The following is a 72,089-nucleotide window of genomic DNA, read 5'->3' on the forward strand; positions in this document are numbered from 1 at the left end:
AGTCTAGAAAATTATAAACAACTGGAAATAGCCTAAGATTTCTGAACTGTAATGTGATCATAATTATATGGTGTAAAAATAATACCCTTTAAGTGAACTGGATCATGATATGGCCTTATTTTTTAAAGATTTTTAAAAATTTATTTCTCTCCCCTTTCCCCCCAGCTGTCTGCTGTGTCCATTCACTGTGTGTTCTTCTGTATCTGCTTGTATTCTTGTTAGTGGCACCTGGAATTTGTGTCTCTTTTTGTTGCATCATCTTACTGCGAAAGCTATCCATGTGTGCAGCGCCATTCCTGGGCAAGCTGCAGTTGTTTCACATGGGGTGGCTCTCCTTATGGGGCATGCTCCTTGCATGTGGGACTCCCCTATGCAGGGGACACCCCTGCCTGGCACGGCACTCCTTGCACACATCAGCACTGTGCATGTGCCAGCTCCACACAGGTCAAGGAGGCCCTGGTTTGAACCTTGGACCTCCCATGTGGTAGGTGGATGCCCTATTCATTGGGCCAAATCCACTTCCTGATATGGCCAGTTTAATTGTCTATTTTATTTTATTCTGGTTCTCTCTTCTTGTGTGAGTATTCATAATTTCCCTTGATATCATTTTAACATCTGTAAGATCAGTAATATGTTCCTTCTCATTCCTGATATTAGCACTTTGTGTCTTCTTTTTCCTGATCAATTTAAAGAAAGGTTTATCAATATCATTGTAAATATTAATATATTCTATTCACTACAGTCCATAGTTTGCTTCAGGTATATTTTTGTTCCCATGTCACCCTATTACTAATACCTTTGTTTTATTTTTCCAAAGACTGCTGATGCAAAGTACCAGAAATGTGTTGGATTATTAGGTGATTTGTTAGGGGTAAATGCTTACAGTTTCAAGTTTGCAAAATATCCAAATCAAGGCACCATCAGAGTTGCTTTCCACCAAAGTTGGCTACTGTTGATCCTGTTGTCCAGCCACGTGGAGAAGTAAGATGGCCATTGATCTCTGCAGAGGTCTCTGCCTTCCCCTCTGGAATCTACTGTCTTCTGGAGCCCCACTGTGGGCAACCAGGCATATGGCTTGTATCTTTCCAGTTCTCCTCTATCAGAATAGGCTTCTCTGCTTTCTTCCTGAGTTAGTTAGAAGCTGACAGGCATATATCTCATCTCTCCCTGGGATTCAGCTCTTTGAGCCTCTCAGGGGCTTCTCTCTTGCATCTCAGTTGTGGGTAAAACTTAGTCCATTTTCTCACATTGCAGGATCAAATATGGCAACTTCCTTTTGCTGAGAGTCTCTAGACCCAGCCAGAGGACAGAGCCTCAATCTGACTCATGCCTCATTGATGTAGTCTGGTGACAGGTTCTCACATCCCCATGAATGGATTAGTTCAGAAACAATCTTCATGTTCTGGGGTTTCATGAAAGAATTTCAAAACAGCCACAACCTTGTAATTATAACATACATGTGTTTTAATTCATTGAAGAACATTCTTATATTTGTACCACTGGCCATAGTTATCATTCACAACAGGGTTCACTATCTCACACAGTCCCATGTTTCATCCTCTAGCTTTCCTTTTAGTGACATACATGACCCTAAACTTGCCCTTTCAACCACAATCATACCCTAATATCAGCGCTGTTAATTACACCCACTCTAATGTGCTATCATCACCTCTCTCTCCATTTCCAAACACTTACAATCAATGTTATTACAAATTCTACACAAATTGATTGTCAGCTCCCCATTTTCTACCCTCATTCTATCTTCTGGTGAACCATATTCTAGATATTAACTCCATGAGATTGGTCATTATATTTAGTTCATACTAGTGAAATCATCCAATATTTGTCCTTCTGTGTCTGAGTTATTTCACTCAACATAATGTCCTCAGGGTTCATCCATGTTGTCACACACATCAAGACTCCATTTTTTTCTTACAGTGGAATAATATCCATCATATGTACAAAGCACATTTTGTTTATCCATTCATTGTTTGATACACACTTCCATACTTTTACTGATGTAATCTTCCTTTCTATAATTTCTTCCATGCCTCTCTCTCCTGTCTTCTCTTTTCAGGCTGTAGCACTTCCTTTAGTGTTTCCTACAAAGCCTGTCTCTTGGTTACACACTCCTTCAGTTTCTATTTATCTGTGAATATTCTAAACTTCCTCATTTTTGAAAGACAGTCTTTCTTTTTTTTAATTTATTTCTTTCCTCTCCTACCCCCCAGTTATCTGCTCTCTGTGTCCATTTGCTGTGTGTTCTTCTATGACTGCTTCTATTCTTATCAGTGGCACCGGGAATCTGTGTTTCTTTTCATTTTGTCATCTAGCTGCATTAACTCTCTGTGTGTGTGGTGCCAGTCCTGGGCAGGCTGCACTTTCTTTTATGGTGGGTGGCTCTCCTTACAGGGCGCACTCCTTGCGCATGGGGCTCCCCTACATGGGGGACACTCCTGCATGGCATGGCACTCCTTGTGTGCATCAGCACTGCATGTGGGCCAGCTCCACATGGGTCAAGGAGGCCTGGGCTCTGAACTATGGACCTCCCATGTGGTAGACAGATGTCCTATCCACTGGGCGAAGCCCACTTCCTTTAAAAGACAGTCTTGTTGGATATAAGATTCTTGGCTGGAAGTTTTTTCTTTCAGTATCTTAAATGTATCATGGGTTCTGATGAGAAATCAGCATTTCATCTTATGTGGTATCCCTTGTATGTGATGAATTTCTTTTTTCTTGCTGCTCTGAGGATTTTCTCTATATTTTTGTCATTTGACATTCTGGTTAGTATGTGTCCTGGAGTATGTCTATTCAGATGGGAGTGTGTTGTGCTTCTTGGCCTGGGAAGGGATAGCTGTTCCTTTCAATTGAGTTTGGAAATTCACTACCATTATTTCCTCAGTATTTCTTCTGCCTCTTTTCCCTTTTCTTCTCCTTCTGGGCCATCCATGACAAGCATGTTTGTATGTCTCTTGCTGTAATTTAGTTTTCTTGGACTCTTGAATTTTTTTCCATTCTTTTCTTTATCTGTTCTTTTATACATTTGCTTTCGGAGGCCCTGTTTTCAAGCTCAGTGATCCTTTCTCTTGCCCCTTCAAATCTTGTTATATGCCTTCAGTGTATTTGCAATTTCATTCATTGTGTCTTTCATTCCTATAAGATCTGCTGCTTTTCTATGCATGCTTTTGAAGTCTTCTTTGTGCTTATCCAGTGTCATCTTAGTATCCTTAATCTCTTTAGCCATCTCATTGGATTTATTAAGGAGATTTACTTGAACATCTATGATTAGTTTTCTCAACTCCTTTATGTCATCTGGAGGCTTAGTTTCTTACTTTGGTCCCTATCTTATTTCTTGGTTTGGGTGGTAAGTATTTGTTGGTATTTTAGCATCTGATTTACTTGATATATTTATTCTGGACTCATTTTCTGTCTTTACTCTAGGGCTTTCTTTTTGATTGGCTTTGTGCTACAGCCCTTGTTTCATACTTGGTTCAACTTAATTTGGAACTTCATAGTGGCTTGTGTTTAGCCAATCTAAACTTTTTTTCAGTTCTTCATCTGTTTCTTGCACCTCCTCCCTTGCGAGCTGTGGAGTATAGTCATGGAGGCACTTGGTACTGTAAGCCGTGGAGGCTAAAACTGCCCACGTTGCCCCAGGAACTGATGAAGCTTCTTTCAGCTTTCTCCCCTGCAAGGAGAAGGAACTGAGCAACAGCTGTGTGCAGTAATTCAGTCTATGTAATCCAAGACCTGATATAAATATAGTTGCCTGGAGAGACTGATGAAGTGCCATACCTCTTCCTCTACTTGCTGGGATGGGGGGGGATGAAGCTGAGGAGTAGGAATTAAACTAAACCATGATGATCAAAACTGCTTGCAGTTGCTCAGATAAACTGATGAAGCACCTGACACTCCTCCCCTGCCAGGGTCGAGAATAGAGCCACATCTTGCACAACAATCTTGTCTGTGTAGGCTAAAGGTAACTGCAGTGCCCATAGAAGCTGAGGAAGCACTGCCCCTCTTCTTCCTTGTCATGGGTGGGGATGGAGCCACAAGGGTACCCAACAGCATAGTCTGTGGGAGCCATAAGCAACTAAAGTTGGCCAGTGAGCCTGCGGGAGTCTAGCCCTCTTTCTCCCTGTGAGAGGCAGGGATGGAGCCACAGAAGTGTCCAACAGTCTAGTTCATGGGGGCCAAATGCAGCTGCGGTTGCCCAGAGGCTCTGGGAAAACACTGCCCCACATACCATTCTATCAGGCGGGTCGGGATGCAGCTACCAGTGTCCAACCATCTAGTCCATATAGGCCAAAAGTGCCTGCAGAACCCCAGAGATGCTGAGGAAACACTGCCTACACTCCTTTCCTATTAGAGGCAGGCATGTAGTCACATGGGTGCTCAGCAATCTAGTTTGTGTAAACTGAAAGTGTCTATAGTTGCCTAGAGAGGCTGGTGCAAGTCCCCTTAGCTTCTTCCCCATCGGAGATGGGGCTGGATCCTAGGCTAGGGCAGTAAATTGATCTGGGTGGAAAGAAGCCAGTACCTACCACCACTATGATTTTCAGTCAGCCCTGCTTCGCACCAATTGCTGGAAGGTGGTGATCTCTTTCCATCTTAGGTTCAAACTTTAGCAATTCTTAGTGTTGAACTTCAACAGGTCTATTTTAATAATCATTGGCTAAACTCAGTGTGTGACCATCTCTTCCTCCCCCATTTTTGGGAAATGGAGCTTCCCACTCCAGCTGGGCAATAGCTCTTGAGCTGCCAGTGGTGGATGGGTTTACTCAAGAATCTTCACTGCAGATGGACAGTATCCTCCTTCTGTTCATCCAACGATATGGCAGGATGCTCTTTTTGTCTTCTGGTCCCCCAACATGTGATTAAGGTAAATCTGGGAGCTCTGGACACCCAGGCACTATGGTCAGGGCAGCTGGCTTATGAGTTGGTGCTTTGCCAGTTGGCCATACTTTGGGATTTGTGCTCCCCAGTGTGCTAGAACTGGACTCGGTTATGGTTTCTGTACACATGACTCTTGGGTCCCTGCTGTTTCAACCTATAGTTGGTTCTGGCATTGGAGATATACGCCCAAGAGATTTGAATCTTTGGGCTGCCCATGTGCCAGCTGGGCCCTGAGCCTCAATGGAGTTGCAACACCAACTCTCCAGTTCATTAGACTCACCAGGACAACTAACAAGGAGGGATGGACAACCACCATACCAAGGAACCAGGAGGGTCTACAACTGCCAGCAAAAGAGTCCCATTCATCAGCTGTATGGGGCTGAAGCCCCCTCTCAATTAGAGTTGGAGTGGGCATCACCATCCCATAATCCTCAAGCTTGGAGAATGAGCTATGGCCGAGAGTAGACTTCCTGGTATTCTACTATAGACTTATTGTGATTCTAGTAATGGAAGAACTTATAGCACTGTTGTGGAGGCAGTGGCCACTGGAGGTTATGAGATCAGAGAGACGGATAGCAGGTGTAATAAGGGGGCTTTTTCAGAACTTGGGAATTGTCCTGAGTGACATTGCAATGACAGATACAGGTCATTGTACATCTTGCCATAACCTACAGAATTGCATGGGAGTGTAAACTACAATGTGAACTAAAATCCATGCTTAGTGACAGTACTTCAAAATGTGTTCATCAATTGCAATGAATGTACCACACTAATGAAGGATATTGTTTAAGGGGGTAAAAGTAGGTGATGTGGGGAGCAGGGCACAAGGGAGTCCCTTATATTTGTTATGTAACATCTATATACTCTAGTGTCTTTTAAAAAAATAAAAAATTACCAAAAATAAAGATAGCTCTGACTGATTACTAACTGCACTGTAGGGCGAGCTGACTCTTAGAGTGCCTTACTTGCTGCCATCTTGCCCCTCCCTTGTGAGATGCTTTTTCTGGGTCAATCAAAATGATCATATGGTTTTTCTCCTTTGATTTGTTATTGTGGTATATCACATTAATTGATTTGCTTATGTTGAACCACCAATGAATACCTGGGATAAATCCATGTGAATATGGTGTATAATTCCTTTGATGTGCTGTTGGAATCTATTTTAACGTATTTTATTGAGGATTTTTGCATGTATATTCATTAGAGAGATTGGTCTATTGGTTTTGTTTTATTCTAGTATCTTTATCTGCTATAGCATTAGGGTGATGTTGGCTTCATAGAATGAGTTAGGTAGTGTTCTCTTCAATTATTCGGAATCGTGTGAGCAGGACTGGTTTTAATTCCTCTTGGAATGACTGGTAGAATTCATTTGTGAAGCCTTCTAGTCGTGGGCTTTTCTTTGTTGGGAGGTTTTTTTTCCTTAAAAATTCTTATTAAAACATATTCATAAACCATACAGTTCATCTAAAGTATATAATCAGTGCCATTTGGTATAATCACAGAGTTGTGCATTCATCACTTCAGTCAATATTAGAGCATTTTCATTTACTCCCTAAAAAAGGAAACAACATAAAGCAAAAACAGATGGACAAAAAACCTACCTGTTTGTAGCCACCTCTCAGTCTCTCTATCCTTCCCCTGCCATATAAAAAGTTTTAATCTATTTTTGTCTTTGTAATTTATTTTCATTTATATTTTGCATAGATGGAATTAAGCAATGTATATTACTTTCCCCCAATATAAGCATCAATTTTATTCCTAATAATCCCACAATTTAAAAAAATATTTCTTAAACTTTTTATAAAAAGTACTCCAGGTGTCATTTCTGGAAATTGCTTTGTACCTAAATACTATCTTAGTTGAACTGAAACAGTCCAAAAATGCCATAGAATCTACAGATGTCATTTAAACAGTTTAAAAATAAAAAATTTTCTATTTATATTTCATGATAAATGATACTACTGATACCTTCCCTTGGTGAATTTTACTTACATAACTTTTAGTTTTACAAATATGGAGCACATATATAATATATATAACTAACAAGCTGGTCTAATGGCTTGCATTGGAGACCCAGGAGTTGCATTTTGCTAAACTCAAATTGAACAGAGTTGAATTTAGGCTAATACAGAGAAAAACATACTCTGGAGATGTTGTTCTTGGTATTTCTTGAAGCGTCAGATGAATTGTAAAGTGTTGAAAGTGCTACTTATTACTCTTGATTTTGTAAAGTTCCTATAGAACAACACTAGGGCTTTTCTAGTGTTTGGTTTTTCTGGTTTGAAGAAACACAGACCAAGAACAAAAAAATAAAGTATATATACAGGATTCCAGAAAAGGCTGCAAGAATGAGTCCACTGTCATCCAAAGCAAACTGTCAATGACATTGGACAAGAGTCCTTTACTGGATAGTCTTAGATGACTTAATATTACTGGTTCAGCTTGATTTTTCCAAAGCAAGGTTTTTCCTTCATCTATCTTCAAATCCAACAAAGAGAATCAGATATCTGAGCTAGATAATCATCATATTAAAATTACTCTCTCCCAGCCTCCTATGTTACACTGCTTCTTTACTATGCTATTTCAGCTTTGAGTGGCTGCTTTGAGAACAGTTAAAGTTGATAAAAATCTCAGTGGTAAATAAAATATATGAACACTTCATGAATTTGCATGTCATCCTTATGTAGGTGCCATGCAAATCTTCTCTGCATCACTCCAGTTTTAGTGTATGTGCTGCCAAAGTGAGCACTGTATTACTTATTGCATAGTTTCATTTATTTGGCTTTCTTCTTTTCCCCTTTCTAACATTTATTTATTTCTCTCCACCCCCTTGTTGTTTTTCACTTGCTGTGCTTGTTTCCCTTCCTTGTTTCTTTAGGAGGTACCGGGAGCTGAACCTGGGATCTCTGATGTGGGAGGGAGGTACCTATTCATTTGAGCCACCTCCACTTCCTGCTTTTGTTGTGTCTCTCATGATTTTCCTCCCCGTGTGTCTTGTCATCTTGTTGCATCAGCTCACCACACCTGTCCATCACATCAGCTCAGTGTCATCTTTTATGAGGTACCAGAAAGCCCTGCTCCCTACTTTGTTGGGTCTCTTTATGTTTTCCTTGATCTCTTGCTGTGTCAGCTTCCCATGCCTACCTGTTGAGCCAGCTTGCTGTCTTCTTTAGAAGGCACTGGGGTCGAAACCAGTGACCTCCCACATGGTAGGTGGGAGCAAGTTGCCTGAGCCACATCCACTTCTCATGTTGGCTTTTATAAAGGGTGTTTATTTGGGGTAAAATCTTACAGTCATGGGCCATAAAGAGTAAGTTACTTCCCTCACCAAAGTCTGTTGCCACGTGTTGGAGTAAGATGGCTCTGGTCTCTACTAGGGTTCAGCCTTCCTCTTCCTTCTCCAGCTTCATGGTCCCAGCTTCTTCTGATCTCAGCTACAGGCCAGCATAAGGCTCATCTCACTTCCCAGGCCTTGTTTCTTTCCGGGCTTTCATAGCTGTTCAGAACTCTGGTCTCTTCAGGTGCAAACTACCAGGTGAACTATTCGGCTCTCTCCCCAGGGCTCCAGAGTCCTAAATGAAACTCTCTGTGTTCTCCTTCTCTGTGTATTTACTTCCCTGTCTTTGATTGAACATCCATTTGTATAGCACACAAAGCAGCTGTGGGTGGGAAATCACACCGAGTCACCCTAATGACGTCAAAAAAAAAGCCCTAATCTTGATTTAATAAAGTAAAAAGGGAAACCTTTGAATCTAATACAATCTAATATGCCCAGAGGAACAGACCAGTTTACAAACACAATCCATATCTATTTCTGTAGTAGTACATAAATAATATCAAACTGCTACACCATCCTCTACAGTTTTTGATTCAAAGAAAAACCATCGCAATCTTATGAAGAAAATGGCAAATCTTTCTCTCTTGGTTAGCATCATAATCCTTGGCCTACCAGCACGGATTTGTGTGAACTGTCACATGACTCCTCATGGAGCCCTTCCTGTGGTTTCCAGCTCTGGAGCCCTGGATTCCTGAATCCTGTCAGCATTGCATTGGAATTTCTAGACCCTGGGCAGGTAGGTTTGTCATCTGAGAAGTGACTGATAATTTCGTCATGGTGACACACTTTGTTTTTTTTCCCCTGTAAATTGTAGACTTTTCTTTTTTATGATTTATGCCCCCTTGCCATTTGTGCTTGCTGTCTGCTCTGTGTCCATTTGCTGTGCATTCTCCTGTGTCTACTTGTTGCCCTTTATTTCATCATCTTGCTGCACCAACTGCCTGTGGTGTGGGCCATCAGCTTTCTGTGGCATGGGCCAGTTTGCCTTCACCAGGAGGCCTCTGGAATCAAACCTGTGGCCTCCCATAAGGTAGACAGAGGCTCAATCACTTGAGCCACATCCTCTTCCCTAGCCTATTTTTTTATGAAGTTAAGTAGAGAGATAAACACAAAAGGCTGTTCCATTTAACTTCCCCAAACTCATATGCCACTTCCTTTAACCCACAGTGTCAGAAATCTTACAAGAAATAAGGAAGATTTCCAGAAGGCCTTTTCTTCCTCCTTCTCCTTAGCAGTAATATCTCCTGCATTACTTACAAAGAATTAAGTTGCTACTAACTTAAATTTTCATTGTCCAAAGGATCTCATCTTTTAAGAAGCTCACATGTGCAGGTAGAATCTGCCACTACTCTTGATATGAGAGCAGAGTACAAATGACTCTAATTCTATAAAAGACTACAAGGGAAGCCTCAGTTATATTTTCTGTTGTTAAGTCCCCATGCCTGTTAGGGGAGAAGCTGGAGACACCAGCAAGGCAGAGCCTGCCATTTCAGATGGTTCCAAATGGTTGTCATCTTATCATTTTGTTTTTAAATTACTCTATTTCTTTTTTTTAATTATTTTTTTAAATTACATTATGAAAAATATGAGGTCCCATTCAACCCCACCGCCCCTGCCCCCCACTCCCCCCACAGCAACACTCTCTCCCATCATCAGAAGTGATCAAAACAAAATGGTTTGCAATTCACTCACCCTGTCTTTTTATTTTATTTTTATTCTCCGTCATGTGTGGTAATTTATTATTTTTTTTAAAGATTTATTTTTTATTTCTCTCTCCTTCCTCTCCCCTCCGCCAGTTGTCTGCTCTCAGTGTCCATTCACTGTGTGTTCTTCTTTGTCTGCTTGTATTCTTTTCTGTGGCACTGGGAATCGGTGTCTCTTTTTGTTGCATCATCTTGCAGCTTCACCTCTCCGTGTGTGCAGTGCCACTCCTGGGCAGGCTGCGTCTCTTTCTTGCTAGGCTGCTCTCCTTGAGGGAGAGCAGATTTTATTTTGTTTTATTTTGTTTTATTTTTGTTTGCTTGGAGGGACTGGGTATTAGACCCCAGATCTTGTACATAGGAACCTGGGACCTTGTGCATAGGATCTTGTACATAGGACCTTGTCCATGCTCACCTACTGAGCTATATGTGCTCCCATATGAATTTATTTTTTATATCAGAGTTACATGTTAGTTAACAAGATACTAATTACAGTAGCAATAAATCTGCTTTAGTCAGCAGTTACAGTCTTCCCTTATTTTTGTTCTTTCCTCAGTCTTTTGCTGTCCATTCTGACTACTTCAGTCTGAGAAGAGATGTAGATGTTATGGGGCAGAGGAACTGTTTTGTGGTTGAAGATACTCCTTCCTCTTGGGCTGGGACTGGTCCATCATCATTGTGTTCATTGTCCATTGCAGGCCTGAAGAACTGGAGAGTAAGAGCTGGCCATGTATCTGCTGGCTTTCAGACTCTGCCAGCACAGGAACAGTACAAATGGCTTTATGTCTCTGAGAAATATTCTAAACAATTAAAACAAAAATTATAGGTTCATAAAAGGAAAGAAATCATAGGGGATTTATAAATGAGGATAACTATGTTCTTTTGGGGAAATACCTTTTTATATATCCCCAGGTAGAGTCTGCTGAGGGTGTGCTGGTTTCATGAGGACCTGTGGTCTGCCTATGCTGTCCAGATGTTCCTAGGGCCCTCAGGAGCAGGATTTATTTTAATATATTTTTATTTATTTTTAAAAGACACATAGATAAAAGAAATTGTTACATTAAAAAATAGAGGAGGTTCCCATATGCCTCACTCCTCGATTCCCCACTTTTCCCACATCAAGAACTTCTTTCATTAGTGTGGTACATTCATTGCATTCAATGAATACAATTTGAAGCACTGCTACATAGTATGGATTATAGTTTACATTGTAGTTTACACTCTCTCTCAGTCTATTCAGTGGGTTATGGCAGGACATATACTGTCCTGCATCTGTCCCTGCAATATCATTCAGGACAACTCCAAGTCCCCAAAATGTCCCCATATCACACCTCTTTTTCCCTCTCCCTGCCTTCCGAAACTCCACTGGCCACCGTCTGCATAGGAATGGTATAATTTGTTACACTGGTAGAGTTACAATAATTCTATAGTTGAATACCAGTAAGTACACTGTAGTCCATATTTTATTCCCCCATCTTGAGGACCCTGGGATGGCAATGCCTACTCCACCTCTCAATTGAGAGGGGGCTTTGAACCCACATGACTGGTGGATGGGATTTTCCTGCAAGACAAGGTCTTTTTCCAGTTGCATCACCAGCGGGTGCTTGGTGGTTGTATTAGTCAGCCAAAGGGGTGCTGATGCCAAATACCAGAAATTGGTTGGTTTTAATAAAGGGTATTTATTTGAGGTAGGAGCCTACAGATACCAGACCATAAACATAAGTAACTTCCCTCACCAAAATCTATTTCCACATGTTGGAGCAAGATGGCTGCCGATGGCATGAGAGTTCAGGCTTTCTGGATTCCTCCCTTAGGAGGTCTTGCTTCTATCTGGGTTCATGATCCTTTCTTCCAGGGGCTAGCTTCTCTTTCCTCTGTGAGTTTCCTTCCTGGGGTCCCAGCTTAAGTTTTCAGCATCAGACTTCAACATCAAAAATTCAACATCAGAATTCCTCAACTCTGTTCTTTGCCATGCCTTTTATCTGTGAGTCCCCACCCACCAAGGGGTGGTCTCAATGCTCTAAACATAACTCAATCATGCCCAGGTACAGATCAGATTACAAAGATAATCCAATATCTATTTTTGGAATTCATAACCATATCAAACTGCTACAGTAGTAATCCCTCAGTGCCAGGGAGGCTCATCCTTGGGAATCATGTCCCATGCTGAGGGAGAAGGTAATGCATATATATGCTGAGTGTGCTTCAGAGAGTGGCCACATTTGAGCAACACATAGGCTCTCAGGAGGTAACTCTTAGGCACCCTGCAACACTAGGTGAAGTTAAAATTTCAAGTGCAACAGGCTCATAATCATAGTCATCAGTATCAAAGGTCCATTATTGGGACATCCTTATTCACTGGTCACTGACCTTGCACTTTGGGGATTTTCACTGTTACATTGGGGAATGTGGCAGAGCTCCCCAGGATGGGAACCCAGTACTCCCTCCCTGCAGGCCATCTCTAGAGAGCCTTTCAGTTCCAGGTCTACACACATGTGCTACCGGCATGGGCAGCCTACAGTCCACAAGGCCATAGGGCCCTGTTCTTCCTCACTGCCAAAAGGACTTGACTCACACATAGGGGATCTCATTTCTGCCTCTCCATCACACGACCTCAGCTGAGACTACCCTTTACTGGGCCCTTTGGTGTACACTTGGCCTTCTCTAAGAGCTCTCTCTTCTTGGGCACCTGTGATCCCCTTTGCAGAGCCCCTTCCTGACAGGTGCTAGGTGCTGGTTGTCTCTCTGCATACTCTATCCCCCATGTCTGAACACCTTCCTCTGCCTCCCTTTTGACTTGTCCCCACAAGGTGGTGGTAGAAGAAGACACTCTATGCAGGGCTCTGTACCTCTACAGAGGCTTTATTAACAAGCAAGAACTGGAAGAAACATCATTTTCAAAGCCCTGGAAAATTTTGAATGGTTCCAATGAGCACCGAACTGAGAAAAAGGTAAAAATGGTAGGGTTTCATGGCATCCTGGCTAGCCCTTCCCTCATCCCCTAACCAGCTGTGCAAGGAGCCAGCCCATGTTTTTAATCAGGGCTCTGGTTCCAGTTCTGGAGTCAAGAGCATGACCTTTGTGCATATACTAGGGTGCATGCGTGTCCATTCCATTGTGCCTGGAGACAGCCTGAAGGGTGAACCTGGACACTCATTGGAGTCTTACCATCCCAGATATTGCCCTACCCATAGAGGTGACTCACAGAGCTCTCCTATAGAACACGATAGGAGAAGAGTCAGTTTGCAGTCACCTGGTGCAAAGGACCACAGGTCATGGGATATATTGTGTAACACCTGGGACCATGAAGAAACACTTGTTTCCTAGCAGAATGAGGATATTTGTCTCCATGTAAGTGGGAAAATTCCTAGGGTTGCATGTGTATGCCTAGGACAAGAGACAGCTGCGATAAAGGCTGGGGAGGACCCTACACTTTGCTTTGCGCTATTCTTTATACTCAGAACAGCCAGACTCTGAAGAACAGCACTCTACACGCTAATCTGGAAAGACTGGAAAAGGTTTTTTTTGCTTCTTGTTGTTTTTGTTAACTCCTGGTGATCAAGGAAATCTCTGTCATCACACTACCTGAACACAAATATAAGGAATAGATGATTCAGTCTCTAGATTCCAGAGTTAGCACCTTAAAATATAAAATTGCCCAGATTGCAACAAAAAGATTGCAAAACATAAACAGGAAGTGATAGCTTGTGCAAAGGACCAGGATAAAAAAATTAGAAATGACCGATGAGGAAACCAGCTCTTGGAAACACCACAGTATTTTGAAAATAGTCCTAAATATGCTCCAAGAGATAAAGGAAATCAGAAAAACTAGATGAACAAAGAGAATTGCGATAAGGAGAAATCATGAAGAGGAACTGAAGAGAGCTGAAGCTCACAATGACAAAGAATTTCCTACAGGGGTTCAATAGCCGATTGGAGCTCTCAGAAGAAAGTCAGTGACCTTGAAGATAAATGTAAATGATTAAGTTTGAGAAGCAGAAAGATAAAAGAATGAAGAAAAGTGAACAGAGCCCAAGAGTCTTCTTGAGCACCATCAAGAGACTCAATATACTCATCGTAGGGACCCTTCTAGAAGAAAGAGAAAGGAGTAGAGACAATATTTGAAGAAATAGTGGGACTTCCAATAAGATTGTAGATTAGAAACATGGAACTCTCTACTCTGCCATTAAAACAGCTAGGGGACAGGTTAAAACAGGCTGGAAAAAGATCTAGGTTTTAGGATACTAGGCAAGGGTTGGACACTGTCCAGAAGAGACAGGGACAAAGGAGGACAATCATGATGATGGCAAAACTGAGTTGAAACCAGCAGCTGCTACTGCCAGCACCCTCCCCCACACTAAGGACTCTCTAGAATTCCTAGGCCTCTGAGCTGGATACAAGGGGGCTCCAGGGATCCATTGCCCCAGAAAAGGGAAGACAGAGGGACACATCCTAAGGCTGACTCAGTTTCTGATCTACAGACTGGGTCTGTTGTGTCCCACCAGCCCTTCCAGGCTAGATGGGACCATGCTGCTGTCTGCCCTGGGAGACAGCACAGGACTGGAGAGATCCTACCCTGGCAATCACCTCTGTTCTAGCCAGGACTGATTGTTGAGGATGCACCTCCCCAGGAAAGGAGAGAGAGGGACACAGCCTAAGGCTGACTCAGCTTCTTACCACACATTTTGTCTGCTTTGTCCCATGAGCCCTTCCAGGCTCGGTGGGACATGCCATTGTCTGCCTTGGGAGCTGGAATGGGCTAACGAGATACGATCCTCCCAATCTCCTTCTCTACCAACCAGGACTGATTGTTGAGGATGCAGAGGGGAGTGGAATTATTTCCTACCTGAGTAAAGGGAGGGGGCTACCAGTGAAGGCTGAAGGACTGTCTCTGAGATGGTGTGAATTTCAAGCCTCTTAGCCTCCAGGGAGGAACCTCTAATAGGACAATCCTGTCAGTGTTGCAGCTGAAACAGTGCCAGCAGGCCCTAACCGAAGAGGACCACTAAAGTATGCCATCTCCTAGGAGACCAAGGAAGTGGACATAAAAGGTCTAGAAAGCAGGTCTGCAGCCCATTCCTGGGTCAAGAGCCTAGTTTTGAGCAGTTAACAGGGACAATCCTAACGATCCAGGTTGAACCAAGAATCAAAGAGCAGCAGTAACACACTGCCTACCACTACTAACCCCTAGAAAAGAGAAAGCAATTGAGCATCTGACTAAACTACCATCCCAATCAGAAGCCTAGACATCAGTAAAAAAATGATGAGCCATACTAAGAAAATGGAGGGCATGGCCTAAGAAAAAAAATACATTCAAAGCAACAAAAAAGGATGCATGATTTGAGTGAACTAATTAACAACATCATGGAAATTTGCAAAACCAAATTAATGAATTGACAGACAATATGGCTAAAGAGATAAATGACATCAAGAAGACATTGAGTGAGTGCAAGGAAAAATTTGAAGTCTTGTATAGAGAAGACACGGAGCTCATGGGAATGAAAGACACAATAGGAGAGATTTTAAAAAAATACATTGAGGCAAGTAACAGCAGACTTGAAGTGATAGAAGGAAGAATAAGTGATACTGAAGACAGAACAATTGAAACTGAAGAGAGCAAAGAATGGAAAAATTGAGCAGGGGCTCACGGAGTTGAATGACAACATGAAATGCAGTAAAATACATGTCATGTGAGTTCCAGAAGAGGAGGAGAAGAGAAAGGGGTGGAAAGAATATTTGTGGAAACAATGACTACAAATTGCCCACTCTCACAAAAGAAATGTATTTATATGTCCAAGAAGCACACCATACCCCAATCAGAATAAATCCAAATAGACTTACTCCAAGACACACACTACCCAAATGTCCAATGTCAAAGATAAAGAGAAAATTCTGAGGAGCAGCAAGGGAGAAGAAACCATCACATAGAAAGGACGTCCAGTGTGACTTAGCATGGATTTCTCATCAGAAACAAAGGAGATGAGAAGACAGTTGTATTGTATAATTAGGATACTGGAAAAGAAAAACTGTCAGCCAAGAATTCTCTATCCAGCAAAATTGTCCATCAAATATGAAGGTGAGTATAAAATAGTCACAAACAAACATAAACCAAGAGAGTTCATAAAAAACAACCCACCTTTGTAGGAAATACTAAAGAAAGCCTTAGAACCTGAAAGAAAATCAAAGAAGAGAGAGGCCTGGAAAAGAGTACAGATGAAAGGGTAGCAGAAAGAATAACCAAAAGTGTAAAAAGACAGGCAAAACTAATATATGACATATGATAACCAAAGAAGAAAATGGAGGAAGTAAATATTGCATTTACAGTAATATCTTTGAATGTGAATGGATTAAACTCTCCAATCAAAGGATATAGGCTGACAGAATGGATAAGAATAACACGAGCTATCCATATGTTGCTTACAGGAGCCTCACCTAAGACCCAGTGATAAAAAGCCGGCTGAAAGTGAAAGGTTGGAAAAAGGTTCTCCATGAAAACAGTAACAAAAAATGAGCAAGAGTAGCTAAACTAATATTGCACAAAACAGACTTTAAATGCAAAAGTATTATGAGACACAGAAGGTCATTAAATATTTATAAAAGGGACAATCAACCAAAAAGTTATAACAGTCATAAATATCTATGAACCTAATCATGGTGCCCCAAAATACATGAGACAAACTCTGGCAAAACTGAAGGGAGAAATACATATCTTTACAATAATGGTTCGAAATTTCAAAATGATTAGATAGAATTAGAACAACTAGAAAGAAAATCAGCAAGGAAACAGAGAGCTTGAATAATATGATAAGTAAGTTAGACTTAACAGACATATACAGAATGTTGCACCCAAACTCAGCGGGTTATACATTCTTCTCAAGTGCCCATCTTTCTCCAGGACAGACCACATGTTGGGTCACAGTGTAGCTCTCAATAAATAAAAAAGATTGAAATTCTACAAGGCACCTTCTCAGATCATAATGGAATAAAACTGGAAATCAGGAATAGGAAAAAAGTAAAGTAGCAAATGTGTGGAGCCTGAACAACTCACTTCTAAATAATGAGTGTGTCAAAGAAGAAATTGCAAGTGAAATCGGTAAATATATTGAAACAAATGAAAATGAGAACACAACTTATCAAAACTTAAGGGATACAGCAAAGGCAGTCTAGAGATGGAAATTTATAGCCCCAAAGATTCGTTTAAAGAGGAAGAAAGCTAAACTAAAAAATTTAATGGAACGTCTAGAGAAACTAGAAAAGGAAAAGCAAACAAATCCCAAAGAAAACAGAACGAATGATATAATAAAGATTAGAGCAGAAATAAATGAAATTGAGAAGAACAACAAAATAATAAAGAAAATCAACAAAACCAAAAGCTGATTATTTGAGAAGAGCAATAAAATTGACACCCCTAGCTAGACTAACCAAGAAAAAAAGTAAATGCAAATAAATAGAATCATAAAGGAAAGGGGGAGGGGGGGAGTTATGGCCCCAGAGAAATAAAAAGGATATCAGGATGTTATGAGAACCTGGATGCCAACAAACTAGACAACCTAGGCAAAATGGACAAATTCCTAGAAATGTACAACTTGTAACAACACTGATGTTACAAGAAATACAAGAACTTAACAAACTAATTCCATTGAAAGAGATTTAATCTGTCATCAAAAATCTCTCAACAAAGATATGTTTAGGACCAGAAGACTTCACAGGTGGCTTCTACCAAGTGTTCTGAGAAGAATTAACATCCATCATGTTTAACACTTCCAAAAAATTGAAACTGAGGGAAAATTACCCAAATCATTTTATGAAGCCATGATCACTCTGATACCAAAGCCAGATCAAGACCCTATAAAAAAAATCACACACCAATCACCCTAAATAACGTGCATGAAAACATTCTCAAAAAAATACTTGCAAATTGAATCCAACAGGACACCGAAAGACTCACGCATCACGACCAAGTGTGATTTATTCTTGGTATGCAAGGCTGGTTCAAATTTTTTTTAAAAAGTCAATGCAATAACATTAACAAATGGAAGGGAAAAAGCACATGATTGCAATTGATGCAGAAAAGGCATTCTATAAAACATAGCATCCTTTCTGGATGAAAACACTCTGAAAGGTTGGAATAGAAAAACTCCTGAATATGACAAAAGACATATTTGAAAAAACCCTCAGCCAACATCGTACTCAATGGGGAAAGGTTCAAAGCTTTCCCTTCTAACAGATGAGTTCAGTCAAGTGGCAGTATATGATATTACCAACAAAAATCAATAATGTTTTTATACACTAGTATTGAACATTGGAGGAAGAATTCAGGGAAAAAATTCCATTAACAATAGCAACAAAAAGACTCAAATACCTAGGAATCCGTTTCACCAAAGATGTACATGATCTGTATTTAGAAAACTACAAAACAATGCTGAAAGCTGCCCCGGCCCACGGGACGGCAATGGAGACCTGAAACCTGCCGAGAATGAATGGTGGGACAAGAGACACAAAGAATGACAGCAAGACAGAGTTCTGATCAAACTGCAACTTTATTAAAGGGGGCAAAGTATATATGCCCTCGGGTGGGGGAGGAGCGGGGAGTGAGGTAGTAGAGGCTAAGGATTGGTTGTTGCTGTCGCCGGGGTGGGAGGCAGACCTTAGTTTCATGCCTTGCGCCTGCGCACTATCTTATCAGTCTGGGCAGTGGTGGGAAACGGAGAACAAAGGAGCAGGGAGGGAGAACAAGGAAGTGGGCTCTGCTCTGGTGGCCATGTTGCCGGCATTGCTGAACTCAGTGTATACTCATATTGACCGCTCCCAACAGAAAGCAATCAAAGAAGACCTACAGAAATGGAAAGACCTTCCATGCTCATGCATTGGAAGGCTAAACATTGTGCACATACCAATCCTACCCAAACTGATGTTATAGATTCAATGCAATACCAATCAATAGTCGAACAACCTACTTCACAGAAATAGAAAAGGCAATTGCCAAACTCATTGGGAAGGAATACTACACCCTAATAGCCAAAAGCATTCTAAAAAAAAAAAAAAATTTTTTTTTGATCTGGAGGAAATTCACTGCCTGACCTTGAGAGAAAGCTACAGTGGTCACAATGGCATGGTACTAGCATAAAAACAGACAATGGATTTTGGAGAACAGAGCAGGGATTTCATTTATCATTAAGAAATATTTCCTGGAGCCAAAGAAGCACCTAGGTCATCAAGGGATGGTAGTAGATGCTGAAAGGTCGGTCCTGTCTGTGTATGGGAGGTGTGGCCCCCTCAAAGTGAAAGCTGCATCCATGGAAGATTCTGGAACTTCCCTAGAAATGGAAGCTGTGATAGTAAAGGAAGAATCGGAAGATCCTGATCATTCTCAAATACATCATTCTTCAGAAGGCAATGAAGGAACAGAAAGAGATGTGGTAGCTGAAGATTCTACTCAGCTGGTCACTTCAGAAACCAGTGAGGAACCAAATTCCAGGAAGATGACAGATCAGAAAGATACCAGCCTCTATTCTATCCCAGCAAAATAGAGGACAACCAGAAAAGGCCTGGGGAAAAAATGCTGTAGGGTTTAGGACACCACAGGAAGGCTGGACACCACCCTGAAGAAAAAGGAGTGAAGGAAAAGAATCATGAGAGCAAAACTGAGTTAAAAGCTGCAGCTGCAACTGGTGGCATGTTCTGCCACCCTATAGACACTTTGAATTCTCAGGCCTCGGTGCCGGTGACTACAGCAAAGTGGGACCCAGGGATCCACCTCCCTAGGAAAGGAGAGGGAGATGGACACAGCGTAAGACTGGCTCAGCATTTTTTATTTTCTTAAGGTACAGGGACTCGAGATTGAACCTGGAACCTTGTGTGTGGAAAGTGAGTGCTCAACCACAGAGGCATGTTGGCTTCCCTGACTCAGTTTTTGTTTTTCCTTTTTCTTTCTTTTTTATTAAATCTTTTTTTTTTGAAAGATACATAGATGACAAAAAATGTTACATTAAAAAATATGAGAGGTTCCCACATATCCCACCCCCCATTCCCCCAGTCCTCCCATGTCAACAACCTCTTTCATCATTGTAGCACATTCATTGCATTTGGTGAATATATTTTGGGGCACTGATGCACAGCATGGATTATAAGCTTACATTGTAGTTTACACTCTACCCCAGTCTGTTCAGTGGGTTATGGCAGGATACATAATGTCCAGCATCTGTCCCTGCAATATCATTTAGGACAACTCCAAGACCCAAAAATGCCCCCACATCTCATCTCTTCTTCCCTCTCCCTGCCCTCAGCAACTACCGTGGCCACTTTCTCCAGATCAATGCTACAGTTTCCGCAGATTTGGTCTGCTTTATCCCAGGAGTCTTCTGGGCTGGGTGGGACCACACCATTGTTTGCCTTGGGAGTCAACAGGCACTAGAGAGATCCAACCCTCTCAGTCATCCTCTCTCCTGACCGAGTCTGGTTGTTGAGAATGCAGAGGGGAGAGGAATTATTTCCTATCGGGGAAGAGAGGGGGCTGCCAGTAAAGGTTGCAGAACTACCTTTGAGCAAGTTTGAATTATGAGACACTTAGTCTCCAGGTAGGATCCTCTATCATATTGGTCCAGTTCATGTTGCAGCCAACACAGGACAAGTCTTTGAGCTGAGAGGGCTGACGATCAGCACCATCTTCTGGCAGACCAAGGAAATCCACATAAGGTAATTGAAAGTAAATAAATATATGAGGTTTTTTTGGCCCTTACAGAGTCTGTCCCCAAGGCCCTTGGAAGCAGGTCTGCACCCAATACTGGCTCCAGTGCCCATATTTGAGCAACTAACTGAGTATCCTAAAGATCCAGAACAGGTTGAATCAAGAATCAAAGAACAGCAGTAACACACAACCTTCCGCCACGAAATCCCCATGAAAGAGAGAAATTGAGCATTTGAGTAAACTCACCATCCTAACCAGATGTCTAGATATCAGGAAAAATTACAAGGCATACTATGAAAATTGAAGAAATGTCCCAAGCAAAGGAATATATCAAAGCCCCAGATGAGATACAGGATTTTTTTTAGGATGCAGAAGTTTTTATTCAGCATCCACTCCCCAAAGGTACTCTGCTTCTTGCTACCTCAACATATCAGAGATACACATGACCATTTCATATTAATAAAAGGGACAATCCACCATGAAGAAATAACAGCCATAAATATATATGTATCTATCAGGGATGTCCCAAAATACATCCGGGGAACTCTGGCAAAACTGAAGGGAGAAACAGACATCCCTATAATAATCCTTGTTGACTTCAACACCCCACTAACATCATTAGAACACCTAGAAAGAAAATCAACAAGGAAACAGAAAATCTGAACACTATGATAAACAAGCTAGACCCAACATATACACAAAATTGCACCCAAACTCAGCAGATTATACATTCTTTCAAGTGCTCATGGGTCTTTCTCCAGGATAGACCACATGTTAGCATGAGGCATTCCTCAGCAAAGACAAAAAAGACTGAAATTATATAAAGCACCTTTGCATGATAGAATGGAATGAAATTCAAATAAATGACAGGAAAGAGGTAAATTTGCCAATGTTTGGGGCTGAACAAAAGACACACCTAAATAATCAGTGGGTCAGAGAAGAAGTTATAAGTGAAATTATGAAAAATATATTCAGATGAATGAAAACAAGAGCAGAACTTACCAAAACTTATGGGATACAGCATAGGAAATTCTGAGAGGGTAATTTATAGCACTATAGACCTATATTTAAAAAATAAAAGAAAAAGCTGAAATCAACGATCTAACCAATGAGAAACTAGAAAAGAGCAAACCATTATCATTGCACCAGAAGGAAAAAAGTAGTAAAGATTAGAGCAGAAATAAATGGTTCTGAGGACAAGAAGTGGAGAAAATCAACAAAACCAAAAGCTGGTTTTTTGAGATCAATAAAATTGACAAACCCCTAGGTAGACCAACAGAGAAAAAAAAGAGAGAAGATGTAAATATATAAAATCAGAGATGAAAGAGGGGAAGTTAACACTGACGCCACAGAAACAAAAAGATTGCAAGAGGATATTATGAGAAACTATATGCCAATGAACTAGGCAACCTAGATGAAATGGACAAATTCCTAGAAATGCACAAACTACCTACACTGACACCACAAGAAATACAAGAAGTTAACAAACCAATCACATTTAAAGAGATTGACTCAGTCTTCAAAAATCTCCCAACAGGGGTTGTTTGCAGGGCAGGAGGTGTCTGGACGTCAATTTAGTGGGATGGTGACAGAGGAGATTCTTGTAAGAGGTAGAATTTTGGGTCTCTTTCACGGAGGTTGGGGCTGTGTGTGGGACGTTTCCTTCTGGGGCTGGTGGCCCAGCAGCGGCAATTCCTGGAGGCTTTGCTGTGCTGGGGAGTTCCCAAGCCCTAAGCAGACTGTTTCAGGGGCTTGCAGGACAGGAGGTGCCTGGAAGTCAATTTGGTGAGACAGTGACAGAGGAGATTCTTGCAAGAGGTGGAACTTCTGATTTCTGACATGCAGGTCAGAAGTTCTAAGAGGAATCCTTCCACCTAGGGCTGGTGGCCCATCCGTGGTGGTCCCTGAACTCTGTGTAGTGCAGCAGCACCACCAGCAGGCTGTTTGGGGGGCTTGCAGGGCAGGAGGTGCTGGAAGTCGATTTGGTGAGACAGTGATGGAGGAGATTCTTGTAAGAAGTGGAACTTTTGGTTTCTGACACAGAGGTCAGAAGTTCTAGGAGGAATCCTTCCACCTAGGGCTGGCAGCCCATCCATGGTGGTCCCTGAACTCTTTGTAGTGTAGCAGCGCCCCCAGCAGGCTGTTTTGGGGGATTGTAGGGCAGGAGGTATCTGCGTGTCAATTTGGTGAGACAGTGACAGAAAAGATTATTGTGAGAGGTGGAATTTTGGGTTTCTGACACGGAGCTCAGAGTCTGCAGGCAGGACCCCTACCCCTAGGGCTGGCACCCAGCTGTGGGGATCCCTGAAGGCTGTGTTGCACTGCAGTGCTCCCAGGCCCCCTGTTAACCAGATGCATGGTTCCCAGGTCTGTGTCCCCTAAACCCTGGTGGCCCATGCTCCAGAGACTCACACACCTTGAGTCTGCAATATCACAGACTTCCCATCCCTGAATCCACCACATCCTGAGGTCCATCTGAAGTCCTTGATTATCCTAGCCCTTGGCATTTTTTGTTTGTTTGTTTGTTTGTTTTTGTCTTGGTTGCTAATATTGCATTATCTCCTGGTCTTTTCTCCCATTTTGTCCCCCAAGGTCCTTTTTTGTTTATTTAGGTTTTTCTTTCTCCTTTTCTTTTTCTTGCTTATTTCCCTCCCTTTTCTTTGCCCACCCCCTTTTTTCTCTTTTTTTCCTTTCCTCTCTTTTTCTTCTTATTTTATTTTATTTCATTTATATAATAGGTGCTGCTGGGAGCACTTCACATTTGCTGTGTTTCCTCATCCTCCATTTCCTCTTTTCTGTGTGAATTGATTTTGGCCACCTACACTATCCCCTTTCCCCTACATCTTGCTATCCTCCATCATCTACTGTTTCTCTTACATTCCACCTCTCTTTCTTTGGCCCCCAAATTGTCTAACTTTTAATTTCTAATACCTTTGTTCTGTTTCCTGTCTTTTATCCACTCTTGATATTATTGTCTTTCTTTTCTCTATCCCTCTCTCATGAAAACACTGGCTTTTTAATTCATACTATATTCCTCCCCATATTCCGTTGACTATCTCATTGTAGGTACTCTACTTACTGCTATAACTCTATGCAACTTACATGAGTCTAATATCCATTCTCCCAGATCTCACATTGTTATTATGTTAAGATTTATTACCCCTGCATGTTGATGTGTACCTGATTGTCATAACTTATGTTGCCATAATATTTTAAGGCAAAAGACAGCAGGTGGCAAAGAAGGAAAGTAAAAGGATTCAGGTTCCTGATCACATGGGGTCCTGTATTGTTTACTTTTGGCTGTTTTTGGTTTTGTTTCACAATTTTTAATTTCTGTATTTTATAAACTAATAATTTCATTTTGCTTGTTTACTTGATTGGGTGGTTTTTAGCTAATATAAAGAAATCAGATGTTCTTGAAAACAATTGGTGCATTACATCAAGTTATCTTCCAGAAACATTGTACAAATCAGTATCCAATTAGATGGTATGTAAGTGAGCCAATATGACCAATACCTTCATAGTTGTAAGGATGATTCTTTTAAAGGATTTGTCACTTTGTTCATCAAAATGTTTTATCTCATTAAAGCTTTAATTGAAATTCAAAAAAAAAAAGATTTATTACCAATACTACTTTACACATTTTCTTTTCTTACCCATTTTGCTTTCCCTGGCCCTAATATTTTCCTTCAAAGTGAACTTAGCCAGTAACAAGAATATAGAGTAAGAAGAACAAACTGACAGAGAGAAGACATAACACTTATGCACGAACAACAACTAATTAATCCCCAAGACTAGACAAAGAAGCTAAGGAACTCATTAAACCCATCAAGATAAAATAATGACCAGACAGCAACAAAAAACTACAAACCAAACCAATAATCAGTAAAACATGGCTGAATCCAATGAACAAACTAAAAACCAGGAGGGGGGCAGAACATTGGACAAGGAATTAAAGCTCTCAAAACATATATTAGAGAACAACTTAATGAAGAAAATGAAGAGATTAACAATATGAAGAACACACTTGGAGAGGAAATTGCAGACATATGCAAAAAGATAACAGATATGATGGGAATGAACACCACAGTTCAAGAAATCAAAAATACACTCTCAGCAAATAGCAGCAGATTAGAAGAGGCAGAGGAGAGAATTAGCAACGTGGAAGACAGTACATCTGAAATCAAACAGATAGTAGAACTGATCGATGAAAAGATAGAAAAAATCCAGCGAGGACTGAGGGACCTGAATGACAATGCAAAATGCACAAACATACGTATTATAGACATCTCAGAAGAAGAGAAGGGAAAGGGGACAGAAGGGGTATTGTAGGAAATAATGGCTGAAAACTTCCCAAATCTACTGAGAGAGATGGATGTACATGTCCAAGAAGCACAATGCACCCCAAACATCATAAATCCCAACAGGCCCACCCCAAGACATATACTTGTCAAATTATCCAATGCTCAAGACAAAGAGAATATTCTAAAAGCAGCAAGAGAAAAGAAAACCATCACCTACAAGGGAGGTGCCATAAGATTAAGTGCTGAGTTCTCATCTGAAACCATGGAGGCAAGAAAGCAGTGGTATGATATAATCAAGGTACTAAAAGAAAAAAAAATTCCAACTAAGAAAACTCTACCCAGCTAAGCTAGCATTCAAAAATGAAGGAGACTTCAAAATATTCACAGATAAACAGAAATTGAAAGAGTAAGCCAACAAGGACCCTGCCCTTCAAGAAATACGAAAGGACGTTCTGCAGGAAGAAAGGAAAAGTTGGAGGAGAGTGTAAGAGCAACAAAAAAGACAACAAGAGAAGGAAAAAACAAACAAAATATGACAAACACAAGTCCAATAGAAATATGGCTAACATAAATAATTCCTTGAAAGTAATAACACTGAATGTCAATGGATTAAACTCACCTATCAAAAGATTCAGACTGGGAGACTGGATAAGAAAATATGACCCATCTATATGCTGTCTACAAGAAACACATCTTAGACCCAGGGATTCATGGAGGTTGAAAGTGAATGGTTGGAAAATAATCTTACAAGCAAACAATAACAAAAAAAAAAAAGGCAGGAGTACCTATATTAATATCAGACAAAATAGATTTTAAATGTGAAACAATTGTGAGAGACAAAGAAGGATATTGCATATTAATGAAAGGGACAATCTCTCAAGAAGTACGAACAATCATTAATATTTATGCTCCTAACAAAGGCACCTCCAAATACGTGAGGCAAACACTGGAAAAACTAAGTGAAAGAATAGATGCCTCTACAATTATAGTGGGAGATTTTAATACACCACTATCAACTTTGGACAAAAAACATCGCAAAAGTAAATCACTAAAGAAACAAAAACTTTGAACAGTATATTAGAGGAGCGGATCTAATAGACAGATACAGATCATTACACCTGAATACAGTACAATCTACATTTTTCTTCAGTGCACATGGATCATTCCCCAAGATAGACCATATGCAAGGCCACGAAGAAAGGCTTAATGAATTCAGAAAGATCGAAATCATACAAAATAATATCTCTCACCACAGTGGAGTAAAGCTGGAAACCTGCAAGGGCTAGAGGGCCAGATTTCAAACCAAGATATGTAAATTAAGCAGCACACTCTTGGAAAAACAGTGGGTCAAAGAGGAAATCTCAAAAGAAATTAATAACTACCTTGAAGCTAATGAAAATGATAACACAACATACCAAAACTTATGGGATGCAGTGAAAGCAGTCCTGAGAGGGAAATTTATAACCATAAATTCATACATCCAAAAAGAAGAGCAGAAATTGAAGAACCAACTGCACATTTGGAGGAATTAGTAAAAAAAAAACACACACACACAAATTAACCACACAGGAAGAAGAAAGAAAGATATAACAAAGATATGAACAGAACAAAATTAAATAGAAAATAAGAAAGCACTTGAAAAGATAAACAAACCAAGAGCTGGTTATTTGAGAAGATCAATAAAATTGACAAACCCTTAGCTAGACTAACAAAGAAAAAAAGAGAGAATATGCAAATACACAAAATAAGAAATGAGAAAGGAGATACCACCACTGGCACCACTGAAATAAAGACTATCATAAGAGGATACTTTGAAAAACTCTATTCCAACAAAAATGACAATTCAGAGGAAATGGACAGATTCCTAGAAACACATAAGCAGCCTATATTGACAAAAGAAGAAATTGATGATCTTAACAAACCAATCACAAGTAAAGAGATATAATCAGTCATTAAAAACCTCCCAACTAAGAAGAGCCCAGGGCCAGATGGCTTCACAGGTGAATTCTACAAAACATTCCAGAAAGAACTAACACCAGTCCTGCTGAAACTCTTCCAAAAAATTGAAACAGAAGGAACATTACCTAACTCATTCTATGATGCCAACATTACCCTAGTACCAAAGCCAAACAAAGACACCACAAGAAAGGAAAACTACAGACCAATTTCTCTAATGAACCTGGATGCAAATATACTAAACAAAATACTTGCTAACCATATGCAAGGACACATTAAACGAATTATACAGCATGACCAAGTGGGATTCATTCTGGGTATGCAAAGATTCTTTAATATAAGAAAATCAATCAATGTAATACACCATATAAACAGATTGAAGGAACAAAATCACATGATTATATCTATAGATGCAGAAAAAGCAAAATACAGCATCCTTTCTTGATAAAAACACTGCAAAAGATTGGAATACAAGGAAATTTTCTGACCATGATAAAGAGTATATATTAAAAACACACAGCCAACATTGTTACAATGGTGAAATCCTAAAATCCTTCCAAGATCAGGAACAAGACAAGGATGCCCACTCTCACCCCTTCTATTTAACATTGTCTTAGAAGTACTTACTCAAGCACTGAGGCAAGAACCAGATATAAAAGGCATTCAAATTGTGAAGGAAAAAGTCAAAATTTCATTATTTGCAGATGACATGATCCTATACATAGAAAACCCTGAGAGGTCTACAACAAAGCTTCTATAACTCATAAATGAGTTTAGTAATGTCACAGGTTGTAAGATCAATGCGCAAAAATCAGTAGCATTTTTGTACAACAATCATGAGCAAGATCAGGAGGAAATCAAGAAACAAATACCATTTACAATAGTCAATAAAAAAATCAAATACCTAGGAATAAATGTAACTAAAGATGTAAAAAACTTATACACAAGACTGTTCAAGGAAATCAAAGAAGACCTAAATAAATGGAAGAATATTCCCTGTTCATGGATAGGAAGACTAAACATCATGAAGATGTCTATCCTACCAAAACTGATCTACACATTCAATGCAATCCCAATAAAAATCAACACAGCATTCTTTAAGGAACTAGAAAAACTAACTATGAAATTTATTTGGAAAGGAAAGAGGCCCTGAACAACCAAAGACATACTGAAAAAGAAAAATTAAATTGGAGGAATCACACTATCTGACTTCAAAACATATTACAAAGCTACAGCAGTGAAAACAGCATGGTATTGGCACAAGGAGAGACACACAGACCAATGGAACCAAATTGAGAGTTCTGATATAGATCCTCATATATATAGCCATATAATATTCGATAAAGCCACCAAACCCTCTCAACTGGGAGAGAATGGCCTATTCAACAAATGGTGCCTAGAGAACTGGATATGAATATGTAAAAGAATGAAAGAGGATTACCATCTCACACCTTACACAAAAATCAACTCAAGATGGATCAAAGACCTAAATATAAGAGCCAAAACCATAAAGACTTTGGAAAGCAGTGTAGGGAAGCATCTACAGGACCTTGTAATAGGAAATGGCTACATGAACTTTACACCAAAAGCATGAGAAGCAAAGAACAAATAGATAAATGGGACCTCCTCAAAATTAAAGCATTCTGCACCTCAAAGGAGTTTGTCAAGAAAGTGAAAAGAGAGCCTACACAATGGGAGAAAATATTTGGCAACCATATATCGGATAGGAGACTTACAATTTGCATATATAAAGAACTCCTATGCCTTGAAAATAAAAAGATAAACAATCCATTTTTAAAATGAGAAAAAGATTTAAACAGACACTTCTCTAAAGAAGGAATATAAATGGCTAAAAAGCACATGAAAAAATGTTCCAAATCTCTAGCTATCAGGGAAATGCAAATCAAAACTACAATGAGATACCATCTTATTCCCATAAGATTGGCAGCTATGAAAAAAACTGAAGAATACAAATGCTGGAGAGGATGTGGAGGAATGGGAACCCTCATCCACTGCTGGTGGGAATGCAGAAGGATCCAACCATTCTGGAGGACAGTGTGGCAGTTTCTCAAAAAACTAACCATGGATTTGCCATATGACCCACCAATTCCACTGCTGAGTATATACCCAGTAGAACTGAAAACAAGGACACAAACTGACATATGCACACCGATGTCCATAGCAGCATTGTTCACTACTGCCAAAAGTTGGAATCAGCACAAATGCCCATCAACAGATGAATGGATAAATTAAATGTGGTATATACATACAATGGAATACTACTCGGCTTTAAGAACAAATACACTACAAGCACACATGATAACATGGATGAATCTTGAGAACATTATGTTGAGTGAAGCAACCCAGGCATTGAAGGAGAAATACTACATGACCTCAATGATATGAAATAAGTAAACCAAGCTGCCTCAGAGAGCTGGAGACTGGATGATAGGCTTATAGGAAATTGGGGGGTAGAGGAAGGATGTAAGCTGACACCTACATGGGTGAAATCTATGATAAGCTGGAGGTAAGTATATGTACAAGGGATAAAATGGGGGCATAGGGTAAACTTTGGGTGCGGCTTTGCGGGCTTGAGGGGACCTAGGGATGGGAGGATGGGTAATATTGCTCAAGAAATTGGGGGGAGGGTGGGGCAACATACAAACACAGGAGATTGTCAGGTATTTGGTTGAGAGTATAATGCTGAGAAAACCTTTCCAAAAATATAATAAGGAAAATTACCTCTTTAAAATGCTTAAACGAGATAATCTGACGCAGGACAGGCTCCTAGGGAATATGTGAATGCCCATTTTGCCAGTGTTGGTTATATCACTGGATAGAGACCCATATAATGACAGTGAAGATATAGGCATTAGGGCAGTTGAGCATGCCAAGCCCTCAACACTGTTGCAAATATCTCAGAACATGGCCCTTCAAGCAATGAAGATGGACTGTCACTGTGGGCCCTAAGGGGAGGGGAGAAGAGGTATTGAATAGATGGAACCAATGTAACTGTGTGGGCAATAGAAGTGTTTCACAAGAGTACCCAAGGACGGATATAAGACATGTAAAATATATATTTCACCAAAAATATATAGGGGCTGATAGGCTAAAATGTAAATCATAATGTAAAACATAAGATAATGAAAAATTTAGAAAATTGTATATTCTAAAATATAAACCACAATGTAAACACAAATGTTACCGTGTTTGAAAACTATTGTCTCAATATCTGTACATCAGTTTCAGTAAATATAGTATGAATATGTAAAAAGATTATTGCTGTGGAAGGGAAAAGGTTTTATGTTGGATATATGAGAGTATTGTATATTGTATATATGAAGTACTGTGATCTAAAACTCTTGTGAAGATAAGCTTAATAATTAGAAAATAGAAAAAGATAGGATGTAGAATTTTTCCAAATTAATATGTATTCTATATCTAACCTTTAAACTCATTGCTATATTCCATTTTACTATTAAGGGAACCTGGCAATATATTGGGCTTCACTTTGCAGGAAGTTTTGGATCACAGAGTGATTCAACAATGGCAGTGGAAGAATACTGGTATGGGATGCTATTGACAGGGGACACATGGTTGGCAGGGAGTTATACAGGGCATATATCCAGGGTATATAAAAATGTTTTAATATTTTCATAGCGGAAACAATTAAAAACAACAACTGAGGGAGTACTGAGTTCCTAGCCAGGGGAGCTCTATCACAGTCCCTAAAGGAACAGCAACGATCCCCCAAGTGCAATGGCAAAGACCAAAAAAGAAGGAAAGTCCAACAATGAGCCCTTGATACTAATGACTATGCTTGTGAGCTTGTGCACCTGAAATAAGAACAAAGCCTAGAGCTGCAGTGTGTCTAAGCGTTACCTCCTGAGAGCCTCTGTATTGCTCAAATGTGCCCAGTCTTGAAGACAAACTCAGCATGAAAATGTGTTGCCTTCCCCCCAGCGTGGGACATGACTCCCAGGGATGAGCCTCCCTGGTGCCAAGGGATTACTACTAAGTACCAGCTGATGATGTAACTAAAAAAGGACCTTGAATAAAAGGTTCAACTCAGACCAGCAGAATATCTCAGTCTACATATAATAACAGGAGTTAAAAATGCCTTTTGACCTGAATCAAGGGGGAAATGGAAAGGACAAATGAGTTTATATGGCTATGAGTCTCCAAAAAAGAGCCAGGAGGTTATCAGAGGGGTCGTCCTTATGCACACCTCAGCAGAGTCCCAGAGACAGATAAAGTAGATACAACCCCGGGTATTAGTTCTTCTGAGGGCTACAGAGACCCACAGGTTATATGGTCATGGCAGATGGAGTTCAGTGCCATGTCAGTTGACCCTTCTTTGGAGTTGGTATTTCTGTGTGATGGAGCTGGACTAAGATATGATCTTTTCTCACATGCCTTTCCTGTTACTTTACCAGAATTGTAGTTGCTGGGGTTTAATATATACCCAGGGGATCTGAATCTCTGGACTGACCATATGATAGCCAGGCCCTGACCTCAATAGACTTCAGCTTCTACACTCTGGTTTATTGGACTTACCCCACTCAGCTAACATTGAGTTGAAGAAGGTCAACCACCACACCAGGGAGCCAAGGGTGCCTACAACTGAAAGCAGGAGGATTGCATCCAGCATTCATGTGGAATCTAAGCCCCCTCTTGATATAGATGTGGAGTGGACACAACCACAGTATGGAGGAATAGAATATGGAGTACAGTGGACTTACTGATATTCTATTCATGAACTATTGTGATTTGTAATTGAAGAAAATGTGGCAGTGGTGTGAAGAAAGTGGCCATGGTGGCTGCTGGGTGTGGGAAATGGAAGAGATGAGATTTGGAGGCATTTTTGGGACTTGGGAGTTGTCCTGGGTGGTGCTGCAGGGACAATTACCAGATATTGTATGTCCTCCCATGACGCACTGGATGGAACGTGGGAGTGTGGGCTATGATGTAGACCATTGCCCATGAGGTGCAATGATGCTCAGAGATGTATTCACCAAGTGCAATGAATGTCTCATGATGATGGAGGAGAATGTTGCTATGGGGGGAGGAGTGGGGTGAGGGGGGTGGCAAGTATATGGGAACCTCATATTTTTTTAATGTAATATTAAAAAAATGAATAAAGACAAAACAAAACAAAACAAACAAAAATCTCCCAACAGGGAAGCCAATGTGACTCAGGTGGTTGGGTGCCCGCCTAACACATAGGAGGTCCCACATTCAGTTCCTGGTGCTTCCTACAGAAGACGGGCAAGACAGCAAGTTGACACAATAGGCTGGCATGGCGAGCTCTCACAAGACAATTCAATGAAGAGGCACAATGAGTAAACACCTTGAGAGACACAATAAGTGGGAGCAGAGGTGTCCAAAGTGATTGGGTGCCTCCCTCCCACATGCACGATCCAGGGTTCCATTTCTGGTGCCTCCTAAAAAGAGACAAGTGCACAATGAACAGACACAGAGAGCAGACAATGAGTGCATACAATGAGGCAGGAGTCATACCCTACTCTGCACACCCGTGCTCACCACCCTTCCGTGGCTCCCAGTTCTCTCTCCTGCTTTTCATTCAGCCTTTGAATATACTCCTCCCTCCATCCCACCCCAGCTCTATCCCTTGCTGAACTTCACAATCTTCAGGTGTCAGCTCAGAGGTCATTTCTTCTAAAACTCCTTGACCCCTCCTCCAGGCTCCAGCCATCCCCAGGCTGCTTCGACATCTTGCTCACTGGGTGTGTAGGGGCCAGAGGGGCCCAGTGGGGGAGACAGGGCTGGAGGCGTGGGGCCACAGGTATGACCTGAGGCTGGCTCAGCCGGGTTTCTCTCTCTCTCAGGTGGGGAGGTTCAGGCTCATTCTCACGACCCTCACTCTGGGCACTGGAGCAGCTTGTCTAGGTGTGGTGAGTGGCTGCCACCTGCTCCCCGTGGCTGTGGCTGCGGTGCCTGCATGCACAATCACCCTGTGCTTGCGGGTGGTGTCTTGGGGTGCAGGTTGGGTTGCGGAGCTAGAAGTGGGTCTGCCCTGCCTCTCCCAAGGTCACCTTCCTCTGTGACCTGCTGCTGCTGTATGCGGAGAAGCCCATTTCTCCTGGAGGAACATGTACAAGGAGGTGAGCTTCAGGCCAGCTGGGTGCTGAGGCCGCTGTGCCGGGCTGCTGTGCTCCCTGGGAGGACGGAGACCAGAGCACTGATCCGCTGTCCTTACCTGCAGGCAAAAGCCCCAAAGGTGACAGCTAACCCTGTATGGACCCAGCTGATTTGCACAACCCCACAGCCGGCTGCCCAGAGGCCTTACATGGGCCCAGCACCCACCTCCACCCCCAGCCAGATAGTGACACCAGGGGTCCAGGCTCTGGTCCCACCACCAGCCCATGCCTGAGGCTTGGGGCTGTTCCCTCCTGGGTCAGGGGTCTGGAAGGATGGGGGACCTCAAGGACAAAAGACCAGCACCCTCACATCCCGAGGAAGACTCTCTTTCCCTCCCATCCCCTAAGTCCAATCTTGGCAGGTGCTCTCCCCAGGGAGCCAGAGTCATCTGTTTCCATATAGATACCAGCTGTGAAACCATGGAGACAGGGAGAGCTTGGGGCACCCGCTTCTCTGGTTGCTGGTCGCAGGCTGTTCTCCCAGACTCTGTCACCCCTGTCTCCCACAGGCGCCCCTCCTCCCCCATCTCCCACAGTCACCGCCCACTGGCTGTTATGGATGCCACCCTTTGAACTCTCCTTCCCTGGGGTACATGCAGCCAGAGCCCAGGCAAGGTAGCAAGAGGCCACCTGGGCAGGTCTCATCCAGTTTTGGGGCTTGTCTGCAGAATGGAGGTAGGGGTAGCACCTGCTCAGTTTCAGAGCATCAGCCCCTTCCTTGGGGGCCATCCCAGGCTCTGGAGGGCTGGGAGGTGAGGAGAGGGCAAACGGGCTACATTGGTGGTCACTGCAGGGTTTTGGGGACCTTTTATTTGAGTCCTTGGTAACCCACAGCCAAGCTCCACCCTGCCCACTGGGCTTCCTGGGAGCCCTGAGGACAGGCACCCAGTGCATCTGGAATTCACTGCTGCCCCAGGCTGGGTCTAGGAACCTGTCTGGGCAGCTACCTACCCCAGCCTGGGGCACCTGTACTTGGGAGTCCCAGGCCCCCCAGGCAGAAGAAATATCTGGAAGGAATGCAACCAATAGATGTTAAAGAGGCAGACCTGGCCCCCAGCTGGCTGGCCAGATTCCAGTTCTGGAACCCTTCAGTGGGGCCCAGTCCTGCCTGCCAGAGAATTTCCCCATTGCTCCCAGAACCAACAGTCAAGACAGGGCTGAAGGAGCCAGGCAGCTCCTGATCCCAGGGTGGTGGGCAGGGGTGGCAAGGGGCTACTTCCTCACGGGCCCCGGTGGCCAGGGTTGTGCTGGTAGGTAGCTCTTAGAGTGACATGGACCTGGCAGGGGAGGGGCAGAGCTGGGGCTCCTGCTGGGCTGGTGTCCGGATCAGTCAACTCCAGGAGCCTCTGCAAAGCCCTTGGGGACCCTGCTGCCCCTCAATCTCTGGAGGATGCCCAGCGGAGGTGGGCTAGCAGAGCCAGGGCGGGAAAGGGGGGTCAATCCAAGGCCTGGTTTTCACAGCAGGACCCCAAGAAAGCTCATGTCATGGCTGGAGAAGGCCGAGGAGTTAAAACCTGACAAAGCCTCCAGCTTCTTGACTTTTCTTTACGGGGCCAGAATGGGAAGGGGAAGCATCAGCGGTGGACACTGCCCAGCCATGGGGGGGAGGGAGGGTTGGGGCTTTTGTGGAGACTCCCCCCACCCCAGGAATGGGGCTCCCTCATGCATGCGTGCCACCCTGAGCCCTCACCTCCAATTCCCTGAGTGGGAGGGCAGAGGGAGAGGGCATGAGTTGGGCTGTGGCAGCCAAGAGCTGCCACCTGGGAGAATCGAAATGCAGGATGGAGCTTGGAAAGAGCTATGGCCTCAGTCTGCTGACGGCAGTGACAGCACCTGTGGGCTGCCAAGGTGGGCGTGGGGCCATGCAGGCATGTGCCCGCAGTGGGGTGTGAGTGTGGGGGAGTCTCAACATCCCCGAGCAGGCTGCAGGCACACAACCTACTGTCTTGGACTCCCGGGAAGTCACAGGTTCTCTGGGAATCACAGCCTTAGGCCCAAGCCTCTGCTTCCTGGATCTGCGCCTGGGGGACATGGGGAAGTCTGCAGATGGGTCCTGACCCCACTTCTGTTATGGGCCCTGTTGGCCCTTGGAGACACGGCCCATGCCCGCTGTGCGTGTCGCCTTTTTGAGCTGGGCAGAGGGCACTGGCCTGGCCCAGCCCTGCCCTCCCCTTTTGCAGAACTTTTGGCATCTCCACTGGTCCTTGGGGCAATCAACTGGTTCCCAGGGGTAGGCGAGGACTCAGTGCCACAAAGAATGCCACAGTGGACACAGCAGCAGGCCATGCAGATGGCTGGGTAGGTATTATTGTAGATCTCCCAGAACCGTGGGCTTCTTTCTAGCCTGCCCGGCTGCCTGGCCTGTGGCTAGAGTGTGTCACAATACACCAGAAGGTGCTGGGCAGAGTCCATGCCACCAGTGCTGGCCATGGCCCACTCCCCAAAGACTTGGAACTTTGCGCTGGTGCTGAGGGCCTAAGGTCCTGAGGCTCCCCGACCCATGCCAGCCCAAGCTGCCCAGGACAGAAGGGGCACGGGCACTGGCAGGCCATGGGCAGCCTCATGGCCAGACAGGCTGCTCCGTGAGGTCAGGCTCCTGGGCAGGTGGCTGCACAGCCTGCACTGTCTCCTCCAGGCTGCTGCTGGGGAACACCACGTAGCGCACAACGGCTGGCTCCTGTGGCTCCCGCAGGTTCTCCTTGCTGTGCCGGATGCCGTAGCCGAAATACACAGCGAGGCCTGCGGCGGTGGGAGGGTCTGAGAGGCAGATCCAGCCCACCTGGCCCTCTTCCCACCACCTGCTCAGAATCCTGACCTCCCATGCCCACCCTCACCCCAACTCACCAATCAGCAGCCAGCCGAAAAAGCACATTCAAGGCAGGTAGCCTAGATTCAGCATGAGGCAGATGTTGAGTCGGATACTCAAAGCTGACATCAGGGGCACCAGGGGCATCTGTGGGGACAACAGCTGAGCTGTGGGGAAGATCTGCTACCCAAGGGCCTCCTTTTTCCAGGAGATTTAGGAGGCATGTGCCCACCCCCCCCCCCATGCAGAAAGAAAGGGTGGCCACATGCAGTGGCGTCCCCAGCCCTCCAAGTCCTCCTCCTTCATTCTGCAGCGGCAGAAGCTGGCCATGGAGTCAGCTGGACTATGAGCAAGGGGGTGGAGAATGTGGGTTGGGGCGGTACCTGGAAGGTATCCTGTAGGCGCTCCTGCTGGTGGGCCACCAGGACAGCGAGACTGAGCAGAAAGGTGACCCCACTGAGCAGGACCAGCAGGATGTAGCCCCAGCATGAGAGGTGCAAGGCCAAGTTCCCAAAGATGAGCACACAGCTTAGGGTGATGGCAGAGGCCACCAGGAGGCCCAGAGCCCAAGCCACGGTGGTTCCGTGGCCGCAGTCACCCAGGAAGCCCAGGTAGGGCCTCAGGGCTGGCCACAACTGCTCGGTTCGTGATCTGAGGCATGCTCATCCCCCACCAGCTGGAGGTGGTCTGACAAGGAGTTGTGCTCCTTGGCCTCAGGGTCGGGGCTGGCCGGGCCCAGGGAGCTGGGCTGAAAGGTCTTCTGGAAGTGCAGCACGATGACGCTGGCTGCCACTAAGGTGTAGGCGAGCAGCGTCCCGAGGGACAGGAACTGCACCGGTGCATCGAGGTCGAGTACCAGGGCTAGGAGGGCCATGAAGACTCCAAACACCAGGATGCCCATCACGGGGACCTGGGTCCTGGGGTGCACGTGGGCAAACACCTGGAAGAAGAGCCTGTCGGCCACCATGGCATAGACAATGTGTGGCAGGGAGAAGAGGTTACTGAGCAGGACCATGGTCATGGCTGCAGCAGAGGAGCAGGAGTGAGGGGCCTGTCAGCAAGGGTATGTGGACCCAGTGGGTGTGGGGTGCTCAGTTACCTCCCACCCAGTTTCAATCACAGGCCCATTGGAGAATTTGGGGAAGGTTGGGAGTGGGAGTGGAGGATTCTCTAATCATCAGAGCCCTCCTGGGACAGTTACACAGCAGGGGTCAACCCAGGAAGCCCAGGACATGGGGCTGCCTCTCCCCCCACCACCCCACTCAGTTCCCACCCTGCAAGGCACTGCTTCCTCACCGCAGATGGAGCCCACAGCCACGATGAAGCCGGCCCAGCTGTAGCCCCGCAGGTAGAAGGCATCGGTGAGCGCCGAGTCTGGGTCGAGGCTGTGCCAGGGAACCATGAGGGTAAGCATGGTGGAGACCAGGGTGTAGGCCGTGGCCGCCAGGCCGAGAGAAATGGCGATGGCCATGGGCACGGCCTTCCGCGGGTTCCGGGCCTCCTCACTGGAAGCAGCAATGACATCAAAGCCCACAAAGGCGTAGAGCATGTAGCAACGCCAGCCATGAAGTCCGAGTAGCTAAAGGGTGCAGACCCGCCCTCCTTGATGCTCCAGCTTTCCAGGCTGGCCAGGGAGAAGCCCAGGATGATGATAAAGAGGATGACGCAGAGGCTGATGGCCGAGAAGGTGTGGTTGAGCCAGGAGGAGATGCGGGCTCCACAGGAGATGAAGGCAGAGGCCAGAAGTAGGATGCCGGTGGCCAGGAAGTCCAGGTAACGGGCCAGAAAGGGCACCTGTCAGCTGCTTATTGGGTCTCAGTGAAGTTACGGACGTGGTGGCCGAACATGGCATCCAGGTAGCCACTCCAGGCCCAGGCCACGGCGGCACCACCGATGAGGTACTCGAGCAGCACATTCCAGCCAATGAGGAAGGCCCACAGCTCACCCACGGACACGTAGGTGAAGAGGTAGGCAGAGCCTGTACAGGGCACGCGGGCTTCAAACTCCACGTAGCACAGGGCCGCCATTAGGAGGCCACGGCTGCCACAGCGAAGGACACGAGTACAGCTGGGCCAGCCATCTCCTTGGCCACAGTGCCATGAGCACATAGAGGCCTGATCCCACCATGCCACCCACTCCCAGAAGGGCCAGGTCCAGCGTGGACAGGCAGCGATTCAGGGATGTCTCCATGGTGGACTCCTCCAGGGGCTTCAGCCGGTTCAGCTTCCTGCAGAAGTGTGCCAGGCTGGCGGCGCTGGGCAGTCACCTGGCCATGGTGGGCAGCAGAGAGGAGTGCGGGCCCAGCCACCTGCCAGGGTCAGAGGGGAATGACGGGCTGCCGGGTGGGGTCAGGCATCTTCAGTCCCTTCTGGATTGCCCACCCACAGCCCAGTCCCAGTCCCTGACCTGATGATGTGAGTACATGCACCTGCCGGAGGGCTGAGCTGGGGGAGGGCTGAGGGCTCGCTGCAGGCGGGGCAGGGGGTCACCGGGAAGCACGGGGGTCCTGCCTGCCCTCCTCCTCTTCCTAGCAAATCTGGTGCAGTCGGACCTGGGGGGGTGAGCCGAGTGTCACTGAGGGCAAGGTGGGAACATTCCCAGGGAGCATGAGGTGGGAAACCCTCCTGATTTGCGATCTGAGAGCAAGGTGGAAACCCGGAATAGGAGCGGCTTTATCAGCCGGGGCGTGGCCCGCGCAGGCCACCTCCCCTCAGACAGTGGCGGTCAGTTCCCATCCCCCGCGCCAGGCTGGGGAATCAACGCACCGAGCCCCGGACCCCAAAGCTGACGCCCCGCGCACTTCTCCGCGTCGCCAACTCCGCTTTGCCGGTCTCCAAGCACCGGAGCCTTCGACCCCTCACTCCCCCGCCGGGTCTCAGCCCTACCCGCACTGCCGCCCGCGACCCACCTGCTGCCGCCGCCGCCGCTCTGCGCCCGCCCCGCCCCGCCTGTGCGCAGGGCCCGCCCCCTCCCTGGGGCCCGGATCCCGTTCGCGGCTTCCCTGCCCCCAGCACGGGGCTCGGACCCCGTACAAAGCCCCAACGTCCGGGTCCCGCAGTTCCCACTCCCAGATCCGGACTCCGCACAACGACCTCCCCGGCTGTGCAGACTGCCCCGCCGCGCAGTCACCCACGCATCCCACCCCCACGCACGCGGTAAGATGGTCCACCCTACCCTTCTTTACAAGATCAAGACCAGCGCTCGCCAGGTTCCCGGGAAGCTCTATGTTCACAGATAAGGAAGCCCAGGCCCCCAGGTAAGTGCCTGGCGCTGGGTCACGGGGTGCCCCGGGGGGCGGGGTTAAGGCCCCCTCTGTAGCCACCCACTTCCTACCTCAGCAGGCACCTGCCGTGAATGCATCCCATCGCGTGCATTAGAGGTCTGGAGGCCTCTAATGAGTTGAGCCTGGGAGTTTGGCAGGATGGGGAGGGGAGTCCCTGCAACCAAACGCTGAACAAATGCTGGATGTTCTGAGCTTTTAGCTACAAACACAGCCTTTGCTGGGAGGGCAAGTAGCCTCCTGGGACAAGCAACAGCCGTCCAGCATGGGACACCCCCTCAGAGGCCCATTTCCTCGTAGTTAGTCGTGGAGGACTCTGGGGGACCCCGACCCAGCTCCCCCGCTAGTCGCCTTCCCGTGTCTCTAGGCGGCCATCATGAACTCCCTGGGGCTGAGTTATTTCCTGAGTCCAAGTGTCTTTCTACTTAGCTCTTCCTGTATGTCTGAAAGTGAGAAAGTTGGTGTGAAAGAATGCTCAGTTGTTTAGAGCCAAACGACCACCAAACCCAGCCACACTGAACCAAACCGGAACAGGCATCCTCCTCGCCCAGAACCTTCTGTGTGTTTTCTACGGGGCTGGTGCAATTGGGCCTCAGGGAGCTGCAGCCCACCTGGCTCGACTGCTCAATGGGAAGGTGCACGTCTAGAGAAGACGGTGGCACTTGGAACCCTGTGCCTTAGCCGGCCTCTGTGGCCCCTTCTGATATTTGTCTGAGGACCTTCGCAGGTGGGTTTCCGTCTCCTACTGGGCTGACATCTCCTCCACTCCTCACCCCTAAAGTTGCCTAAACATAACTGACATCCCTTGTCCTGAAATGCCGCCACAAAAAAATATAATGCAGTACACTTTCTTTAAGAAAAATTAGATCCTTTCTTTATTACACAAAAGGTAACATAGATGCCTTTAAAAAGTCTCTTAATAATATGTCCTGGAAATCATTCCATCTGTTCACAGAAATCCTCCTCATTCTTTTCCCCTTTGGGTGACACACTAGAGATTATTCAGCTTCTTTACCGTGCATGGGCCTTTGGGATTCTTCTAGTAATTTGCAATTACAGACAGCACTTGAATGGATAGCCTTTTGCACCTGCATTTTTGTACTGTTAGAGCTGTATCTTCAGAGTCAATTTCTGAAAGAAAGAAATGGCTCTCTAACAATTGCTATACGAAGATAAGAAGGGGAGGGCTTTTCTGTAATGATAATATATTTTATTGTAATAAAATACTAACATATAGCATAAACATCATTTTAAGTGGACAATCTTTGACATTAAGTACATTGACAATATTGTGTATTTCTACTATTTCCAGATTGTTTTCATCATCCTAAACTAAAATTCATACTCTTTTTTTTTTTTAAGATTTATTTATTTATTACCGCCCCACCCTCGTTTCTGCTATCTGTGTGTTCTTCTGTGATCGCTTCTGTCCTTATCAGCGGCACCAGGAATCTGTGTTTCTTTTTGTTGCGTCATCTTGCTGTGTCAGCTCTCCATGTGTGGGGCACCATTTTTGGGCAGGTTGCATTTTCTTTCACACTGGGTGGCTGTCCTTACGGGGCGCTCTCCTTATGGGGCACACTCCTTGCGCGTGGGGCTCCCCTAAGCAGGGGACAACCCTGCGTGGCACGGCACTCTTTGCGCGCATCAGCACTGCACATGGGCCAGCTCCACACGGGTCAAGGAGGCCCGGGGTTTGAACCATGGACCTCCCATGTGGTAGGTAGGCAGACGCCCTAACCACTGGGCCAAATCCGCTTTTCCATACTCATTTTTAACAACTCCTTAATCCCCTCTTCTTCTAACCATGGTAACCACTATTCTGTCTTCTGCCTTGATGAATTTGCTTATTCTAAGTATTTCATAGAGGAGAACTCATGTAGCATTTTATCCGTTTGTGTCTGGCTGATTTCAGTCAGCATGATGTCTTCAAGGGGGTCTGAGGAGGAGGCAGGGGCAAGGTCAATCTTTGGTAAGGCAGGAGATGCTGTATGTATATACGTACACATGTAGCTGTGTGTATCACACACTTAATTCACTTAGCATAATGTTTTCAAAATTCTTCTATGAATGAACACTTCCCTTCCTTTTATGGCTCAATAATATTCCATTGTTTGACTCTACCATGTTTTGTTTATTCACTCATCTGTGGATGGATGCTTCAGTTGCTTCCAGCTTTTGACTATTGTGAATAATGCTACAATGAACATTGGTGTACAAATATCCACCTAGGTCACTGCTTTCGATTCTTTTGTGTATATACCTAGGTGTGGGATTGCCAGGTCATGTGATTCAATATTAACTTTCTGAGAAACTGCCAAACTGTTTTCCACAGTAGTAGCACTCACTATTTTACATCCCCACCAAGTATGTACAAGGGTTACTCTTTCTCCACATCATCATCAACACTTGTTATATTCAGTTTTTTATCAATAGTTGTAATAGCAGTTTTGTGAAGTTGTATTTCACTGTAGTTTTTTTTTTAAAAGAGGTTCCAGAGATTGAACCCAGGACCTTGTACATGTGAAGCAGGTGCTCAACCACTGAGCAGCACCTGCTCCCCTCATTGCAATTTTTTAAAATCAATTTTATTGAAACATGTTTGTAAACTATAAAATCCATCTAAAGTTTACAGTCATTGGCATTGGGTATAATCACAGAGTTGTGCATTCATTACTTCAATCATTAACAGAGAATTTTCATTAGTCCAAAAAAAGAAAAGAACAACAACAAAAAACCCACCCCTTAGTAGTCACCTCTCAATCTCTCTATCCTTCCCCTGCCATACTTAACTTCTAATCTATTTCCATCTCTGTAGTTTATTTATATTTACATTTTTCATAGATGGAGTCAAATAACAGGTAGTATTTTTTGTGTAGTTTCTTTCACATAGCATGCTTCGCTTTTTTTTTTTACCATTGATAGAAGATTATTAATATATTACTATACACTACTGCCCATAGTTTGCTTTGGTTTTATTTTTGCCCAGATATTACCCTGGTATTAGCCCCTTGTAATATTAATGTACATTTGTTCTATTTCAGAGAAAAGCTTTCTTATATGTGAATTTTTAAAAATTAATTTTTTAAAAGAAACTTTAGTTTACATAAATGTTACATAAAAAACATAGGGGATTACCATATGTCCCACACCCTCCCCCTCCCACACTTTCCAACATTAACAACATCCTTCATGAGTGTGGCACATTTGTTGCAATTGATGAAGCATTGCCACTAACCATGAATTCTATTTTATATTACATTTTATACTCTGTCCTGCACAGTTTTGTAAGCTATGATAAAATATATAATGGCCTGTATCCATCATTGCAACGTCATGCAGGACAATTCCAATTGTCCCTATATGCATTATTAACAATACTCATTTTTCACAGGAAAGTTCGCTATGCTGTATAGTCTCATGTTTCCTTTTTTTTGGCTTTCCTTCTAGTGATATACACTTCCTTAGACTTTTCCTTTCAGCCACTGTCATACCTATATTAGTCAGCCAAAGGGGTGCTGATGGAAAGTACTAGAAATCTGTTGGCTTTTACAAAGGGTATTAATTTTGGGTAGAAGCTTACAGTTACAAGGCCCTAAAGAATCGAGCTCAAGGTTATTTCCTCACCAAAGTCTATTGCCACATGTTGAAGGAAGATGGCGGGTGACCTCTACCTGGCCTCTCCTTCCTTCTTCCTCTTAAGACTCCGTGGGCCACGCTTCTTCTGCTCTCAGCTGTAGGCTGGCATAGAGATCGTCTTTCTTTCTGGAGCTACAGCTATAACCTGTCACATGACAGGACTGAAATGACCAAGTTCTCTCCTCTTCCATATCTTCCTTCATGTATGTCTGGTTCTCTCAGGCCCCAAGTGGGCAGAGACTCAACCCTGAGTCATGCCCTACTGCTGAGGTCAAATCAAAGCCCTAATCTTGATTTCATTAAGTGAATGTAAAACCTTTGCATTTAATACTATCAATGGGTATCATGCCCAGATGAACAGACCAGTTCATAAAAATAACATCTATTTTGGAATTCATAACATCAAACTGCTAATAATACCCATATATTAGCGCTACTAATTACAAATCACGTGATGTACTTTCACCATTTTTATTCACTTGCAAACATTTACAAACAACATTTTTATCAATTCTGCACAGATTAAACCTCCGCTTTCCATTCTCTAACCACATTCTTTCCTCTGATAACTTATATTCTAGCTATAACTCCATGAGTTTGCTCTTTATATTTAGTTTGTAATAGCAAAATCGTACAATCATTCAATATTTGTTCTGTTATGTCTGCCTTGCTTCACTCAACATAATGTCCTTCAGATTCATCCATGTTGTCATATGCTTCACGACTTCATTCTCCTTACAGCTGAATAGTATTCCATCGTGGGTATATCCTTTCATCAGTTGATGGACACCTGGGTTGTTTCCATCTATTGGCAATTGTGAATAATGCCACTATGACATCATTGTACAAATGTCTGTTTGCGAATCTGTTCTCAGATCTTCTGGGTATATACCTAGTAGTTGTATTGCCAAGTCACATGGCAGATTTATATCTAACTTCCTTAGGAACTGCCAAACAGACGTCCCCAACGACTATACCATTCTATATTTCCACCACCAGTGAATAAGCATTCCTATCTCTCCACATTTCTCCAACACTTGTTGTTTTCTGTTTTGCTAATAGTGGCCATTCTAGTAGGTGTAAAATGATGTCTCATAGCCTTGATTTGCATTTCTCTAATAGCCAGTGATGCTGTGTGTTTTTCCATGTGTTTTTTCACCATTTGTAATTCTTCTTTAGGAAAATGCTTATTCAGGTCTTTTGTCTATTTTTAAATTGTGTTATTCGTCTTTTTATAGTTGAGTTGTAGGACCTCTTTATATATCATGGATTTTAGACCCTTGTTGGATGTATGATTTCCAAATATTTTCTCCTATTGAGTAGGCTACCTTTTCACAAAGCCCTTTGAGGTGCACAAGTGTTTAATTTTGAAGAGTCCCCTTTGCCGTTCTTTTGTTGCTCATGCTTTGGAGATAAGGCTTAAGAGACTGTCACCTACCACAGGATCTTGAAGATGTTTGCCTATATTCTTTCCTAGGAATTTTAAAGTCCTGGCTTTTTGGTTTATGTCTTAGATCCTTCCCTCCCTCCCTTCCTCCCTCCCTCCTTCCCTTCCTCCCTCTCCCCTTCCCCCCACCCCCACCCCACCCCGGTTGTCTGTTCGCTGTGCCTATTTGCTGCATCTTCTTTGTCTGCTTCTGTTGTTGTCAGAGGCACGGGAATTTGTGTTTCTTTTTCTTGCGTCATCTTTGTTGCGTCATCTTGTGTGTCAGCTCTCCATGTGCGCTGCACCATTCCTGGGCAGGCTGCACTTTCTTTTGCGCTGGGCAGCTCTCCTTATGGGGCACACTCCTTGCGCATGGGGCTCCCCTACGCGGGGGACACCCCTGTGTGGCACGGCACGGCACTTCTTGCGTGCTTCAGCACTGCACATGGGCCAGCTCCACATGGTCCAAGGAGGCCCGGGGTTTGAACCGCCGACCTCCCATGTGGTAGACAGACACCCTAATCATGGGGCCAAGTCCGCCCATCTTTGATCCATTTCGAGTTGATTCTTGTATAGAGAGTGAGATAGGGATCCTCTTTCATTCTTTTGGTTATAGATGTCCAGCTTTCCCAGTACCTTTTGTTGAAGTGACTGTCCCAGAAAAGTGGACTTGGCAGCTTATCAAAAATCAGTTGGCCATGGAGAGGCGGGTCTCACTTTGATTCCATTGATTAATGTTTCTATCTTTATGTTAATGTCATGTTGTTTGACCACTATAAATTTATAATACATTGCAAGGTCAGGAAGCATGAGTCCTCTGACCTTGCTCTTCTTTTTAGAAAGTTTTTGGCTATTCGGGTGCCCTTTCCCTTTCAAATAAATTTGGTAATTGACTTTTCTATTTCTGTGAAGTTGACTGTTGGAATGTTGATTGAGATTATGTTGAATCTATAAACCAGTTTGTGTAGAATTGACATCTTCATGATGTTTAGTCTTCCAATCTGTGAATTCAGAATGTTCTTCCATTTGTTTAGGTCTTCTTTGATTTATTTTAGCAGCGTTTTGTAATATTCAGAGGATAGATCCTTTCCATTTCTGGCTAAATTAATTCCTAGATATTTGAATCTTTTTGTTGCTGTTGTAAATGGATTTATTTTCTTGGTTTCCTGCTCAGCTTGTTCATATAGTAGTACAGTATATAAACAGCACTTATTTTTGTGTGTTGATCTTTTATCCTGCCACTTTGATGAACTCATTTATAAGCTCTAATGGCTTTGTCCTAGATATTTTGAAATTTTCTAAATATAGGATCATGTCATTTGTAAATAGAGTTTTACTTTCTCTTTTCCAATTTGTATGCCTTTTATTTCTTTTTGTTGCTTAATTGCTCTAGCTAGAACTTCTAGGACAAAGTTGCATAACTGGTGACATTGGACTACCTTGTCTTGTTCCTGATCTTAGAGGGAAAGCTTTCAACTTTTCCCCCTTGAGTAGGATGTTGGCTGTGAGATTTTAATATACGACCTTTATCATGTTGAGAAACTTTCCTTCTATTCCTATCTTAAGTGTTTTTATCAAGAGAGGATGCTGGATTTTATTGATTGCCTTTTTTGCATTAATTGAGATGTTCATGTTTTTTTTTTCCTCTTTGATTTGTTAATGTGGTGTATTACATTGACTGATTTTCTTTTTTTTTTTTAAAGATTTATTTATTTATTTAATTCCACACCCCCACACCCCCCCCACACCCCCCCCCCCCCCCGGTTGTCTGTTCTCTATGTCTATTTGCTGCGTCTTGTTTCTTTGTCCACTTCTGTTGTCGTCAGCGGCATGGGAAGTGTGGGCGGCACCATTCCTGGGCAGGCTGCACTTTCTTTCGCACTGGGCGGCTCTCCTTACGGGTGTAGTCCTTGCGCGTGGGGCTCCCCTACGTGGGGGACACCCCTGCGTGGCACAGCACTCCTTGCGTGCATCAGCACTGCGCATGGGCCAGCTGCACATGGGTCAAGGAGGCCCAGGGTTTGAACCGCGGACCTCCCATGTCGTAGATGGACGTCCTAACCACTGGGCCAAGTCCGTTTCCCTTGACTGATTTTCTTATCTCGAACCATCCTTGCATACCAGGAATAAAACCCACTTGATCATGGTGTATAATTCTTTTTATTTTATAGGCACTGGGGACAGGGGTTGAATCTGAGTCCTTGTAGATGGGAAGCCAGCACTTAACCACTGAGCCACGTTGGCTCTCCTGAGTTGTTTTGTTTTTTGTTTGTTTGCTTGTTGCTGGTTTTTGTGTGTTTTTGTGTGTGTGTATATGTGTGTTTAGGAGGCACCTGGAACCGAACCCAGGGCCTCCCACGTGGGAAGCAGATGCTCAACCACTTGAGCCATATCTGCTCCCCTGTAATTCTTTTAATATGCTGTTGGATTTGATTTGCAAGTATTTTATTGAGAATTTTTGTGTCTATGTTCATTAGAGAGATTGATCTGCAATTTTCTTTTCTTGTAGTATCTTTACATGGCTTTGGTAATAGAGTGATAGTAGTTTCAATAAATGTGTTGGGTAATTTTTCCTCCTTTTGAATTTTTTGGAAGCATTTAAACAGGATTGGTATTTCTTTTTTAAGATTTATTTATTTATTTTATTTATCTTCCCCTCCCCCAGGTGGTTCTCTCATCTGTCTGCTCATCGTTTGCTTGCCTTCTCCAGGAGGCACCGGGAACTGAACGTGGGACCACTTGCCTGAGAGATGAGTGCCCAAAGGCCTGAGCCATTCCTGCTTCCCATGGGCTACAGCGTCTGCTGGCTTGTAGCATCTGATAGTTACTGTGGGGGCGGTGTCTGCTCGTCTTCTTTTAGGAGGCACCAGGACTGAACCTGGGAACTCCCATGTGGTAGGCGGGCACCCAACTGGTTGAGCCTGTATCTTTAGACTGGGGCGGTCAATCCATTCACATTCAATGATATTACTGTAATGCACTATTTACTTCCTCCATTTTATCCTTTGGTTTTCATAGGTCATATCTTTTTTTTCTGTCTTTTTATTCTTTTGGTTATCCTTTCTGCCTTCTTCTGTACTCTCCTCCAAGCCTTTCTCTCCTGTCTTTTTCTATCAGGTTCTAAGGGTTCATTTAATATTTCCTGCAAAGGTGGATTCTTTTTTACAAACCATCTGTTTCTGTTTGCTTGTGAATATTTTATACTCACTTTCATATTTGAAGGAAAATTTTGCTGGGTGAAGAATTCTCAGCTGGCAGTATTTCTCTTTCGGTATTCTAATTGTATCATGCCTCTGTCTTCTTGCCTCCATGGTTTCTGAAGAGAAATCTGCATTAAGTCTTACTGGATGTTCCTTGTATGTGATAGTTTGCTTCTCCCTTGCTGCTCTGAGAATTTTCTCTTTATCTTTGACATTTGACATTCTGAGTAATATGTGTCTTGAAGTAGGTCTGTTCAGATTTAGTCTGATTGGGGATGGTAATGCTTATTGAACATGTATGTTCATTTCTTTTGTGAGAATTGGGATATTTTCGGCTATGATTTCTTCAAATACTCTTTCTGCCCCTTTTCACTTCTCTTCTCCTTCTGGAACTCCCATGATGCATATGTTGTTGTGTTTTGTGTTGTCATTCAACTCTCTGAGCCCCTGCTCAATTTTTTCCATTGTTTTCTCTCTCTGTTCTTTTCCCTCTTCAATTTTAGCTGTTCTGTCTTTGTTATCATTTATTCTTTCTTTTACAATTTTGAGTTTGCTCTTGTATGGCTGAAATGCATTTTTTTTTTTAAGATTTATTTTTTATTTATTTATCTCCCCTTCCCCCTGCCCCCAGTTGTCTGCTCTCTGTGTCCATTTGCTGTGTGTTCTTCTGTATCTGGTTGTATTCTTGTCAGCAGCACCAGTAATCTGTGTCTCTTTTTGTTGTGTCATCTTGCTGTTCAGCTCTCCATGTATGTAGTGCCACCCTGGGCAGGCTACACTTTTTTCACGCTGGCAGCTCTCCTCACGGAGCCTACTCCCTGTGCATGGGGCTCCCCAGTGCGGGGGACACCCCCTGCGTGGCACCACACTCCTTGCGCACATCAGCACTGTGCTGGGCCAGCTCATCACATGGGTCAGGAGGCCTTGGGTTTGAACCCTGGACCTCCCATGTGGTAGGCAGATGCTCTATCCATTGAGCCAAACCCACTTCCCTGAAATGAGTTTTTGATCTCACCTATTGTGTCTTTCATTCTCATGAGCTATGTTACTTTTCTGTTCAGATTTCATTCTTCTTTGCACTCTCTCAATATCTTCTTGATGTCATTTATCTTTTTAACCGTATTGTCTTTCAGCTCATTAATTTGATTTTGAAAATTTGTATACATCTTGCTGATTAGTTCTCAAATTCTGCATCTCTTCTGGGGCTTTAATATATTCCTTTTCTTGGGCCATGTCTTCTATTTTCTTAATATGGCTCGTAATTTTTTGCTTGTATCTAGGCATCTAATTAGGGTATAGTTTACTTAGATGCTCAATTTCTTTCTCTTTTGTAGGGATTTAGCGGCAGGAGGCTGTTACCACTGCCCTTTGATTCTTGACTTGACCTGGATTGTTAGGGTTGTCCTGCTGGTTGCGCAAAACTGGGCACTGGACCCAGGAATTGGTTATAGAGTCACTTCCTAAGGTCTGGGGGAGGGAGATTGTAGAGCCTGAAAAAGCCTCTCCTACTTATTTTTTAAAAATTAACTTATTGAAATATATAACCCACACACAAACATAAATAAACAATAAGTGCACAGTAATAGTTGTGAACCTACAAAACAAACCTATATAACGTCATACAGGACTCTCATAACTCACCCCACCACCAACACCTTACATTGTTGTTAAATCTTTTTAACTAATAATTAAAGAGCATTGTCAAAATATTATCCCTAACCAAAGTATTTTCCCCTAACCCTCCCTATTATTATTATCTTTATATCATTTATATATAAACATACATAAACAATTAAGTGTATAGCAAAAGTTGTGAACTTACAAAGCATACATGCATAACATCATACTGGGGTCCGATACATCAACCCTCCACCAACACCTTGCATTGTCATGAGACGTTTGTTACAAATTATGAAAGAATGTTGTCAAAATCTTACTACTAATCATAGTCCTTATCTTACATTTGGTGTCCTTTCCCCCAACCCACCCTATTATTATTTTTTAAATATAATTTTTATGACAGAAGTTGCAAACTTATAAAACAATCATGCACATGTGCAGAATTCGCAAACAACACCCCTCCATCAACACACCACAATGTGGTGTGTCATTTTCTACAGATAAAATAATATCTGATTATTGCCATGTCCTATAGTGTCCATTTGGCCAACATTTTCCATAGTGCCTCAGTATTAACACAGTATATTTTTTGCATAGATGCAAGAATATTATATTAGTACTATTAACCACAGTCCATAGGTCACTCCAGCTGTATTTTTCCCATGCTTCTCCACATTCCCAACATCCTGCAGTACAGATATACATTTGTTCTAGCTAACAAAGGACACTCTTGCATCTCTACCATCAGCCACAATTCTTATCCACCTCTTGGTTTACTGTGCTATCCAATTCCTAAATTATTCTCAAGCATTCTGTCAATTGGCATTTACATAACTAGACTACCATTTTCAGTCACATCCCTATTTATAAACTAGCTGTTACTCACTGTGTTACCATCCACTCTATATATTTCCACAATTTTACAGTAAAGCTAATTAAAACTTCTACATACATTAAACATCAGTAGTCCACTCAGTCCTCTTATCTCCTTTAAGAATCCACCACCTACCACCAGGTCTTGAAGATATTTTCCAATAATTTCTTCTAGAAGTTTCATGGCTCTTGCTTTTATTTTTAGTTTTTTGATCCATTTTGACTTAATTTTTGGATAAGGTGTGAGACAGGGGTCCTCTTTCCTTTCAGCTATGGGTGTCCAGTTTGTTTCAGCACCGTTTGTTGAATGGATTGTTCTGCCTGCAATGTGTGAGTTTGACAGGCTAGTCGAAAGTCATTTGACCATACCTGTGAGGGTCTGTTTCTGAGGCATCAATTTGGTTCCATCAGTCTATGTGTATGTCTTTGTGTCAGTACCATGCTGTTTTAACCACTGTAGCTTGGTAGTATGATGTAAAGTCTGGAGATGAGTGTTCGCTTTTCCTTTTATGATGTTTCTGGCTATTCAGGACCCCTTACTCTTCCAAATAAATTTGATAATTGTGTTTTTAATTTTTAAAAAATGCTGGTGGAATTTTTATGAGGATTGCATTGAATCTGCATATCAATTTGAGTAGAACTGACATCTTAATGATATTTAGTCTTCCAATTCTTGAGCATGAGATGTTCTTCTAGTTATTTAGGACTTTTTTGATTTCTTTTAACATTGGGTTGCAATTTTCTGAATATGAGTGCTTTACATCATTGGTTAAGTTTATTCCTATTTGAGTTTTCTCTGTCATATTTTATTTTCACCACTCTTTTGACACTTTTACTTTTATTGCTATAATCTTCATTTCGAGACTCTCTTCCAGGCCTCTCTCTCCTGTCTTTTCTTTTCAGGCTCTAACACACCCTTTAGTTTTTCCTGAAAATCTGGTCTCTTGCTTAGAAATTCTCTCAGTTTTTGTTTATCTGTGAATATTCTAATCTTGCCCTCATTTTTGAAAGACAGTCCGGCTGGATATAAAATTCTTGGCTGGAAGTTTTTCTCTCATAGTATCTTAAATATATCAGACCACTGTTTTCTTGCCTCCATGGTGTCTGGGGAGAAACCAGCACTTAATCTTATTGGGTATCCCTTATATGTTATGCATTGCTTTTCCCTTGCTGTTCTCAGAATTCTCTCTTTGTCTTTGGCATTTGACATTCTAACTAGTATGTGTCTCAGAGTTGGTCTATTTAGATTTTTTTCAGATGGAAGTACATTGTTCTTCTTGGACAGGGTTATCTATGTCCTTCAATAGGGCTGGGAAATTTTGTAACATTATCTCTTTAAATATTTCTTCTGCCCCTTTTCCTTTCTCTTCTCCTTCTGGGACGCCCATGACACATACATATGTTTGTACATCTCTTGCTGTCATTTAGTTCCCTGAGACCTCGTTCAGTTTTTTCCATTCTTTTCTTCATCTGTTCTTTTGTATGTTCACTTTCAGAGGCCATTTCTTCAAGCTCACCAATCCTTTCTTCCACCTCCTCAAATCTGCTATTATATGATTCCAGTGTTTTTAAAATTTCATTTATTTATTTATTTTTTATTTTTTTTATTGACTTTGTAATAATATTACATTAAAAAAATATATATATGAGGTCCCATTCAACCCCACCACCCCCACCCCACCTCTCCTCCCCCAGCAACACTCATTCCCATCATCATGACACATCCATTGTATTTGGTAAGTACATCTTTGGGCACCTCTGCACCTCATGGTCAATGGTCCACATCATGGCCCATACTCTCCCCCATTCCATCCAGTGGGCCCTGTGAGGATTTACAATGTCCGGTGATTGCCCCTGAAGCACCATCCAGGGCAGCTCCATGTCCCAAAGATGCCTCCACCTCTCATCTCTTCCTGCCTTTCCCCATACCCATCAGCCACCATGTCCACTTTTCCCAATCCAATGCCACCTTTTCTATGTGGACATTGGTTTGGTTGTGTCCATTGCACCTCTATGTCAAGAGGAGGCTCAGATTCCACATGGATGCTGGATGCAATCCTCCCACTTTCAGTTGTAATCACTCTAGGCTCCATGGTGTGGTGGTTGTCCTTCTTCAACTCCATCTTAGCTGAGTGTGGTGAGTCCAATAAATTAGATTGTAGGTGCTGGAGTCTGTTGAGGCTCAGGACCTGGCTATCACATTGTCAGTCCAGAGATTCAAATCCCCTAAATATATCTTAAACCCCAACACTAACTGCAACTCCAGCACATTAGCATGAAAGTCTTATGAAGAGAGATCCCATCTGAGTCCAGATTCATCACACATAAACACTAGTTCCAAAGAGGGGCCATCTGACCTGGTAGTTAACCCCATCTGCCATAACCATAACTCCCATGGATCTCTTAGCCCTCAAAGGAACCAGTACCTGGGGGTTGTATCTGCTTTATCTGTCTCTCAGACTCTGCTCAGTTGTGCATAAGGGCAATCCTTCTGACAGCCTCCAGACTCTTTTTTAGAGACTCGTAGCCATATAAACTCATTTCTCCTTTCCATTTCCCCCTTACATTAGGTCAAACAGTATTTTAAAGTCATGTTATTTTATGTAGACAGGAATATTCTGCTGATCCGCATTGAACCTTCCGTATAAGGTCATTTTCCAGTTGCATCATCAGTTGGTAGTTGATAGTTGTCCCTCGGTGCCAGGGAGGCTCATCCCCGGGTGTCATGTCCCACGCTGGGGGGAAGGCATTGCATTTACATGCTGAGTTTGGCTTCGAGACTGGCCACATTTGAGTAACATGAAGGCTGACAGGAGGAAATTCCCAGGCACAATGCTGCTCTAGGCCTTGTTCTTATTTTAGGTTTATCAGCTCACAAGCATAGTCATTAGCGTCAGGGGCTCACTGTTGAACCCTCACTCCCTCCCGGTCCCCGCCGCTGCACCTGGGAGACTGTCGCTGCTCCCCTAGGGACCACGACAGAGCACCACTGGCCAGGAACCCAGTACCCCCCCCTACTGTGGTTTTTAATTGTTGCCACTATGAGTATATCCAAACATTACCATGCACCCTGCACATATGTTCTGTACAGCTCCCTGTCATTTATTGTGCCTTTCATTCCCTTAAGATCTGCTATTTTTCTATACATGCTTTCCGATTCTTCTTTGTGCTCATCCAGTGTCTTAATATCCTTAATCTCTTTAGCCATCTCATTGAATTTATTGAGGAGATTTGTTTGAACATCTATGATTAGTTGTCTCAACTCCTTTACGTCATCTGGAGGTTTATCTTATTCCTTTAACTGGACCATATCTTCCTGTTTCTTGGGGTGGTTTTGTTGTTGTCTTGGCATCTGGCTTACTAGAGTATTTATTCTGGGTGCAGTTTTTCTCCTTAGTTTAGGGCTTCCTGCCCTTTCTCTCTTGATGGTTGTTCAGTAGGAGCCAAGGATGTAATTGGTGCTATAAACTCTGGAGGCTCAAGCTGCCCTCATTGCCCCAGGGACCAATGAAGCTTCTCCCAACTTTCTCCTTTTCCAGAGGTAGGGACAGAATCACAGTTGTGTGGAATAATCGAAGTCATACAGGCCTAGACTGTGGTTGCCCAGACAGACTTATGAAGCTTCACGCCCCTTTCTCCCCTGCCTGGGGCGGGGATGGAGCTGTAGGTGTGGGCAGAAATCTATGCAGTGCAGGTCTAAGATGACCACAGTTGCCCTGGTAGACTTCAGATTATTCAGTTTGTGGCAGCCAAGGTACTAAATGTTACCTGGATAGGCTGGTGCAGAGCTAGCCAGCTTCCTCCCTGCCAGAGATGGGGCTGAATCCTAGGCTAGGGCCACAGGCTGATCTGGGTAAAAGAAACTGGTTCCTACCATCACTGTGATATTTGGTCAGTCAGGCTTCCCCTCAGGCTGGAGGCAGAGTCAAAATGGCAACCACTGGCCTCTTTCCTTTCCAACTTGGACAGATTCACACCCCAGCTGTTACTTGGGTTATTCCTTAGCCATCCAAGACTACCAATCAGTAGGTGAAATCAGCAGCCAACCGTCTCCTTCTCCCCTGTTTTTGGGAAATGGAGCTTCCAATTCCAATCACAGAACAGCTCCTGGGGCGGCTTGTGCCTCCAGAGTAGGACAATCACCGGCCTTCGTGGCTTGGCTGGCAATTTTCTGGAGAGGCTGGTGCAGGTCGCTGCAGCTTCCTCCCTGTTGGAGATGGCACTGGGACTTAGGCTAGACCTGCAATCTGACCTGGATGGAAGGAAGCCAATCTCTACCAGCACTGGGATTCTCAGTCTGCCCTGCTTCCCCTCGTGCCAGGGGCAGAGTTAAGATGGCGGGTCCTGGCCTCTTTCTACTTGGAAAGTCTCAAACTTCAGCTGTTCTCAGGATTATACTTTAGCCCGCTGAATTTACTCATCAGTAGCTGAAGTTGGTGCCCAACCATCTCTTCCTCCCCCATTTTTGGGAAATGGAGCTTTCATTTCCAGCTGTGGAACAGCTCCCGAGGTGGCTTGTGTCTCCAGTGGCAGATGGGCACTGACCTCCAGGGTGTGGAGCACTCTTCTTAGGAGTCTTCTCTGCAAATGGGCAGTCTCCTTCTTCCACTCCTTCAAGGATATTGCAGTATGCTCTTCTGGCCTCCTGAAGCCCCAAACAGGTGCTTCAGCTAGTTCAGATAGTTCTGGGTGTTTTCTAACTGCCCTGTAGCAGGAACTGACTCTAGGAGCTCCTTACTCCGCCACCATCTTGCTGGTTCTCTCCTACTTATTTTTAATTTTCTTGCTTGTACTTCCTTGGTCTGCCAGCAGACTGAGCTCTTGGGCAGCTCTCAGTTCAATGCCTGACTGAAGTATATTTGTTGCAACACAGATGGGATTCAGTGTGATAGAGCTTCCTGTCTGGGGGCTATGAGCCTTGTATTTCAAAGTTTCTCTGAGATAGTTCTCCAGCCTTCTCTGGTATCCCCTTCCCTGTTCCCAGGTTGGAAATACTTCTACTCCCCTCTGGGTCCTCAACAATCAGCCCCTGTTAGTAGAGGAGGAGACTGGGAGGGTTGTATGTCTTTAGCCCCTTGCAGGCTTCAAGGCAATCAATGGCATGGCTCACCTTGCCTGGAAGGGCTCCTGGGACACAGCAGACCAAATGTGTGAGTCAAAAGCTGAGTCAGCCTTAGATTGTGTCCTTCTCTCTCCCCTTTCCTTGGGCATCCTCAATAATTAGTCCCAGCTAGAAGAGAGGGAGGTTGAAACGGTCCGATTACTTCAGTCCTTTGCTGGCTCCCAGGGCAGACCATCGTGTGGTCCCACCTGGCCTGGAAGGGCTCGTGGGACATAGTAGACCACATTTGTGGGTCAGAGGCTGAGTCAGTCATAGGCTGTGTCCCTCGCTCTCCCCTTTCCTGGGGTGGTAGATCCCTGGAGCACCATTGGTCTGTAGTCACAGGCCCACAGGCCTGAGAATTCTAAAGTGTCTTTAGTGTAGGGGATGGTGCTGGCAGCAGCAGATGCTGGTTTCCACTCACAGTTCTGTCATAGCAATTTCCCTCCTTTGTCCCTCTCCCCTCTAGGTGGTGTCCAGCCTTTGCCTGGTTTCCTAACCCCTAGAAGATCCTTTCCTAGGCTGTTTCAGCCCATCCTCTAGCTATTTTTCTGGAGGAGAAGAGTCCTGTTTCTTTCTAATCCACTGTCTTCCTGGAGGTCTCCTTCATTTTTGAAAGTCAATCTTGCCAGACATAAGATTTTTGGCTGGAAGTTTTTCTCTTCCAGTATCTTAAACATATCATACCACTGTCTTCTTGCTTCCGTGGTTTCTGATGAGAAATTGGCACTTAATCTTTGTGGGTATCCCTTATATGTTATGCATTGCTTTTTCTCTTGCTGCTCTCAAAATTCTCTCTGTCTTTGGCATTTCACATTCTGATTAGTATGTGTCTCAGAGTTGGTCTATTCAGATTTATTTGGATGGGAGTATGTTTTGCTTCTTTGACATGGTATCCGTGTCCTTTAATAGGGTTGGGAAATTTTCTATTATTATTTCTTCAAATATTCCTTCTGTCCCTTTTCCCTTCTCTTCTCCTTCTAGAACACTCATGACACATTTCTTGCTGTTGTTTAATTTCCTGAGACCCATTCTTTTTTCCATCTGTTCTTTCGTATGTTTGCTTTCAGAGGCCATTTCTTCAAGTTCACCAATCCTTTTTTCTGCCTCCTCAAATCTGCTATTATATAATTCCAGTGTATTTTTAATTCCATTTATTGCGCCTTTCACTCCCATTAGATCTGCTATTTTTCTATGTATGCTTTAAATTCATTTTGTGCTCTTCCAATGTCTCCTTAATATGCTTAATCTTTTTAGCTATCACATTGAATTTATTAAGGAGATTTGTTTGAACATCTACAATTAGTTCTCACAACTCCTTTATGTCATCTGGAGGTTTATCTTGTTCCTTTAATTGGGCCATATCTTCCTGTTTCTTGGTGTGTGTTGTAATTTTTTGTTGGTGTCTTGGCATCTGGCTTACTAGATATATTTATTCTGGGTGCAGTTTCTCTCTTTAGTTCTCCCTTGCTGGTTGAGTTGTAGGAGCCAAGGAGCCTCGACTGTCATTGCCCAGAGAGATTGATGGAGATTCAAGCTCCTTTCCCCCTGCCTAGGGTGGGGATAGAGCTGCACATGTAGGCAACTATCTATGTTGTGCGCATCCAAAATGACCGTGCTTGTGCCAAATGTACCTGCAGTTATCCAGAGAGGCTGGTGCATGGCCTGCCAGTTTCCTCCCTGGAAGGAGTATAGCTAAAACCTTGGATAGGGCTGCAGGCTGATCTGGGTGAAAGAAGCCAGTCCCTACCAGCACTGTGGTTTTCAGTCAGCCCTGCTTTCCCTCATGCCATGGATGGAGATAAAATGTTGGCTATAAGCCTCCTTTCTGACTTGGACAGGTTCAAACTTTAGCTGTTCTTAAGATTATACTTTAGCCCACTGAAACAGTAGCTGATGTTGTGCCCAATTGTCTCTTCCTCCCCCATTTTTGGTAAGTAGAAATTCTAAGAATAGCTCCCAAGGTGTCTTGTGCTGCCAGCGGAGGATGGTCACTGGCCTTTGGGCATGGCGCGCTCTACTTACAAATCTTCTCTGCAGATGGGCAGTCTCCTCCTTCCATTCTTTCAAGGATGTTGCAGGATGCTCTTTTTTTTTTTTTTTTCTGCTCTTGTTTATTACATTACAAAGATTTGATTCACACCACTGGCATTTGACCTTTGAATTAAATGAAAATGTATATGATAGGTATGCAAGCAAGTGAACATTGTAACCCCCCTTTTTAAAAATAAAATATAAACAAGAAAGTAAAAATGAATATAAGGATATCAGTATTATCTATTATTATTATGGCTTGATTTTTTTAAAAAATATTAATAAATAACCATAGTTCTTGTACTTTCCTTATTTAATAATTCTAAATGAAGTTTTGATGTGAATAGATTTGTAACTGAGAAAATTAGGAATCATCTGGTCATAGGATTTATAATAGCACTGTGCAGTAGTTGTAAAATGTAGTAATTGCTCTTTTGGTCTCCTGAAGCCCCCAGACATGTGCTTTAGATAGCTTTGTGTTTACTACCTGCCCTGTGGAAGGAGCTGACTCTAGGAGCACCTTACTCTGCTGCCATCGTGCTGGTTGTCCCTCTGTTTTATTTTTAATCTCCCCTACTGTCTTTCATTCCCATAAGCTCTATTATTTTTCTATTCAGATTTTCAAATCCTTCTTTGTGCTCACCCAGTATCATCTCCTTCCTCCTCCCTCCCTCCCTTCCTTCCTTCTTTCTTTTGTTTTAGTGTCTTCTTAGTTAATTCTTTAGCTATGTTGTCCTTCAACTCTCTGATTTGATTTAGGACATATGTATTAATATTATTGCTTAGTTGTTTCAAGTCCTGTGTCTCATGTGGAGCTTTGATTTGTTCTTTTTCCTTAGCCATATCTTGCTTTTTCTTAGTATGGCTTGTATATTTTTGCTGATGTCTAGGCATCTGATTATGAAGGTCTAGGCATCTGGTGGTCAGTTTTTCTCTCTTGCCTAGCTGTGTACTACTATTGTTCTTTGATTCTTTTTTTAGAAAAAAAGATTTATTTATTTATTTCTCCCCCCTCCTTCCATTGTCTGCTCTCTGTGTCCATTTGCTGTATGTTCTTCTGTGTCTGCTTGTATTCTCATTAGGTGGCTCTGGGAACCGATCCTGGGACCTTCCGGGGTGGGAGAGAGGTGATTGTTTTCTTGCGCCACCTCAGTTGCCTAGTCTGTTGCGTCTCTTATTGTCTCTCCTCTGTGTCTCTTTTTTTTTGCATCATCTTGCTGTGTCATCTCTTCAGTTGGGCCAGCACTTCCACATGGGGCAGCACTCCTTGCATGGGGCAGCACCCCATGTGGGCCAGCTCACTACACGGGCCAGCTTGCCTTCACCAGGAGGCCATGGGTATCGAACCCTGGATCTCCTATTTGGTAGATGGGAGCCCAGTTGCTTCCCTTTTCTTTGATTCTGGATCCAACTTGTTCTAGGTCTTTAGGGTTGCCTGTGTGTAACTGCTTAAACCAGGGCTATGAACCTATTGATGGAGTGCAATCTAGTTTCTAAGGGCCTTGAAGAGGGGGGTGGTAAAGACACCAGATTCCTCTTTAATTAATTAATTATTTTTCCCCTTCTGTGTGTGAACTTTCCTGGTCTGCCAGCAGATGGTGCGCTTCCTCAAACCTCTCTGCTCAGACCCCATATGCTCGGGGTGACTGCATTTACTGGTGCAGAGACAGTGACCCTCAGAGTGGGCTTTCAGAGCCAAGCCTAGCAAATCAAACTTTCTCAGAAGCTGCTCTAGTCCTTTGGCCATCCGCACCCTCCCTCGCCGTATGTCCTCAGCAACCAGTCCAGGGAAGTAGGGAAGGTGTTTGGTTTGGAAGGCAGGTTGTTTTTAGCTCCCTGCTGGTTCTCAAGGCAAACAGTGTCACTGCACCAACTGGCCTGGAAGTGTGTGAACTCTGGGATGCAGCAGTCTTACGTTTGCTGGGCAAAAACTGAATTTGCTAGAGGCTGCATCCCTCCCTTTCCCCTCCTTGGGGAAGAGGACTCCTGCAACCCCCTCAGTCTGTAGCCACTGGCCAGGAGCCAGAGGACCCACTGCTGTTTGCTCCAATGGTGGGAGGATGGGTGCCAGCAGCTGCTTCTGCAACTTTACTCATGGGATCTTTCCAGGCAGTTGAGACCCCTTTCTTTGTCCCTCTCTCTTCTGGGTGGTGTCTAGCCTTCCCCTGGTATCCTAAGCCCTAGAACAGTTTTACAGAGAGTTTCAGCCTGTCCTCTAGCTATTTTTCTGGGAGACAAGTGAGCCTTCTGCCTCTCTAACCCACCGTCTTCTTAAAAGTCTCATTGTAGTTTTAATTTGCATTTCTCTAATTGCTAATAAAGCTGAACATCTTTTCATATACTTACTGGCCATTTGTGATAGTTGGGAGCTATGTACCATAGAAAATACATATATATGTATTTTTAAGGATTTATTATTTATTTCTCTCCCTTCCCTGCCTTCTCCCCCTCCCTTCCTCACCCCCCCATCCCCCCCCACCTTGTTGTCTGCTCTCTGTGTCCATTTGCTGTGTGTTTTGTTCTGTTTCTGCTTGCATTCTTGTCAGGCAGCACTGGGAATCTGTGTCTCTTTTTGTTGCGTCATTTTGCTGTATCAGCTCTCTGTGCATGTAGCGCCCCTCTGGGTGGGCTGCGTTTTTCGTGAGGAGTGCACTCCTTGCGCGTGGGCTCCCCTATGCATGGGACACCCCTGTGTGGCACAGCACTCCTTGCGTTCGGCAGCACTGCGTGTAGGCCAGCTCACCACATGAGCCAGATACCAAGTCCTGGACCTCCTACATGGTAGGCGGATGCTCTATCAGTTGAGCCACATCCAATTCCCAGAAAATATATTCTTAAACTTCATCTATTACTGTGTGTGTGAACCTTTGTAAATAGGATTTTTAGATGAGGTTACTTCAGTTAAGGTATGGCTCAGCTGAATCAGGGTGGATCTTGATCCTATTACTGAAGACCTTATAGGGAAGTTCACACAAAGAGAAAAAGCCAGAGGGTGCAGCCAGAAGCTGAACATTAATGAAACCCAGAAGAAAAAGAGAAGCCAAGAGAGGCTGCCATGGGAATCGCTGTCACAGAAAAGCCATGGACCAAGGACCACAAGCACCAACATCAGTCTACTGCAGAACACCGGTGTCTTCTGGGAGAAAACATCACCTTCATGATGTCTTACTTTGGACTTCTCCTAGCCTCAAAACTGTGGGCCAATAAATTTCCATAGTTTAAGCTAACCCATTGTAAGGTGTTTGCTTAAGCAATGAGGAAACTTAAACACCACTTGAATTTCTTTTTTGGAGAAATATCTATTCACATTCTTGGCCTCCTTTTAAATTGGGGTGTTTGTCTTTTTCTTGTTGAGTCGTTGGAATTCTTCATATATTTTGGATATTAAATCCTTATCAGAGACATAGCTGACAAATATTCTCTACCATTCCGTAAGTTATGATTTCACTTTTTTTAAAATAATATGTAATACTATGCAGAAAATATTTTAATTTTTATGAAGTCCATTTAATCTATTTTTTCTTTTGTTTCTTATGATTTGGGTGTAAAATCTAAAACTCCAGTGCCTATTTCCAGGCCGTGAAAATATTTCCCTATGTTTTCTTGTAAGAGTTTTATAGTATTTGCTCTGCTATTTAGGTCATTGATCCATTTTGAATTAATTTTTATGTATGGTGAGAGATAGGGGTACACATTCATTTCTTTTGCTTGTGGATTTCCAGTTGTTGCAGTACCATTTGTTGAAGAACCTATTCTTTCCCTGTTGAATGGACTTGGCACAATTGTTAAAAATCAACTGCCTGTAGAATGTGTGGATTTATCTCTGCATTCAGCATTCTGTTCCATTGGTCTGTATGTCTGCCTTTATGGCAGCACCACATAGTTACTCTAGGTTTATAGTATGTTTTGTGTGAAGTTTGAGTTCTCCAACTTTGTTCTTCTTATTAAAGACTGATTTGGTCAGTCGAGGTCCCTTGCAATTTCATATACATTTTCATATAAGCTTTTCCATTTCTGCAAACGAGGATGCTGGAATTTTTATAGGTAGTACATTGAATTTGTAAATTGTTTTAGGCAGTATTGACATCTTAACAATATTAATTTTACCAACCCATGAACATGGGATGTCTTTCCATTTACTTAGATCTTTAATTTCTTTGAGCAATGTTTTTTAGTTCTCAGTGTATAAGTCTTTCACCTCCTTGGTTAAATTTATTCCTAGTGTTTTAGGTTGCCAAAGGCTGCTGGGAGAAATATACCAAAAATGGGTTGGCTTTTATAATGGGAATTTATTAGGTTAAAAGTGTATAGTTCTTAGGCTATGAAAATATCCAAATCAAAGCATCATCAGAGATGCTCTCTCACTGAAGGTTGGTTGCTGGCAATCCTGGATTCCTTCCATGTGGGAAGACACATGGATGCACCTGCTCATCCGGGTCTCTGCCTTCTTCTCCAGGCTTAATTTCTCCCTGGCTTCGGGTGTGGGCAATCAGGCATATTGTTTGTCTCTTCCCTCTCTTCTAGACCTCTTTACTTTGCGTCTCTCCTGGGCCTCTTTCTGAGACTATGCTCCACTGATTCTAGCCTTCCCTCTCTTGGACGTCTCAGCCATGCAGGGATTTTCTGTCTCTGCTACCTTTTTCTGTGTGTCTCCTGCTTCAGCCTCCATTTATAAAGGAATTCAGCAAGAGGACCAAGACCCGCCCTGGGTCACACCTCACTGAAATAATCCAAACACCCCCCAACTGAGTCCAATCCAATCCAACCAAAGAGTCTCACACTCACAGGAAGGGATTAACCCTAAGGATATAATTATCTGGGTTATACCCAGTTTCAAAAGGTCACATCTTGTTTTTGGTTTTGTTTTTAGTTGCTGTTATAAATGGAGTTACTTACGGATTTCCTTAACAGATTGCCCACTACTGGTCTTTAAAAACCCAACTGACTTCTGTATGTTTATCTTGTATCCTTCAACTTTGCTAATTTTGTCTATTCTAGCAGCTTTCTTGTGAATTCTTTAGGATTTCTTATTTATAGGATCATATCATCTGTGAATAAGGATAGTTTGATTTCTTCCTTTCCAATTTGCCTGATTACTCTGGTTAGAATTTCCAGTAGAATGTTGAATAACAGTGGTGATAGCAAGTATACTTGTCTCATTTCTGATCTTAGGGGGAAAGCTTTCAGTTTTTCACCATTAAGTAGGATATTTACTGTGGGTTTTTTGTAAATACTCTATCATGTTGAGAGATGTCCTTTCTTTTTTTAAAAATTGTTTTTGTTTTTTTATCTTTTTGAGAGATTCCTTCTACTCCTAGTTTTCTGAGTGTTTTTATCATGAAAATATGTTGAATGTTGTCAAATGCCATTTCCATACAAATTGAAATGATCATGTATTTTTTTCTCATTCTATGAATGTGGTATTACCTTGATTTATTTTCTTATGTTGAACCAATACATTCCATTTGGTTATAGTGTGTAATCCTTTTAATAAACTGTTGTATTCAGTTTGGCAGTGTTTTGCTGAGGACTATTTCATCTATATTCATTAGGATATTGGTCTGTAATTTTCTTTTACTGTGTTGCCTTTATCTTTCTTTGGTATCAGACTAATGCCAGCCTCATAGAATCAGTCAGGAAGTAATCCCTCCTATTCTACTTTTTGGAAGAGTTGGAGAATGATTTTAAATGCTCAGTGGAATTCAGCAGTGAAACCATCTGGTAATTGTCTTTTCTTTGTTGGGAGGTTTTTAAAATTATTGATTCAATCTCTTTTCTTGTTATAGGTCTGTTGAGATTTTCTGTTCTCACAACAGATTAGGAAATTTGTATATTTCAAGGAATTGGTCCATTTATCCAGATTTCTACTTTGTTGGGCTGTAATTGTTCCTAGTGCCCTTTTATAAACCTTTTTATTTCCAGTAAGGTCATAGTAATGTCTAAACTTTCATTCCTGATTTTAGTTTTTTGTGTTCTCTCTTTCTTTTTGTCAGTCTGGCTAAAGGTTTATCAATTTTGTTGATACTTTCAAAAACCCAAACTTTGATTTATTGATTCTCTGTATTGTTTTTGTCTTTCTTTCATTTATCTCCACTTTACTCTTTACTATGTCCTTCTTTCTAGTAACTTTGGGTTTAGTTTGGTCTTCTTTTTGTATTTCTTTGGGTGTGAAGTAAGGTATTCGTTTATTTGCTTTTATTTATTTATTTGTTTGTTTGTTTGTTATTATACTCCCGCACATTGTTTGCACTCACTGTCTGATTTCTGCGTCTCTGTTGTGTACTCTCAGTGTCTGCTCATCTTCTGAAGGGGCATCCCCCATAGACATAACAGGGATGGGTTTAATTAATGATTTTCAGCCAGCAGTTATATTAACAAAGCCCTTTGCACTCTGAACATTCTTAACATTCAGACTAATACTCATACATCAGGAGCTGATGGTTCTGGGAAGGAAAATCAGGACCCTGTAAAAATCTTCAACAACTGATATATTATAAAAGGCTTTTAGATAATACATGGTACTCTGCTATGGTAAAAGTGTGGGGTCGAGAGTATGCTCTTGGTATTACAGAGGGTGGAGAAGAGTATTGGATAACTTCTAGACACATTAAGCCTCATTTCTTTGGAGATGATGGTCCCCTGAACCCCACTGTGTTTTGTCTTTTGTGTTTTCCTTTTTACCTCTGCATTCATACAGGTTCCTCCAACAGTCTTCTTTTTAGGAGGCACAGGGAACTGAACCCAGGACCTCCTATGTGGGAGGGAGGCACCCAATCATTTGAGCCACCTCTACTCCATGCTTCTTGTGTCTCTCATTGTGTCTCCTCATTGTGTCATTTTGTTGTGTCAGCTCGCTGCACAAACCCGTTGTGTCAGCTCGCTGTCTTGCTCATCTTCTTTAGGAGGCACTGGGAATTGAACCTGAGACCTCCCATGTGGTTGGCGGGTGCCTAACTGCTTGAGCCACATCTGCTTCCTGAAGTTAGATTATTGATTTGCGGCCTTTGTTTTTCAATGTAGACATTTAGAGCTATAAATTTGCCTCTGAGTATTCCCTTCCCTGCATCTCATATGTTTTGGTATATTGTGTTTTCATTTTCATTCAATTCAAGGTATTTCCTAATTTCCTTTGTGACTTATTCTTTGACCCATTGATTGGTTAATAGTGGGACATTTAATTTCCATGTATTTAAAATTTTTCCAGTTTCCAGTTTTCCATCTATTATTGATTTATTCCTTTGTGGTCTGAGAAGATAGTTCATATGATTTCAATGTTTTAAAACTTATGAAGATTTTATTTGTGGCCTAACATGTGGCATATCCTGGATAATGTTCCATGGGTCTTTGAGAAGAATGTGTATTCTGCTCTTGGGTGGAGTGTCCTAAATATGTCCATTATGTCTAACTGGTTAATAATGTTGATCAAGTCCTCTATTTCCTTATTGGTTTTCTGTTTAGATGCTCTATTAATTACTGAAAGTGGTGTATTGAAGTTTCCAACTTTTATTGCAACACTATTTCTTCTTCTAATTTTTTCCATTTTAGCATCATATTTTTGAGACTCTGTTGTGAGCTGCATATATGTTAATATATGTTAATAATAGTTATACCTTGTTGGACTGAATTTTTTATCAATACCAGTCTTGTGTAATTTTTTTTTGAGATACTGGGGGCTGGGGATTGAATCCAAGACCTTGTATGTGAGAAGCCAGGGCTCAACCACTGAGCCACATCGACTTCCCTGAGTTGGTTTTTTTGTTTGTTTTGCTATTTGTTTTTGTTTTTTCAGGAGGCACCAGGAACCGAACCTGGGACCTCACGTGTGGGAGGTGGGAGCCCATGCAGTGAGCTGGCCCACGCGGGGTGTTGCCCTGTGCAGGCATGCCACCCTGTGTGGGAATGCCACCCAGCAAAAAAAAGCCATGACATGCAGAAGTGCTGGCCAACGTGGAGAGCTGGTGCAGCAAGATGACGCAACAAGAGACACAGAGAAGAGAAAATAAGAAGACATAGCAGACCAGGGAGTTGAGGTGGCACAAGAGAGTAATCACCTCTCTCCCACTCAGGAAGGTCCCAGGATCCTTTCCTGGAGCTGCCTAATGAGAATAAAAGCAGACACAGAAGAACACACAGTGAATGGACACAGAGAGCAGACAACGAGGGAATGGGAGGGTGAGAAATAAATAAAAATAAATAAATCTTTAAAAAAATAAAAATAAAGTGTATTTTGTCTGAGAATAATATAGTGATTCCTGCTCTCTTTTGATTACTCTTTTCATGGAGTATCTTTTTTCACCCTTTACTGACATCCTCTTTGTATTTTGTATCTAAAGTGATTCTCTTATAGGCAGCATATAAATGGATCATGCTCTTTCACCCAATCTACCAATCTCTGCCTTTTAATAGGGGAATTTAATCCATGGACATTCAAGGTAATAACTGAGAAGGACGGTTTTACTTCTGCCAATCAGCCATTTGTTTTCTGTGTGTCTTGAATGTTTTTGTTCCACAATTATTCCATTACTTCCTTTTTTGTATCCTCCCTCCCCTAGATGACTCCCTCATCTGTTTGCTCATTTTTTTTTGCTTGTTGTCTGCTCATTGTTTATTTGTTTTGTTTTTTTTTAAGAAGGCACCAGGAACTGAACCCAGGACCCCCCATATGGGAAGCAGGTACATGAGTTCTTGAGCTACATCCACTCCCCTTTTTTGTATTTAATTGCTTTATTGATCCACTTCTTTTTTCCTCTTCTATATATTTTCTTGTGTTTTTTGGGGGGTTTACAATATCTAAATATATATTTTCAGGTTTTTTTATTAGTGGTTATCTTTCTATTTACAATGAACATCTTAAAGTAATAACAACCTAGTTTGACTAGTACCAACGTAGTTTGAGTAGTATAGAAACTCTCTACTTCTGTATATCTCCATCCCTCCTCCTTTATATTGTAATGGTCTCAGATTGCATCTTTATATGTTGTATTGTTAGCATAGACTTAAAATGTTATTTTATACAGTTGCCTCTTAAGTCATATGAGGGGGAGGGGAAGCAATAGCAAACCAAAAGCACAATAATGCAGGACTTTAAATTTACCTGTGTAGTTACACTTAATGATGTTTTTGCTTCTTTGTATGTTTCTGAGTTACTGTCTAGTGTCCTTTTATTTCAGCTTCAAGGTCTCCTTTTAGTATTTATTGTGAGGTTGGTCTTCTGGTAATGAACTTTTATCTGTGAATGTCTTAATTTTTCCTTTTATTTTTTAGGAGCTACTGGGGTTTGAATCCATAACCTCATATATGGGAAGCAGGTACTCAAACACTGAGCTACATCCGCTCCCCAATGAGAGTTGATTTTTTCATTTTTTGTTTGTTTTTAGCAGGTACCAGGAACGAACCCGGGACCTCATACGTGGGAAGCAGGTGTTCAACCACTTCTGCTACATCTGCTCCCCTTCATCATTTTTTTTTATTCTCCCCCCTTGTGGCTTGCTTGTTGTCTGCTCTCTGTGTCCATTCACTGAGTGTTCTTTCTGTATGTCTGTATTTTTTATTTATTCCACCCCCCCCCCCTTTGTGGCTTGCTTGTCGTCTGCTCTCTATAACGATTCACTGCATCCTCTTCTGTGTTTTTACTGTCTCCCTTTTTTGTTTGCGTTACCTTTCTTAGTCGGCTCTCTGCAGCGCTTGCAGACTGGTGGCACTTGTGGGCTGGTGGCTCTCCGCAGTGTGCGGGTGAGCCTGCCTTCACAAGGAAGCCCTGGGACATGAACCCAAGGCCTCCCATATGGCAGATGGGAGCCCAACTAATTGAGCCACAGCCGCTTCCCCCTTCATCATTTTTGAAAGATAATTTTGCCAGATAGGAATTCTTGGTTAACAATTTTAAAGGACTTTAAATATCCTACTCCACTGTCTTCTGGCCTTCATGATTTCTTATGAGAAATCTGCTGTTAATCTTACTGGGGAATTCCTTGAATATGACAAGGTACTTGTCTCTTGCTGTTTTCAAAATCCTGTTTTTATCTCTGGAGTTTGACAACCTCACTAAAATGAGTCTTGGTATAGATCTCTTAGAATCTATCCTGCTTGGAGTTCCTTGAGAATCCTGCATGTCTTTCATTAGATTTTATATCTTTCATTTCTTTCATCAGGTTTGGGACATTTTCAGCCATTATTCTTCATATACTTTTTCTGTCCCTGTGATGGCTAGGTTCATGTGTCAGGTTTGTCAGGTAATGATGCCAGTAGTTTGGTCAAGCAAACATCGACCTAATTGTTATTTTGAAGACAGATTTTGGACTTAAATATCAGCAAATTGATTGTATCTATGATTGATTACATCTACAATCACTAAAGATATTGCCTTTAATAATGAGAGATATCTCATCCATTCAGTTGAAGGTCTTAAAAGAACTGATGATTTCAGCAGTCAGAAGAGAGGCCTTCCATTTCTACTTTAGCCATCCAACTTCATTTGGGGAATTCACTAAAAACTTTCATCGGAGTTCCCAGCTTACAGCCTATACTACAGAATTTGGACTTGTGTATCCCCACAGTCAGATTAGACAATTTTATAAACTCTCATGCTTACAAATATCTCCTGTTGGGTCTGTTTCCCTAGAGAACCCTGACTAATACAGCTTTGATACTGGGTGTGGGACTGTAGAATCTTAAAAAATGAATTTCCAAATTGATTATTTTTTAAAAATAGTTCATTTTAAAATTTAATTTTTTTAATTTTAAATTTTTAAAATTTAATTTTTCTATCAATGTTACATGTTACTCAATTATCACAAAATTATAACTAAAATAAAAATAAATCTGGGAAGCAGACTTGGCTCAATGAATAGAGCATCCGCCTACCACATGGGAGCTCTGTGGTTCAAACCTAGGACCTCCTTGACCCGTGTGGAGCTGGCCCACACTCAGTGTGCAAAGAATGCTGTGCCACGCGGAGGTGTCCTCCACATAGGGGAACCCCACACACAAGGAGTTTGCCCCTTAAGGAGAGCCACCCAGTGCGAAAAAAGTGCAGCCTGCCCGGGAATGGTGCTGAACACACAGAAAGCTGATGCAGCAAGATGACACAACAAAAAGAGACACAGATTCCCAGGTCACTGGTAAGGATAGAAGCGAATGGACATGGAGAGCAGATGACTTGGGGTGGGGGGAGGGGGGGGGAGGGAAGGGGAGAGAAATGAAAAAAAAATCTGTTTTAGTCAGCATTTAAACTCCCCCCTTGTTTTTGTTCATTTCTCAATTTTGTGGGATTTGGGAATGCTGTCCACTCTATTCCAGCTGAGAAGGGAAATATATTATAGGGCAGAGGAATAGAATTGTCTTGCTTGCAGTTTAAGATACTCCTTTCTTTTGGGCTGGGGCTGGTCCATCATCATCATTTTGTTCATTGTCCAGGGCAGGCCTGAAGAACTGGAGAGTAGGAGTTGGCCTCATATCTGCTGGGTTTCAGGGCACCCCTTTGGCTGACTAATACACCTCATATACTTATTATTAACACCCTGTACTAGTGATGTACTTTTGCTTTAGAACCTGAAAGAACATTCTATATTTATATTAACACCAATTTCTATCCCGAGGTGATCAGCCTGCTACCTTAATCCTATTACTGGAGTCCTTTCTAAGTGTAATGAACAGCAGACAGACACGGAAAGCCACAGGAAGTAAGGAGCTGAAATTTATGGGAACCCAGAAGAGAAATGAGAGGCCAGGAGAGGCCACCATACACAGTGCCATGTGACAGAGGAGCCAGGACCAAGGATTGCCAGCAGCCAACCCCAGGATGCCAGTCTCAGAAAGAAATCATTGCCTTGATGACACCTTTATTTGGACTTTTTCCTGGTCTCAAAATCACGAGTCATTAAATTCCAATTGTTTAAATCATCCATTTGTGTGTCATTTGCTTGAGCAGCCTAGAAAACTAAAACATTGTCATTGAGAGCTGGAGTCATCAATTTGTGACCTTTCCAAAACAGGAAATGGAAAATGAAAAAAAAAGGCACTATCTGTTTAAGACTCCTCTGCTGCTTTTGCATGAGGTGGGGTGGTTTGGAATGATGGCTGCCCTCACAGCCTGCCCCCAGTGTTCTGATGTAGCTGATCAAAAGCATCGATCAGTGATCAGACCACACACACCTGGATTTTGGAAGACTAAGTCCTTATATTCCACTGTGGCACCAGCATACTGCATGAGGAGCCCTAGCTGCCGTTCCCACTGCTGCCTGCCATGAGGCTGAGGGATGGGTGGTTGTAGCTGCTGCAGGGAAAGTGAAATACATGGTGTCCTGGTTTGAATCTTTTGTGGAATCCAGAAAATTATGTTTTTAGGCTAAACTATTCCTGTGCATGTAAGCCTGTTGTATTTGGGGTATTTTGGTTAGATTCATTAAGGGAACTTTTGATTAGATCACTTTAGTTAAGGACCTTTTATTAGACTGCAGAGCCTACAGTGGGTCTTAATCTTTTTACTGGATCCTTTTACTTAACCCTATAAATGGAGGAGACATAGAGAAAGAGAGCAGCCATGGTCATTTTACTCTGCCATGTGAGAAAGGACTCCAGGATCACCTATAGCCTCAGAAAGACAGAGAAACCCTGAGAGGCTGAGTGAGGTGGGAGACTGGAACCAATGGAGAAGCCTAAAGGAAGAAGAGATGAGCCATGTGATGAATTCGGGGAGAATGTGAGCCCGGAAGAGAAAGCAGAGCCTGGCCACCATTTTGCCTTGCCACATGGTAGGAGTCCAGGATCCAGCAGCTGACCTTGGTCAAACAGCATCCCCAATGATGCCTTGATTTGGGACCTTTTCACAGCTTTGGAACTTTAAGCGTTTCCCCTAATTCATTCCCATTATAAAAGCCACCCCATTTCTGGTATTTTGCATTGGCAGCCTTTAGCAAAGTAAAACAACTGTTATGTACTGCAATTTTTAAAAAATATTTCCCCACCTTTTTTTTTCCCCTCTCCCATTCCCCCCCCCCACCCCCGCACCCCCAGTTGTCTGCTCTCTGTGTCCATTCGCTGTGTATTCTGTGTCTGCTTATATTCTTGTCAGTAACACTGGGAATCTGTGTCTCTTTTTTTATTGCATCATCTTGCTGTGTCAGCTCTCCATGTGTGCGGTACCACTCCTGGGCAGGCTGTTTTTTTTTTTTTTCCACTGGACAGCTCTCCTTACAGGGCTCACTTCTTGCACATGGGGATCCCCTATGTGGGGACACACCTGCGTGGCATGGCACTCCTTGCGCGCATCAGCACTGCGCATGAGCCAGCTCACCGCATGGGTCAGAAGGCCCTGGGTTTGAACCCTGGACCTCCCATGTGGTAGGTGGATGCTCTGTCCGTTGAGCCAAATCTGCTTCCATGTACTGCAATTTACCAGCCTCTTTTTGTTATGTTCTTCCCTGAATCTGTAAAATGTTCCAGTAAACTCCAGAGTTTCCGGAATAATTGATTCAGACAATTCTTACTTGTTCAGTAGTTGTTTTGATGAAGGGCTGATTCTTGGAGCTTCCTACTACACCAACTGTGGCCGCCTTTTCCACGTGGCAGATGCTAGCATCAACAGTAGCGGACACTGGTGAGAAAGCATCTCTGAGGGTACCTTTTTTTTGGGTACCCTTTTTTTAGCTTATCCACCAGAGTGGAAATAATGTCTGTACAAAACCATATCTTTGTTACTATAACTTCTGCATCAGACTTAAAACCCAAACCATTTTTTTTAAACTGTCAACTCAGTCAAAACCCACTGCTTCAGAATCAACAGCTTCTTTGAAGCCACAGTAACAAATATTGTTAAGACTCAAATGCATAAATTTGGTTGTTTAGAAAGTTAATTAAACTTCCAACTTGCTCAAATAGAATTACAAAACGTACAATTGTGCTTTTCACAGAGATATGGTCCACTGGAATCACCAACACTGGACAGCTATTAGAGTCCTGAGATAAATAAGAGATCTAGGTGTAGGAAAGGGTTGTTTAATTTTCACAAAGGGGAAGCTAGAGCCAGTTGTAGGGTTCTGGAGGCTTTGGGAAGAATTTGAAAAATGGTTCCCAAACGAGGGAGGCCAATGGAGAGAAGTGGGGGCGGGAGTGAAAGCAGCACTGAGCCTGGCCAGCCCGCCAGGGTGTAGAGAGTACAGGAGCGGCAACTGAGAGGGAACCAGGTAACTTAGACATCTCAGATAGGCTATAACCCCTCAAGTGCTCTATCAATGGGGAACAGGGGAGGGACCTGTGTGTTCGGTTTGGGTTATAAATGTCATTGTTTCTTGTTTGGCAGGCCAGCCATTTTATCCAGGTCCAGCCCATTCTTGCAAGATGGTTAATGAAATTCTTTTCTCCTCCACAATCAGGTGAGCTTTTGTTTTCTCACAGGAGCAGCTTTCTTTCTAACACATGCATCCTTTAGACAGTCTTCTGTTGTCCTTTCTTCCCAGTGAGAGACTTGTGGATATGTGGAATGACACCATCGCCAGCTGTTGTAGCCTTGATCAGAGAATCCAATTTTTCATCTCCATGAAGAGCAAGTAGCAAGTGACAAGGGATAAAAATATGGTTTACCTTTAAATCTCTTGATGCATTTCCTGCCAGTTCAAGTACCTCTGCAGGGAGGTAGTTCAGGATGGCTACTCTGTACACAGCAGCAGTTTTACCCACACACCCATGGCTGGTCATCCTAGATTTCAGGTGTTGATGGATACAGCCCAATGGGAACCTCAAGCTGGCTCTCTGCGAGTGGAAACCACCTTTGTCTTGGCCTTTCTGGAGTCCTTCCCAGCCTTACTGCCAGCCATTTCTAATTCTGCAAAAGCTCAGACAAGCAAGGCAGAGAAAGGGGTAGCCATTCACCCAGCAAGATCCCACCGCCTACTCCTTCGTTGCACCACGATTCAAACTGTCTGATGGTGCCTTGATTTGGACATTCCATGGCCTCAGAACTTGTATTATTCAGCCAAAAGGGGTGCTGATGCAAAATAGCAGAGTTCTGTTGGCTTTTATAAAGAGTACTTATTTGGAGTAGAAGCTACAGTCACAAGGCACAAGGCCATA

At 43.1% G+C, this 72,089-nt stretch overlaps 1 long non-coding RNA gene, 1 other non-coding gene and 1 pseudogene across 2 annotated transcripts; 1 reads left to right on the forward strand and 2 right to left on the reverse strand.

Annotated features, from left to right (window-relative positions):
- Positions 1-7,538: 7,538 nt before the first annotated feature.
- Positions 7,539-7,645, reverse strand: LOC111764696 (U6 spliceosomal RNA). Its single transcript, XR_002797308.2, has one exon. It is a non-coding gene; the product is annotated as a U6 spliceosomal RNA (small nuclear RNA).
- A 24,537-nt stretch (positions 7,646-32,182) lies between these two features.
- LOC101447852 (cationic amino acid transporter 4-like) lies at positions 32,183-38,121 on the reverse strand (annotated as a pseudogene).
- Positions 38,122-67,840: 29,719 nt separating this feature from the next.
- LOC139437042 (uncharacterized) lies at positions 67,841-68,921 on the forward strand. The gene is made up of 2 exons (XR_011646608.1): positions 67,841-68,140; positions 68,618-68,921. It is a non-coding gene; the product is annotated as an uncharacterized lncRNA (long non-coding RNA).
- Positions 68,922-72,089: the final 3,168 nt, after the last annotated feature.

This window comes from Dasypus novemcinctus, chromosome 19 (genome assembly GCF_030445035.2).
Source record: "Dasypus novemcinctus isolate mDasNov1 chromosome 19, mDasNov1.1.hap2, whole genome shotgun sequence".
NCBI lineage: Eukaryota > Metazoa > Chordata > Mammalia > Cingulata > Dasypodidae > Dasypus > Dasypus novemcinctus.